The 72,089-nt window shown below is 43.4% G+C and overlaps 1 long non-coding RNA gene across 2 annotated transcripts; it reads right to left on the bottom strand.

The window, feature by feature from the left end:
- Positions 1-40,388: 40,388 nt before the first annotated feature.
- Positions 40,389-67,722, bottom strand: LOC124251106 (uncharacterized). Of its 2 annotated transcripts, none has more exons than XR_006891676.1 (3): positions 57,323-57,524; positions 41,641-43,458; positions 40,389-40,451 (listed from the first exon to the last, which is right to left on the bottom strand). It is a non-coding gene; the product is annotated as an uncharacterized LOC124251106 (long non-coding RNA). The 2 variants fall into 2 exon arrangements; XR_006891677.1 differs by lacking the exons at positions 40,389-40,451; positions 57,323-57,524 and adding exons at positions 66,441-66,559; positions 67,667-67,722 and having other exon boundaries at positions 40,497-43,458.
- Between the last annotated feature and the right edge of the window lie 4,367 nt (positions 67,723-72,089).

Below are 72,089 nucleotides of genomic sequence, written 5' to 3'. Positions count from 1 at the left end.
CTCAGGGGGGAATCTTCCTCACCAAAAAAAGAAAAAAAAAAAGTGTCCTGCAAACCAAAGGAAATACATCAAAATATGGATAGTGGATATCTCCAGGTGGTAAGAGTACAGTTAATATTTATTTGCTTCTTTATATATACTTCAAATATTTTCTAAGTTGTTGTTTTCTAAAATAAAAGTATTATTTTATAATCAGAAAATTAATCATTATAAAATATGTGATAACTGGCGGAAAAATACGGATCTTTCATGGATCTGTTTTCCAAACTTCTTAGATTCTCCAGCAGCTGTTTGGTATTTGCACTTTTTTTTCCTGATAACAATGTAATTATTTAACCCTCCTCTGAGTCTGTAGTATCAAAGTTGCTGCCTCAAAGACTGAAATTCTAAGATGATTCCAATACACCAGACACGCCCGCTGGGACACGGCACAGAGATTCGAGTTAGGAGTGAGGGGAAAACAGGCAGAGGAAACAAGACTTAGAAAATGCTTACACATGTACTTTCTTACCCAGACACATACACGTGTGCAAGCATACACCTGAGTACACACATAAACACGCATGCATGTCCACACACGCTCCGCCCCACCTCACTTCCTGTCGCTTTTTACCCTGGACACAGTTTGATTATCGCTAACGATACCCAGCCGTGCCAACTCCTTGGGCTCTTCACCCTTGTTTTCCTTTCTCTCAGATGCAATTTCTCTCGCCATTTAAATAGTCCTTCAAAATGAGGCCATTCTGACGGGCCCTGATCTAGCACGCGGTTGGCAAATATGCGATGAGTTCCGGATGCTCAGCCAGATAATTCAATACCACAGATGTGGCCTCTGCTGGAACGGTGTCAAACGGACTCCAGGGCTGGAAGGCCGAAGGCACGGGAAGAGACCAAACGAGAAGTCACAGTTCAGGGGGAAGTACCTCAGCCCCCAGCCTATATCACGGAGGAATGCACGTATGCTCAGAGTTATTAGACTTCTGCGAGAGCCAGGCTTGTATATTTGTGTCGTTTTAGAGTTAGAGGAGAAATTAGAAACCGTGTAGTCCAGTCATTTCCTTTCCACGTGAAAAACAAAACCAAAGATGCTAAGTAAGCATCTCACAGAGGCCATCACGTTCCCAACACTGCGAGGCAGGTGAGGGTCTCTGGCGATAGGAGCAGAGCCCTCCCTGGCTCCTTGGCAGAAGGACAGCGCCGGAGGACAGTGAGCACTTGCAGAAGCGAAGCAAGGCCTCGAGTGCTGACATCAGAAACGGCGAGAACCCGGCAGCCTCCGTGGTCTCGGGAGCAGGGACTCCTCAACTGTTTTGACAGTGGGCCATGTGGATCAAGAGGAGCCCGCTGTTGTTTTCCCCGAACCCCTGCATCCTTCCGTTAGAGAGTCAGAGCCCGAAGAGTCTGACCGACTCGGGTCGTGTGCCGACCCAGCAGCCAGGGAGGCGGGGACCCTGGTATATATTCTCATCAGGTTTTCACGAAACAGGGGAGAGGTAATTCCACCAAAGGAAACTGGAACACTGTGATGCTATTGCTCAAAGAGAAAATGGACGGAATACCCGTGCCCACTGCCTTCTGCCAGCGCACACTTTACCATTTCAAGCCTGCTTATTTAGGAGGAGAAAGCCATGTGTTCACAAAACACCTTCCTCACAGGGCTTACAGAGTCACACATTCCTGAAACTGACGATTTACGTTCCTCTGACTGTCCTGCGTCCCTTGTGAACAAGAACATGCGCCTGAGGGAGGTAACACATTTGCATATCAGAGTGAATTTAACAGACGCTCCTGGGATGGGAAGGGGGAAGCATTCGGGAGCCCTACAGACCCAGACGATGGGAAGAGGCACAAAAGGAGAAGCTGGAAACATCAGAGAAAAACTCTGTCTTTTTCACATTTTTGTCTAGTCTTGATCCAACTGTAAGGCTCATAAAACTTTGCATTTTTTTCCTGCTGCCTTTTAGCTAGGTCTCCTAAGTTGCCAAGCAGCTGAAGATTGTTTTTTCTACAGGCCCTTCTCCAGGTGAGCCAGTCTTTCTCTCTTCATGATGACCAGGAAAAGAACATAGAAAAATTCAGTTGGAGAAAAAGGAAATCCCCACCAACGGCCTCCTTTCCCCTCAGATAGCTCTTTGAAATAGGAGAAATAAAAATTATTATTTTTCAGTTTACCAAGAATTAGGCTTGCTTTCCAAAACTTTGCACAGTGCCAAAAATTTGCAGGAATACTAATGTTCAGGTCAGAAATTGTGCAGCTGCAGAGTTTTTCATTGTCGCATAACCCTAAAGTAACTGGAAACAGGCTCTTTCTTTTCTTTTCCTCTCTTTCAAAACTGTTAATCAACATATAGCTTCTGGAAGGAGAAAAGCACTAACATTGTTTCAATGCCACACACATTAACCCCACACAATGGATATTTTTATTGCCGTTTTCTTCAGAGTTAAACAGAGGCTCAAGCCGATTATGTAACTTGCCAAGGTGAAATTGCAGAAGGTGTCCTGCCCTGGAATTTTAATACGTATCTGTTTGATCACGTTTATATTTTTTTTTCCATTATGTCGTTGTCCTATCCATCAAACCCACAAGAAAGTCTTCAGTGCAGTGAAAACTGAAAGAATTTTCTCATCATATAACGCTCACAACATGTGGCCTCCAAGTCTATTTCCATCTGACAAAAATACCCAACTCTCCTGCCGGATTTGTATGCATGCTTACCTGTGCAATATTTAACTAATCCGCTGTGTTTTAGGTCCTTGTTGGGCACGGGGTGGCGTGTCGCTCGGGTCTGCCTCTGCATCCCAGTGCCCAGTGTGGCACCTGGCGCACAGCGAGAGCTTAGTGGATGCTGGGTGGGTGGTACTGGTCCAGTGGCAGTCGTGGGATGCTATACTTACTATCTCATGGATTACTAAAGCTTTATATTGATTCCTAATCCACGAGTTTCTTCTTTTATCAGTTTGCTAGTCCATTCAGCTTCTGACAGACAAAAATGAATAAACCTAGTAATTCACGATGCTGTTTTAGAAGTTGTTCTGTTGTATCCGCTGGATGCGCCCGTGCTGACGCTGCTCAAAGGGGAACACACTTTGAGAACCACTCCTCTAGGGGATGCTGTCCGTGCTGCGCCCAGACTCTCTTCTCCGGAGAACTGCCCTCGCTGACAGGAGCCGCTCTCTCCCCTCCCAAGCTGCCCCCTCTCCTTCCAGGGCGCCCACAGCTCGTAACTGACTGACAGGTCGGGATGGAAGCCAGTCTGCTCAGCTCAATGTAGGAGTCATTCTTGGTGTCATCCATGTGCCTTGTGGAATGAGGCTGAAACTAGTCTGCAGCTCAAGCCATATTGCTGCTTCCTTTTCCCTCTGCCCTATCCTGCTTCCGGTGTCCCTTCTGTCACTCCTCCTCTCCTTGAAGAACTTTCTCCACACAGCACTTGAACAAGACGTGCCCGCTCAGGCCCCATGCTGAGGGAGGACCCCCAGGAACACAGGAAGACGCAGGGGAAGGCGCATTCGCATTTCTCGTGTAAACGTTTGACACGGGTAATCACAGCTGAGCCAGAAACTGACGTTCTGTTCAGAAACGTATGCTTCCTTTCAGTATAATATGCGCTGCGCCCAAAATAACTTTTCAACATAAAGTATAATTACAGAATTTGTGTGGTGTCTCAAGCAGGAAAAAAGAGCTAAATTGATAAAAAGCCGAAATTACTAACAAAAATTCACGAATAACTCTGAAGCATGGCCTTTGGGGTTAGACTGAGCTGGGTCTGAATCCAGCTTGAACACTTGCTGGGCATGTGCTCATTGAAAAAAAAGGAATAATAGTACTTTCTTTGCTGAGACTTTTGGGAATTAGATTTATTTTAGATAAAGTACCTAGACCCAAAGCAGATTGATGACCGGCGGGTGCTGGGGCCGGCTCCCTGCAGCTCCCAGCAGCTGATTATACCCATTCCTTTCCAGCTCCACGCTGGGGGCTCTCACACTCATCGCTTGAAAGTGGCTGTGGAAGGATTATTTACACCACAGAAATCCGCAAACGTTGCAATCAAGACCCACCCCTCCCCACCCCAGAGCTGGTTGTTAAACACTTGCCGGCACACCCCTGCCTTCACCTAGGATTCTAGTCCAGTGCGCCGTACCCTAGAGCTTGAGACTCGCATTGCCTGCTACAGGTCTCCTGAATGGTCCACAAGAATTCAAAACTCAACGCGTCCACAACTCAGCTCATCTCATCCTCCACTTCCAGGTTCATTTCCACGCGTGGAGTCACAACCCCAGACGTCACGTCTCCCTCATCTTCGTCCCCACAACCGACTGCCTGAGAAACAAAAGTCCTGGCCGCCGTCCTAACGATTTCTCCACCTATACTGCTCTCCCCACCTCCAGACTCTTTTCTCTTTTGCCTAGAAATTCCAGCAGCCTCCTGATCACTCCCTTGAAATTCATCCTTCATATCCTCTCCAGATTAAGCTTTTGAAGTGCAAATCTGACTTCGCTACGCCTCTGCCTCAAAGCCTCCTGGGTTCTATACCGTCTGTGGGATAAAACCCAAGCTCTGCCTTTTTTATTCTTGACTTGTTAGGGTTCTTTGAAAGTTAGGAATATGAATCCTTTGTCACACACATTACAAATATTTTCATAAGTTATTTATTTTTAACTTTTAACAGATAATTTATAATACAAGTTGGTTTTTTAATGGAAATATTAATAATGATATGTTAAGGAACATAAAATATAAATTATTTCCATTAGTAACCTTTCCATAAAGATTACAAAATGACATTGTACTGGAAAGCATGACATCTCAGAGAACAGACATCTGCACCCAGGCTGCCTTTCCAGACCTCACTCCTGTCGTCTGCTGCACGTCCTCTCCTGCAAAATCCTTCAGGACAGCTCGAATATACACCCTTCCAAGAAGTCTCCCTAGTTTTGTTTGTTTGTTTGTTTAAACTGATAGACTGTGTTTCTTAGAGCAGTTTCAGGTTTACAGACAGTTAAACAGAAAGAACAAAGTTCCCAACACTGCTTTCCCCTCGGCTGTGCTCTTGTGACCACTGATACATGGTTCAGTCTCGCACTTAACCTTCGCCCATCACAATCAATGGGGAACTGCACGTTTCTGGGGAACAGGAATGACGTTTATTAATCTGCTTCCCAGGCCTTGGCAGCTTCCGCCACATGTCATGCACATAGTGACGTTTTGCTCCATGACAGACCACACACACGACGGTGGTCCTACAAGATCAGTACCGTGAGGCCTGGGTGTGTGGCAGGCTGTCACACGTAGGTTTGTGTAAGGACACTGTGATGTTCCCACAACTATGAAATCACCTAACTGCACGTTTCTCGGAACGTGTCCCTCTTGTTAGCTAACACTCGACTGTACATAACTGCAAAAATGGGAAAGTTACCAGGCATTTGCCGAGACTGAGCTGCACATTATCTCATTTAACCCTTACAACAACCTGTATGTGGACCACGTACTGTTACTATCTCCCATCTTATGAGTGGAGAAGTTAAGGTTTAGAGACACTGAGTATTTGACTGAGGTCACAGCCGGATTCTAATGAAGCTAAAGCCAAATTCTGAGTTGCTAACCCCATCTTACATCCCCATCTTTAAATGCACATTTGCAGAGTTAAAAAGCTGTTTTCTTCCCCATAAACTGAGGCTAGATCCAACAACGCACACACCTTATATGATGGCTGGGAAAATTGACAGATGCTTTATTTTCCATTATGTTTTATAATTAATATTTTCAATTGACAAATCTTTATCAATACAATGTTATCCCTAATACACATTATAGCCGCTGTCCTCACATAGGAAATGAACAAATGAAAGAAGTAGCCTCGAGAGTGACCTCCCAGAGCCCCAATGACCCAAACACCATGAGCACTTTGGTGCAGAGCTTCCCAACCACGTGAGGCAGGAGGCGGGGTCCACGCATGGACTCCAGAGAGCCTCTCAGCGGAGGAAACACTGGCTCCAAAGAGTCCAGTTCCAAGATAAGAGCTCCTTGACTCTGGAAGCTCCAGGTATGGATCTGGGCTCTGTCGCTTCCCCAGCTCGGTGGCCTTGAGTAAATTACCTAACCTCGACGAATCAGGACACCCAGGTCGTAGGGCTGTTGTGAGAATGAAATCGTGTAATCTGTGTAAGACGTGGAGAGTCGTGAGCAGTCAGTAAATATAAACGAAAACAGCAGGAGACGGGAAGTGACCAGAAGCTCACTGAGTGCAGAGGGAGGGAAGGTGGGAAGCAAAGGTCCTGAGGCAGCAAGAGCACAGGGCACCTTCAGAGGAGTGCAAGGAAAACAAGACTTGAGCGAGATTCCCTGGGGGAGGAGAGTGCAGAGGGAGCTGGCAGGTTGATACAAGGCTATCACACTAAGATTTAGATTTTATTCTATAGTTTATGGGCAGCCTTTGAAACTCTTGTCTGCAAAGGAAGTCTCTAATGGCAATACGGAAGATTTATCTTATTTTATTTCCTCAGGGATATATTCACAATGATAGTTTCCTCTAAAATGGTCACTTTACAGGATTTGCTGCTTCCCTAAGAGTGATTTTATTATTCCTTGGGGCCAACGTATTTTCTGTGGACACATCTGCCTGTTAATGGGAGCAATGGAAACATTGGTTTTGAAGTCTTTCCATGAACTCGTACGAGACACACCTCTTCCCTCTGTGGCACAGCCTCTGTGCTCCCATGCAGCCAGGTCACACGCGTGGATTCTGCCATAACTGTGAGCGCCGTGATTTATAGCTCAGGCAATAGAGTGACAAGGACAGAAGTGAGAAGCGATGGCTAAATGGATCACCTATAAAAATTCTATTTCTAGACAAAGCTGTACCTTAGTGATATTTCCGTTCCACGTAGGTTAAGTCCAAAGGTACAAAGTAACTATCGAACAGCAGACTGGAATGACCGGCTACGCAGTCCATCTAGGGGCGTGCTCGGCGATCCATCATGAAGGTAACCGGCGTGAACACAGAGGCCGTGCTCCAGCTCTCTGTCTGCCGCCCGCGGCCGTGGTGTGTGGGCAGTCATGGCACCCAAGGCTGTATGAGCTCATAGTCTCGATTACGTATGAGAGCAAACAGAACGTGAGGTCATGCTGAATAACACCAGCCCAGCCCAATCCGGGCCCAAGGCCGAAAATCGCTTCAATGCTGTACTGGGTGTTCCCTGCTGGAAAATTACAAGATCCCCAAATTAGAGTGTGCACCACCATGAAACTGCTGTTTGATAATTGTTATAACATCAAAGATGAGAGGCAGAGGCCAGAGGATGCGAGCCACGGCTGTCCTGGCCTGCACGGTCAAGCCCGTCTCAGTTCTCGCTGACCTCGCATCGCGCCTGCATACCGTGTCAGGGGCGCCCCCGAGATAAACGTCTCAGGCATCTAGACGTGGGCGTCAGCCCTGGGGGAAAGCTGGGGCTTTTTGAGAACTTATTTACTTTGTAAAGAAGATTGCTATCTGTAGGTCTTATTAATCCTTCTTTATGTAAAGTTCTATAGGAAATACAAGGATAGTGAAAACGTAGTATTTGCCTTAAAGAGCCGTTGACCCACCCTAGACATTCCTGGCGACCATTCCCACTGACTCTGCCATCACACAGGACCCCCCACGTCTAACGGCCCCTCCAGTCTGACCACAGGCTCTTCTCCACAGGTTCTGCGCGTCCACCCGTGCGATTCCTTCCTCCACACTGCCCTCACTCCACAGCACAGGTATCCACCTGGCAAGCTGTCGTGCTCCAGAGCCAGCTCAGGTGCCCCTTTCTCTACGACAACCTCATGGGAGAACTCTGCTGTTATATCTGCAGCACCATGTCTGTCTCACTCAGTTCGGGCTGCTTTAAGAGAACACCATAGGCTGGGTGGCTTATAAACAATAGAAATTTATTTCTCACAGTTCTGGAGGCTGGTACGTCCAAGATCAAGGTGCCCGCAGATCTGGTGTCTTGGTGGGGGCCCATTTTCCACAGAAGGCTGTCTTCTCCCTGTGTCTGCACGTGGTGGAAGGGATGGAGAACTCTCTGGGGTCCATTGTATACGGGCACTAATCCCACTCGAGAGGGTTCCACCCTCTTGACCTAATCACCTCCCAAAGGCCCCACCTCCTAACACTGTTACATTGGGGGTTAGGATCTCAGCATATGGATTTTGGGGGTACACAAACATTTAGTCCATAATAATGTCATAACAATTGTTTTAAATGTTTTTCTTCCTTACTCCCCTATGAACATTAATCTTTGCAATCTTAATACCTGGCAAATGTCTGGTGCAAGGTGGGAGCTTAATAAATATTTTTCTGTTTATTTATGCCTTGCCTCCTTTCAAAAATAATTGAGTATGGCTTACAGCGATGCAGACAGTGAAATGGGATTAAAAAAAATAAAGGGAAAAAATGTTCGCTCAATTTAACAGATTGAGTGACTACAGATTTGAAAAAAGTAATTTATGTTTAGGAATTTGGGGGTGGCACGCTATCTCAATTTTAGAATCAATCAAGAAAAAAATTAGAATTCTAAAAAATACTTTCCTGGTGTATTTAAGCCTGTATATTTTACATGGCATATAAGAAAGGCTATTTAAACTTTGAATCCCTGGAAGAAATAAAGGAAATTCTTTGATTGTTGTAAAAGGTTATTATATCCTAGTCACATCTAAGCTTCGAAAAAGTCACTGGTCGGTACAGGGTGGCCCTGGCCAGAGGAGGGAAGCAGGTGAGGCTTGTTCTGGTGCCCCTCCTTCCATCTCAGGCTCTCTTCCGGGCCATCGATAAATAAACACAAATAATTTTTTAAGAGACAACTTAAAACAGGAGAAAAACAATTAAAGGTAAATAACTAAGAAGAGAATGAAGGAAAAGTAGATAAACATAATTATATCAGAAAAACAAGCCTCAGAGAGGCCACCACAGTTAAATAGAAAACTAAGCGCCAAGCTTCCTGGTGGCCGAAAAGAAAAACATCGTGGGCAGAGGCACGCGAATTCCATGAGATAACAAAGAAAGTACAAGATCCTCAAAATAAACACTTTTGGAACTCTGGGAAGGATTTACCTGGTGGGTCTTCACAGCGTCGGTGGTATTTTCCTTAGAAGTAGCTTCAGAGGGACGCTTCTTTCCTCCATTTCTCGAGTCGGTTTAAACCCCCGTCCAGTTTCATGCACCGCGTCCTCTGAACCTTCAGCATCTCTCTGTGCCGCGTCCTCTGAACCCTCAGCATCTCTCTGTACCGCGCGTCCTCTGAACCTTCAGCATCTCTCTGTGCCGCGTCCTCTGAGCCTCAGCCCTTGCCTCTTCATCTTCGCCTGGATCACCCCTTGCGGATCCTAAGGCGTCAACCGCTGCAGGCGACCTCTTCTCACCGGCTCTCGCTGGTTGCTCACAGGGGTGCTGAGGTCTCTCTGACTCTGTCTCTGTCTCTCTCTCTGTCTCTTTCTCTCTCACACACATACACACACACACACTCAGCTCTGCTAAGTGTCTCTCCTCATGCTCTCCTAGCACGTTGGGCGTACTTCTGTCCTAACGCAGATGCTAAACGGAGCAGTAATTTAGGAACGAGCAGGGGAAAGCTGACTGTTGCTTTTGATGCTTAGTCCTTACCATGCTCCTCCTAGAAGCTCGTGTTTCTTTATCTCTGCAGTGAAGGTCCGAGTGGGCCTGAGGATCCTTGAAGATCCTTCCAGTGCAATCATTATATGATGGCTTATTGTTTTGCTTAAAGAAGTCCAGATCTTTGAGGGAGCAGTAAGAAACCTAACGGAGCAATAATAACATCGAGACGAAAGCAGGCGCAAACAGAACAACGCGACCTGTTTCCTCCCACACAGCTGGCCCATCCAGCAGCGAGGCTCTCCCGCGCTCGAGGATCAAACGCCGTCACTGTTTAAAGTGCCTGTTCGTTCCTTTTCCTTTCCTGCTGCCTGCACGGTAGGATCAGCCAAGCGGCAGAGAAGTGGATTAGGGACCACGTGAAAGGCACAAGAAAGCCCTGTGAAGTAGGAGGAGAGACGCTAGGAAAAGCAAGATGAAAAATACAAAAGTTATTGCTATTTTACATTTGCACAGCACTCAATATCTTTCAAAGTACTGTAATATAAATTATATGCTTTTGTCTTAACCGTGAAATACGGCTATCTTTTAGTTGTTAATTCCTTTCATTGCTTTATTTCCTGAAGAAAAGTCCATTGACTTATCGTCAAGTGATAAGTGGAGAGATCGTGTTGTATAAGGATAATTTGCGTCATGGCTTGTGGAACCGACCAACAGCCTATACCCTGCAGCTTTCAGATGACAGTCAGTAACGGAAAATCAAAGAAAACAATAAGATGCCGTTAATTTCTACTTTGCCAAAAACATAAAAATAGGTGAACTATTTCTGAGCTTTAATTTAATCTTTTAATTAGAGTAAATACAGAGTAGAGCAATTACAAAAACCATTTGTTTATTAATTGATATTTATTTTCATAGTAGCCAACATTCTCGTTTAGCTATTTTCTTCTTTTACCAAAATGGGGCTTCCAGATGACAAAATTTACAACATCTTTTTAGCTTTGAGGTTTGTTTTTACAAATACATATTTACAGCACTGAATTTTTATGTACACAAAAATGGTGTAAATAACCTAATTCCATCATCAAGTCTATTCCATTTGATAAAAACAAGTGACACAAACAGGGGAAACGTAAAGTCTTTCAAAATACAGTTCAAAAACTAAAGTAAGATGTGCATGCTGGTTGTAGGCAAGTGTTGGTAGTAAAACTAGAGGCATATTTGTTTAGGTTCAAACTGTTCTGTCTTCCACTGAGATTTACTTCAAGATAGAGCAATGACTGATTCATTTGCCATTCATAGTCTTGAAATGCACGGTTTTCTAGAAATTTCATTAAAGCACATGCGCGTCATATTAGAGGAAACAGCAAATTAACTGCCATCTTAGACGTGGTTTATTTATTAGCAGAAGACACTCAACAGTGAGAACACCTGACTGTCTAAGTCTAGCAGAGAAATCAGAGATCACAAACCTGTTCACTTTTAATGTTGAACATTATAACCTGATTTAAAATAGAAACATACAGCATAATAAGCTTCAAAAATTTCACAGCCAGCATTTCACACCCTTTGTGTAGCCTCTGAATCTCCTCAATCACGGCAGGAAACTCGTCCACAGATAATACTTTGCAAAGTGCACACGTGACGCACCTTCTCTCTCCTGGTGCTTCCAACTTGGGATGCAGGGGAGGCAGAACCCTGCTCACGGCCGGCATGGGGGCTCTGTGAGTCTCGAGGGGAAACACGAGACCTCTGGGCTCACACTGGCCGTCGGGATGAGGAGCTGTCCGTCTCTCAGTCAGAGGCTGACGTTGGTGGAGCCACACGGGACCAGCAGGTAGGGACAACACGTTGAAGGTGAGTGTTTGCACACAGCCTGCCCTCCTGGCCTCGCTGCCTCCTCCTGGTCTCGTGTGGCCAGGGTGGTAAAAAAGCCGCCGAGGCGGAGCGCGAACTCAACCACTCGGCCACGGGGCTGGCCCCTCCAGTCTCCTGTCTCTGGAGGATTCTCTGACTCCTGAGAGGTCCTAGAAAACGTCCGACCACCGATATTTACAACTTCATAATGTCCCAAACAGAAATCAACACTGCGAGCTTCATAGTCAGAGTAACACACGGAGGACCAGCTGAGGCGTTCTCTCACCGGCGCCGAGCTGCTCCTGCCCGCCGGGCGGTCCTTCCAGATTTCTCCACCTTCTTCCCCGTGCCCCTTCTCCACATCGCCTGGGCACTCCTGCACCAGAGCCATGTTGCTTCCAGGCCGGCGTCTCCCCACGTCTCCTCCTTCACAGCTTCGCCTTACAGCCGTGGGTAACTGCTCTCAGTAGTGACGGGTTTTTAGGCTGTCCACGCCTCGGGCATTTTATCATCTCACTTTCATTAATGTTGTTATTGTAATGATTCCCAGTCACATTTTGTAGTCACAGCATGAAATCCTTTTCATCAAGCTCAAATTGCACTGATGTGACAGCGGAACCGTCCTGAATCTGAGAAGGCAGCTGAGCTTATCCTGGGAGGGCGTTTTCCTCGGAAACAAGAACACTGGTTTGCCCAAATCTCAGGGTCCTTCTCCTCCTCCTGTAAAAATGCTTCCTCTTTATTCTTGCTGATGTGCGAGGCACCGTCCCACTGGTGAGGACGGCGTGTGACTCTGTCCTTGTCACCTCCTCGCCATTGACGGGTCCCTGCAGGATCCCCGGAACACCATCTTGGACTCCTTGGGCCATTTCACTGCATTCATGTCTCATAAGAAAGATTCTTTTTTATTACATTTCTCAACTGTTCTCACATAGTTGTTTTTTCCTCTTTATCATCCCTGTGAGAGGACAATTAATGAACGATTAGGTTCAGTTATGTCACTTCACTGACATAAATAGCCAGTGGAGGCTCAATGACACAAGTCCAGTCTTCTGGATCCCCACCCAGGGCTCAACAAACCCCTCAGGAAAAGAGACAGGATTTCGTTGGCCGTACCAGGGAAACTCTGTTAACCTAAGAAAAATGGGGTAAAGCAGTTACCAAACGAAATTCTGATTTTTTATCTCTTGGTAAAGAGGGTTAGTAAATCTGACAGGGATTTTTAGGAGTCTGTAATGATGGTGCACAACAATGGTCGATAAAATACCCTCATAAATGATATCCGAGCTTAAATTAAACATTGAAGAAATTATGTGACTTTGGTGCCTTAACAAAAAACATGGTCTGCTCTGAAAACTTGGCATGTTTTATAGACTATGACTATTATGCAAAAGAGTTTTAAGAACTCAGGAGCACAGAGAACTGTGTGGCCTGCCCCCCAGTGGAGTCCATTTCGGTACAATCCAGGGCTGAGGGGCAGTGTCTAAGATGACTTCTAGTTCACGTATAGGATTATTTTACCTAACGGCCAAATCCTTTTCAAGAAAACGATATTTTTAATAATAGGAAAAAGAAATGAGGTTGGCTAGAGACTTATGTGAGGGATGCAAACAAGATTTCTAAAGGAGGCCGTTTTGTTCTGTGAGCGCTCCACGGGACTGGGAGAGGCCAGGAAGTGTCTCAGGATGAGTGTGGCAGCAGGGGACAGAGAGCGCTAAATTGTCCTGCCACCAAAGATGGGGAGGAATTGCAGTTTTGTTCCTTAGAGGAGAGGAGGGAACATGAGACTAGCAAGGAAAGCGCAGGTGGCTGACATCAAGCCAGGTTGTCTTCCGTCGCTGGGACAGCATCAGAGGCCCTGCGCGTCGCCGCCTCCAGCAGTCACCCCTACATGGACACGCCTTTGTGGATGTTTTCAATGGCCACTAAGGAAGAAGATCGAAATCCACCACTGGGTTACCACGATACGAAACAGGCACCATGAGCAGGGTGGTCCACCATCTGTAAACTAGACCAAGTGGATGGAAGCAGGAGCTCCGAGCCAGGAGTGACCGTGAGATCACAAGACCTCTGGGAACACGCAGACACCTGGAGGAAGACTGGGGACCTCTGCAACCCCCAGGATGGCGATGGATTAAGTCAATCTCATTCGTGTCTGACGGCCCCAGAGAACCAAGATGCCATCTGAGTTATGCGTTTGGTTCAACAATTTTGAAAAAGGAAAAAAAATACTAGGTATTGTTTATAATCTGAAATGCTACTCTTAAACCAAGTTTAGAAAAATAATAAGATCCATACACATAAGAAAATGTTAATATAGCATTAACTCACCTTTATCTTTTTATGTCTGAAGTTAAATACCTATTGGAAAAGATTTTCGGAAAGCATGCCCAAGACAACTTCAAAATATTAAGGATTTAGGCATATTAACTGGTAATTTTACCGTCTACATCTGAACTTCCACCTGCCCTGGCATCCTTGTCCTCGTCCTCGGCAAGTTTCTGTTTTCGCTCCTCGTGGTTGTTTCTAAATCTTCTCTGTTATCTTCAAGGCACCTTCGTGGTTCCCTGCTCCCTATCCTTACCTTTGCAGATGGCTTAGCTTCCTGACTAATAAAGAAACTTGAAGCCAGCAGACACCACTCCCCCAGCGTCTTGAAGATACACCTGCACCCACACAGGGCTGACTGGATCCCAGAGGAGCCCTCTTACCTCTCCAGACCTTGCCACCTGCTCTCGTTTTGAGACCGGGAAAAGGCAGAACCAAAGCTGTCTGTCAAGCAGCAACAGACGCCTGACCCCTCCAGGCAGCCAACCAGCAGCCTGACCACGAGCTTGGCGCCCAGCCTGCGGGAGATGACCGCCTGACGCAGAGACTAGCCCGTCTCAGCTGCCCACTTCACCCACTATAAATCATGCCCCAGACCACACCCGGGCTGGCCGGTCAGCTTCCACCTGGTCAGCGCGGCCTGCTCTCCTTCCTTGGGAAGTTTAGTCTACTTTTTCTCTAATCGGCCTGGCTTTTGTCTTTCAATAAACTTGTATAATCTCTCCTGATCCGCTCTTGAATGCTTTCCTGAGGGAGGTCAAGAACCCACACTAAGGACCGAGTCTGACCCAGGAGCCCGGTCCCACCCGGTCCAGTGTCACCTCCTCTAAAGTCAAACCTTCCTTCTCTACTGGCAACATGTTCTCAGATAATAATCAATTTCTCTCATACTAACAAATAAAGTCCCTAAACTCATACTCCCCCCAAAATCACCCACTACCCATTTTCCCTTCTCATAAAAACTTCCCGTGAGCAGAGTCTTCATTCTCTGTCTTTACTTCCTCACAACACACTTATTCTCAACCCAACAAATGTTTCCTTAGCAATGGCTGTGTGTCAGACACTGTGCTGTGTGCCACCACGACAAAATTGCTCTGCCCTCGCCCTTCCACTGGAGCTGTACGAGATCCCCATGGACCTCCTAACTGCCGGCTCCTGGGGGTATGGGGGTCCTGGTGTTTCTTGACTTCTCCGCAGCATCTGATAATTTTATCCACCCTCCCTTCTGGGAACTCTCGTAACCTGTGACAGCTCATTCTCCTTTGACTTCTTTGACAGTTTCTTCTTTATACATTCTTAGTAAAAAACGTTGCAGAGAAGGGTAGAGTGAGGGTTACTAAGGGGAAAATTATTCCGCCGTATTTTCCCTTGGCACACAGTGGTAGGACCCCAGTCTGCGTGTGGTCGATGAGGGACACAGCTGAGACTCGGCAGATACGTCCCTTTATTGTGAGCTCTTTGAGATCAGAGTCTTAATGACTTCACTGTGTTCTTCTCAGCACATAGAAGAGTTTCCAGCACAGAAAGGACAATCAATAAATATTCTTTATAATAGATTTTGTGAGAAGTAATTTACATACCATAAAATTCACCCTTTTAAAGTGTACAATTCATTTTTAATATATTCACAGAGTTGTGCAACTATTACCACTATGTAATTTTATAACATTTTTATCATCTCAAAAAACCTCTTCACCCATTAGCAATCCTTCTCCAGCCTCTTTCCTTCCCTCCGCCCCTGGAAGCCAGTAACCTGTTCGAGGTCTTTACGGATCTGCCTATTCCGGACATTTTATATGAATAAAACTGTGTCGTATGTGGCCTTTTCTTGTCGGATTTCTTTTCCTCAGCATAATGTTTCCAAGTATTTCCATGAATAAATCACATTTTGTTTATCCGTCTATCAGGTGATGGACAATTTGTTTTTTTTCCACTTTTTGGCTATTATGAAAATGCTGCTGTGACCCATCACGTATAAAGTTCAGTGTGGACGTATGTTCTCCATTCTCACAGGTGCATGCCAAGGAGTGGAATTTCTGGGTCAAATTGTAACTCTGTGTTTAACATTTTGAGGAACTGGCAAACTTTTTGCAAAGTGGCTGAACCCTTTTATGATCCCACCAATAATGAATGAGGGTCCCAATTTCTCCACCTCCTCAGTAATACTTGTTATTGTCTGTCTTTTTTATGTTAGCCTTCCTTGTAGGTATGAAGTAGTGTCTCATTGTGGTTTTAATTTGAGTTTCTCTAACAGTTAATGATGCTGAGCACCTTCTCATGTGCTTATTGATCATTTGTATAGTCAATAAATATTTTGTGAATGAATGTATACAATCATAGACACTGAGGCAGGCTCTCAAGGATGCCGTGCATAGTTATTCAGAGAGTTACTGTCTAACAGCAGTGAATGATCAGCAGGGGTAGGGAGGATGTTATGGATCAAATCACTGCACACCCAGCCACCTTCCTTAGTTAATGTTGCTGACCTTTATACTTGGTTTGCTTTGTTCAACATCGACATTTGATTTTGAAATTATCAAAGATGATCAGCGCCTTGCATTCTGATTCCAAATTCTTTCAAGCAAAAGGAAATAGAAGGAAAAGTCAAGGAGCTATATAGAAAAAAAATCAACTGTCAGAGGCGATGATGACTGGCTTACGTCATTTAGGGGACCAAGACTCAGGAGTTGTCATGGCTCTAACCCATCTTGACCTGTCTGTTCAAAATGCTAAAGAGCTGTACACGTAGGGAATAATTTTTGAGGTAACTGATTACCCATCTTAATGTTAGAATATTATAGTTCTCAGGTGATGGTTTAAAAGATAATCCAAAAGCTCATATATGTTTAGTAAATGAAAATATGTTTTACTTGTAATCGGAAGGTACCATAATAATTATTCTTTTGAAATATTACTCTTTTGAAAAGCCTTATATTTTTGTCCATTATAAATATTGTGTTGTCTTTAATTAGCTACATACCGTCTTGCCTGTAAAATCTTTTTTTTTTTGGAATTTGTTGGTTTCCACCTGACTGAATTTTAGAAATTTCCTCCTTTGGATGGTCTTACCCCATGATTGGTTTGCTGTTTACAAGGATAGAATTGATCTAACACATCAGGACTACTCCCGAAATTTAGGAAAGTTGTATTGTAACAGAAAAGTGGTGGGTTTAGGCTGCTGAGCATCCATCGCCCCATCCTGACAGCAATTCTATTTCCCTTTGGGTAGAGCGTCTAACCCTGTGAATACGGGCTGACAGGTCTGTAATTCCCCCAACCCACAAGCATCCCTGGACCACAAACTAGGCCAGCTGGAAACTTCCTTCGTGGAATGTTATTTTTTTAAATTTTAGTCTTTTTATTATAAAATAAAGCACAGATATGGGAAACCACACAAAATAAATGTACAGCTTAGTGAATTATTAAAGGCAAACACCCTTGTAACCACCACTCGCGCTCAGAAAAAGATCTTTTCCAACCGCTCCGGAAGTCCCTTCGTGTTGTCCATCCCAAGGGCTACTCTATCCCCACAGGAACAACCACCATAATGATTCTTGTGGCGACCGCTTCTTAAGTTTCTTTATGATTTAACTATTCAAGTGAGAGCTTCTGGATACTAGAGTTTAGTCTTGCCCGTTACACAAACATCTGCTGTGTCTTTTAACCTGCAGGCTCCGTCTCCACCCTTTCTCTTCCCTTAAACTACGTTTGTTAGAGAACCGTGGGCCATTTGAGCTACAGAGCCCCCCACAGTCTGGGTTTTCTGATTACACACTCACAGTGCAGCTACACACGGTCCTCCCTCCTACTTCCTACAAAGCGGCAGCTGAATCGAGAGACTTAACCAAATTTGTTAGGAAGCACACACTGTCTGGTTTTCTCTCTTTTTTGACATTAGCAGCCTTTGATGCTCCGTACCTAGCTCCATTAATTCACTGAAGATTGCAAACATGCAGATGTTTTAATTCTATCATTTCATTTTCACTTATTAGCTGGAATAATTTCGCATCACTTGCCTACCTCGTGGTGCCGTTCACACGGGAAAGGCGGGTTGCATACATGATTCTGTCCTTTTCTCCCCCTAGTTTTCAAGACAATGAATTGGTTCCCTGTTATCCTCAGAAGGTAACGAACTGGGTTTTTTTCCAATACAATTATGGTAATTCATTATCATGTATTTAAACTTATCTATTGGATTTTGACTCATTGCAATTCTTATCCTCACTGACGCTCAAGTTATCTCATATTTGGCCAGTGGGAGCTTATGCAAGTTGCTTCCTCCATCCTATTGATATGACTTTTTTTTTCAGTTTATTTAAACTAAAAAAAAAACAAAAAGAGTTCACCTATTTCTCCTACCCCCACCCTCGCCTCTTACAACCAGAAATCTGTTGTCTGTAACTATGAGCTTGGTTTTTTGGTTTTTTTAGATTCCACATGTGAGAGAGATGATACAGTACTTGTCTTTCTCTAACTTATTTCACTTCACATAATGCCCTCAAAGTCCATCCATGCTGATGGCAAGATTTCATTCTTTTTGTGGCTGAATAGTATTTCATTCTGAATATACACCACAGTTTCTTTATGCATTCATCCATCAGTGGATACTTAAGTTGTTTCTATAGCTTGGCTATTGCAAATATTGCTTCAGTGAACATAGAGGTGCATATATCTTTTTGAATTAGGATTTTGTTTACTTTGGATAAATAATCAAAAGTGGAACGGCTGGATCATATGGTAGTTCTATTTTTAATTTTTTGAGGAAGTTCCATACTGCTTTCCATAGCGGCTGCAATAATTTACATTCCCACCAACAGTACACAAGGGTTCCCTTTTCTCCACATCCTCACCAACACTTGTTATTTCTTGTCTTTTTCCCTTTTTTTTTTTAAAGATTTTATTTTTTCCTTTTTATCCCCAAAGCCCCCTGATACACAGTTGTATATTCTTCGTTGTGGGTCCTTCTAGTTGTGACATATGGGACGCTGCCTCAGCATGGTTTGATGAGCAGTGCCACGTCCGCGCCCAGGATTCAAACCAACGAAACACTGGGCCGCCTGCAGCGGAGCGTGCCAACTTAACCACTCGGCCACGGGGCCACCCCTATTTCTTGTCTTTTTGATAATCGCTATTCTTGTGGGTATAAGATCATATCTCATTGTGGTTTTGATTTGCATTTCCCTGATGATTAGTGATGCTGAGTATCTTTTCAGGTACCTGTTGGCCATCCGTATGTCTTCATTAGAAAAATGTCTATTCAGATCTTCTGCCCACTTTGTAATTGGATTGCTTGGGGTTTTTTGCTATTGAGCTGTTTGTGTTCTTTAAATATTTTGAATATTTCCTTCTCATCAAATATATGATTTGCAATTATTTTCTCCCATTCAGTAGGTTGCCTTTTCATTTTGTTGATCGTTTCCCTTGCTGTGCAGAAGCTTTTTAGTTTGATGTGGTTCCACATGTCTATGTTTTATTTTGTTACTTTTGCTTTTGTGTCAGTTTAAAAACATCATCACCAAGACCTGTGTCAGGGGGCTTACCACCTACGTTTTCTTCTAGGAGTTTTATGATTTCAATCTTATGTTCAAGTCTTCAATCCATTTTGAGTTAATTTTTGTGTATGGTGTAAGACAGTGGTACAGTTTCACTCTTTTTCATATGGCTATCCAATTTTCCAAACACCATTTACTGAAGAGACTGCTTTCTTCATTGTATATTCTTGGCTCCTTGTAAATTTATTGACCCATACATGCGTGGGTTTATTTCTAGCGCTCCATTTTGCTCCATTGATCTATGTGCCTGTTTTTATGCCAACACCATACTGTTTTAATTCCTATATTTTTGTAATGTAGTTTGAAATCAGGGAGCATGATGCCTCCAGCTTGTCCTTCTTTCTCAAGATTACTTTGGCTATTTGGGGTCTTCTGTGATTCCATACAAATTTTAGAATTGTTTGTTCTATTTCTGTGAAAAATGCCATTGGAATTTTGATAGGGATTGCACTGAATCTGTAGATTGCTTTGGGTAATATAGACATTTTAACAATGCTGTTTCTTTCTTTCTTTTTTTTTTTTTTTTTGAGGAAGATTAGCTCTGGGCTAACACCTGCTGCCAATCCTCCTCTTTTTGCTGAGGAAGACTGTCCCTGAGCTAACATCCATGCCCATCTTCCTCCGCTTTATATGTGAGACGCCTACCACAGCATGCTTGACAAGCAGTGCCATGTCCGCACCCAGGATCTGAACCAGCGAACCCTGGGCTGCGGAAGAGGAACGTGCGCACTTAAATGCTGCACCACCGGGCCGGCCCCAACAATGCTGCTTCTCACAATCCATGAGCATGAAATATCTTTCAAGTTATTTGTGTCTTCTTCAATTTCTTCCATTAGTGTCTCATAGTTTTCAGTATACAGGTCCTTCATCTGCTTGGTTAAATTTATCCCTAGGTACTTTATTGTTTTGATGCAATTACAAATGGGATTGTTTTCTTAATTTCTCTTTCTGATAATGTGTTATTAGTGTAAAGAAATGCAACAGATTTTTGTGCATTGATTCTGTATCTTGCAACTTTCCTGAATTCATTTCTTAGTTCTAACAGTATTTTGATCTAGTCTTTAGGGTTTTCTATATATACTATCATGTCATCTGCAAATAGTGACAGTTTTACTTCTTCCTTTCCAATTTGGATGCCTTTTATTTCTTTTGCATATGTTATGCCCCTCTTCTGGACTGCAAAGTGTGAGCTGAAGAATCTGCTGATAATCCAGCGGTGGCTCCTTGTACGTAACAAGTTGTTTTTATCTTGCTGCTTTTAAGATTCTCTCCTTGCCTTTAACTTTTTGTGTCTTAGTTATAATGTGTCTTGGTGTGGGTCTCTTGGCTTCATCTTATTTGGAACTCTCTGAGCTTCCTGATCTGGATGTCAGTTTCCTCCTCTAGAATTAGGGAAGTTTTCAGCCAGTATTTCTTCAGATAAGATTTCTTCCTCTTTCTCTCTCTCTTCTCCTGGGAGCCCTATAATGCAAATGTTAGTCCATTAGATGCCGTCCCATAAGTCTCTTAAGCTATCTTCACATTTTTCTTCTTTTTTTCTTTTTGCTGCTCTGATTGGGTGAGTTCCACTGCCCTGTCTTTGAGTTCACTGATCCTTTCTTTCGCTTCATCTAGTCTGCTGTTGAGCCCACCTAGAGTATTTTCGGTTCAGTTATTATATTCTTCAGCTCTGTGACTTCTATTTGGGACTTTTTTAATATTTTCCGTCTCTTTGCTGAAGTTCTCACTGTGTTCATCCTTTCTTCTCCCCAGTTCAGTGAGCACCTTTATGACCATTGCTTTGAACTCTTTATTGGGTAAATTATTGTAACCCTTTCCAGAGACCTCAGAGGGAGGGTGACATCTTCATGCTCTTTCTCTGCCACGCTCCAGAGTTCCAGTGTCTCCTGGAGGAGAGCTTACACACGTCTCAGGCCCAGTTTTTGTGGCTGACACCCAGGGGACATCCCTAGATTTCCCGGCTCTGGTGAACAGAGGGGCTTGTGCTCCTGGGCTCCCCGGGACTGTGACAATCAGAGGGATGGTTCTTAGCAAGCTGCCACCCCTAAGGCACCGCACAGATAGTGGACAGAGGCACACCTCCCCGTCTCTCTGTGAAGGAGGACGGACTGCTTGTTCTGGGGTTTGAAGTGAGGGGCAGGCTTCAGATCGGGCGCACGTTTAGTGTCTGGTGGAGCTGCTCTGAAGGAACATAGGCTCTGGACACCATCTTGACACTTTCCCTCTGCCTTGCTCCAGCTTGCCAGTATCTCCCAGAAAGAAGCTTATACACTTGTCTGGATCCCTGAGTTTTGTGATTGCCACCCAGGGGACACCTCCAGCCTGCCTGGCTCTGATGGCCAGCAAGGCTTATGCGTGCAGCCACCCAGGACTGTATATATTTGCATACTTTTAAAACCTGCTACCAGAGGATCTGGCTTCCAGTCAGCCCGAATCTAGGAGCTGAGATCTTACCTTGTGGATATTGACAGGTCTTGGCACCTCCTCAGCTACTGGGAGCTATTAAAAATATAACAGGCTACCTGGACAAGCACAGAGGTTTGAGAGACGACCAAGAGCTGAGGCAGGGTGGTACACAAGGTTCATCTCCTACAGAAGGGCACTCCTTCAAGATTGAGAGAGGTGGTGTTTTCATCCACTGCATAGAAATGAACACAAAAAGTCAAGCCAAATGAAGAAACAGAAGACTATCTTCCAAATGACCCTATTTTTTTCTAGAAAGAAGATATCTTATATTTAGCATGTAAGTTGTGTATTTTATGGTTTTGTTTTTATTTTGAGTTACTCCTTGAGGGAGAAGCATCAGAATATTTTCTGTGATTAGTCCAGTCGGAGCTACAGCACAACAAAAAGGCAGAGCTGGGAAATCTTCAGCGTTCACTCAGTCCTCACCATCCTACCCAACCCCACTCCTGGAAGCATGTAGATGGATAAATCCAGGCCAGTTCAGGGGCTATGTGTGCTTCTGGTCTTTTGTTATAATTAGATTCGGGCTATGCATTTTTGGCAGAAATACCACAGAAATGGTATAAATGTGGCGAATGGTATTTAAAATCAAAATCTGGGCTTAGATGTGCTCATTGCTACTAGCACTCACTGCTCACGACTCGCTCAGCGGAAATCAAAGATTACTAGAGTAAGTTCTGCTTCAAGTAATAACAAAGTAGCATATATCAGACCAACCCTCCTTCAGATTATAAATTGAAAATCTGGACAAAATATTTTTAAAAAACACAACCAGTTGAAGGCTCTGGAGAACAAAGAAAAGGAGACGAAAACTAAAGGAGTGTTGACCCTTGAAAAAAGGGAAACGTACTGTGTGATACTGTGTCCGTATGGTTTTTGCCTGAGGAAAACTCCCGTCTCTGCGTGGGGTAGCTAGAACTCAAGCAGGAAACTGCACGAGGAATCATAAGACGGAGCAGAGAGCCGCCAGAATGACGGGAGTGAGAACAAGAAAGTCTGAACATCTGCCTTAAAATTCCGTCCAAATCTTTGGCTGATCCCAGAACTACACTCACGTGAGGGGAAACTAAGACACCAGGAGGAAACACTGGCTGAAAGGACGGGGGAATTTGGCACATTTCAGCTACTGTGCATCGCAAGGCACACAGTTCTGAGTTTGTATCCAGTCAAGTCAACCACCACTAAAAAACAACTAACGTTCTTCAGAGGAAGAATCCGGTGTACCTGCAACATTTGATGTCCCACAATGTCCAGTACATAACGAAAATTATTAACATCCAAAGAAACAGAACAATGTGACCCACAGACAAGAGAAAACAACCAATAGAAACCAAGCCAGAACGGCCTACATGTTGCAATTAGTAGACAGTGATTTGAAAACAGCTGTTAAAATTTGGTCATAATGGGGCCGGCCCCGTGGCTGAGTGGTTAGGTTTGCGTGTTCTGCTTCGGCAGCCTGGGGTTTCACTAGTTGGGATCCTGGGTGCGGACATGGCACCGCTCATCAGGCCATGCTGAGGTGGTGTCCCACATGCCGCAACTAGAAGGACCCACAACTAGAATATACAACTGTACCGGGGGGATTTGGGGAGAAGAAGGAAAAAAAAGTGGTTGGCAACTGATGTGAGCTCAGGTGTAATCTTTAAAAAGCCCAAAATTTAGTCATAATGAATTAACTAAAGGACAGATTTCAGTAGAGAAATGAAAACTATTTTTTAAAAAGATCCAAATGGAAGTTTCTGATCTAAAAAGTATAATATCTAAGATGAAAATTCACTGACTAGGATTTATAGCAAAATGGAAATGCCATAAGATAATGAAATGACATCTTTAAAGTTCTGAAATAGACTTTTAACCTACATTTCTATGTCTCATAACAGTATCCTCCAAAAATGAAGGCAAAAAAGGGCAATTTCAGATAAAGCTCACAGGAGAAAGAGTAATTGAACTGAAGGGGTCAGTTAACTGAAATTTCAATAGAAATTACCCAATCTAAACAGCAAGAAGAAAAAATGAAGAAAGTAAATAGACCCTTGGTGGAACTGTGAGGAAATATGAAGTGATCTAGCACACAAGTAATTGGAGTCATGGGAGGGGAAGGAAGGGAGTGAAAAGGAGCAGAAACATGAAGACATAACAGGTGAAAATATCCGGGAAAGCAGGCAGCACAGCCTCTCAGGCAGGAGAAATACGAAGAAAACCCCAACGGCACTTCAAAGCCAAACTGAAAAACAAAATTAAACAGAAAATGTGAAAAGCAGCCAGAAATAAAAGGACACATCACATACAGCAGAACAATGATACAAGTGATAGATAATTGTTCATAAGAAACTACGGAAACCAGAAGATTCTTCCCCACTGAGTCCCATTTCTCAAGAACACGGGTCATAATAGATTTAGAATATCCCATAATTATTCACTTGTTTTACCCCACGTTATACACACAAGTCTCAGAATAACAATCCTAATGCTACTACCACCAATTATGAGCACAGACAACAGTTAAAGTGTGTGCTGTGCCCATGTTTTCCCATTTTATGCGGCTGGACCGTATGGAACAATGTAACGCTCAGCGTAGATTGCTGCACCACGTAGGCTTTACTCACTGGATCTTCTTCACCTGTCTTTAATATTTGTGTTTTTTTCTCTAATTTTCTTTCTCTTTTTTCATTTCTTCTTCGTTTTTAAAATTTGCATCCGTTTTAAAACTTCTTTTCCTGTTAAAGCATTATTTGATGTATTTATTTATTCTTCTGTTTCTTTTAGGTTAGCTTTTATTTCTAAAATTATATTTTCTTTGGTTTCTAATTTTGTCTTGAGAGTGTCACCTCATTTCTGAGTTTTTCTAATTCTGATTTTTGTTTTTTCATGCCTTGTACCATTTTTAATGTCTTTTAGCTTGTTTTCAGATAGAATATTATAGTTTTGATCTGATTTTTGTGTGTTTTTCATGATTTCATTGTCTCTAAGGATGTGCTCCTCCTTATTCTTGTCTGTTTCATAGGAACTTTGTAAGGGATTTGACTGTGATACTTATGTGTTGTTCAATTTTGTGTGAATTCAATTTTCTCAAACTTTCCGAGGGTGGGTTGCTGCAGATAGTTTTTCTAACTAATAGAGCTCCTTCTGCTGTTTTCTCACATAGCATTTAAAAAATTGGAGGTTTATTTCTAAGATTTTCTGGCTCCGTCCCTCTCCGGTTATTTTCTGCATCTTCCCCCTTTTAAAACTCTGTTGCCCCTACCTAGATATGTCTTTCACTCTGAGGAGTCTCTCTTCCAGGGTGGGGCCCAGCCTTGCAAGGGAGCTCTGGCAGATCAGGTATGAGAGCTGGACACAGGTGGTTCCAGGAGTCCTCGCCCCGAGCCTCGCTGTCCGCTGGACACAGACAGATCCAGGCGTCCTCGCCCTGAGCCTCACTGTCTGCTGGACACAGGCGGATCCAGGAGTCCTTACCACGAGCCTCGCTGTCCACTGGACACAGGCGGTTCCAGGGGTCCTCGCCCCGAGCCTCGCTGTCTACTGGACACAGGCGGTTCCAGGCGTCCTCGCCCCGAGCCTCGCTGTCCACTGGACACAGGCAGTTCCAGGGGTCCTTGCACAGAGTCTCGCTGTCCACTGGTTCTCTGGGATTTCCAGAGAATACCTGTTGGCGATTTGGGTATTATTCTCTTCTTAGGTCTGTCAGATATCCTATTTCTTCCCCGAGTTTCTCCCACCACGACAGTGATAACACACAGGGCTGTGGATACTGGTGTCTGGGGCTTTACGGGACATTTTATCATCCAGTTCTGTCATAAACGCTCTCCACACGGTTTTGTTCTCTAGTTCCTTGCTCCATTTTTGCGTAAGCATTCGACAAAATTCTGCCACCTTCTTCCCAGAATTCCTGAAATTTGCATCTTGAGTAAACTAATAAAGGTACCGAAAATAGTTGAAATTAATTCACCTCAGTGGAGACATCCTAATCAAAATTTTTCTATAGTTCTGATAAAACTTCTTCTATAGCTCTTGTTAACTGATGCCCAGAGCTGCCTTGGCTCCCGATATCCTTCTGACAAACACCTTTTTACTTAAGTTAGCTGAGGTTAGTTTCTTTTGTTTGAAAACAAAGATCTTAAACTGCAATGAAAATTTAAGTCAGTTGTGAAACTTTGTTTTTTTAAAAGATCGGCACCTGAGCTAACAACTGTTGCCAATCTTTTTTTTTTTTCTGCTTTTTTGTCCCCAAATCCCCCCAGTACATAGTTGTATATTTTAGTTGTGGGTCCCTCTAGCTGTGGCATGTGGGATGCCACCTCACCATGGCCTGATGAGCGGTGCCGTGTCCATGCCCAGGATGCGAACTGGCGAAACCCTGGACCGCCAAAGCAGAGCACGTGAACTTAACCACTTGGCCACAGGGCCGGGCCCATGTAGTGAAACTTCTAATTTCAGCTCTGACATGTAAAGAGCTTGGAAGTTGTCACTGCCATCCTTACCACAAGAAAAATCTGGACAAACTGAAAAATCAGTGATTTTTCTTGGATCCCTCTGAGAATCGACGTCTTATTTCAAACCAGTACCTTGAAATCTGGAAAGACAGGTGCCAGAGAGATAGAGCCACTGAGACATGCTTACTCAGAGCAGAAGCCACTGGGGACATAAACAGTAGGAACACTTAAACGGCAATTTTCGTGAATTGCTGAAGGTTGAGTGTGGACCAGTGGGAGAGTGAGAAACTGCTGGGGCCTGCAATCTTGAGGGGCCCCCACACTGTGCTGGACTTTCTCTCTAGGAGCCCCACCAAGTGCTCACAGTGAGGATCCCATAGAAAGTCCCTCTTGGTCCTCACAGGGGGAGAGGAAGAGTAACAATTGCAAACCACACCCAGACTCTTCTCCGAAACAAAGTATTGTTATTCTGAGACTACTGTGTGTATAATGTGGGGTAAAGCAAACAAATTATTGTCATGGCATCATTCTGAAAATGTGTCCCAGGAGGCGAAGGGAGTTCCTCCTTACTCCAGTCCCTTTTTGCCCTTCCTATCTCACACAAGGGAAAAAATAAAACTCCCAAAACTCCACCTCAATGGGGACAAGGGTTCAAGAAAATAGACTGAGAACACAGCCAGAGAGTAGGGAGTAGAGGGGAAAAGCTATTCAACTGAAGAAGGGACAGAGACCCCCCGTGAAGGCCCCAGCCCCGGGCACAGCCCCTCTGGAAGACTGAGACCAGCCCGGCTGGCTCCGCCGGGAGAGCGTGAGACTCACAAATGACTGAGACTCAGCGAGAAGCTTGTGAAAAGCTCCTCCTCCCGCACTCGACCACCACACCAGCAAGGCTTTAGTCCAACAACAACGGGTGACAGCTGAAAAAGCCACCAGACAGACTGATGCTTCCTCAAGGCGGGAGACAGAGTAACAGGAACACTAGAGAAACTTGACGCCTCTGGGCCTGCGGCCCTACAAGCATGCCACGGTGCGTCCAGCCGGATCAACATCCCTCTCTACAGGCCCGTGTGCCTCAGTTCCAACTACCCAATGCAACACGTGTGGCTGTGAACATAAAAATTACAAGGCATGCTAAAAGGCAAGAAAAAACACGGTCTAAAAAGACAAACCAACCATCTGAAGGAGACTCAGATACGTCAAAAGCATTGGACGTGTAAGAATGACGTCCTGGATGCTGATGGAAAAAGCAGACAACATGCAAGAACTGACGGGTAATATAAGCAGAAAGGTGGGAACTTTCAAAAAGAACCAGGAGAAGATGCTACAAATAGAAACAGCAGCATAAATGAAGACGGACTCAGTGGGCTCAGCATGGCTCAGGCAGGAGTCAGTGAAGACAGGGCTGTAGAAACTTTCCAGACTGAATGCAAAGGGTGAAAGAATGAGGGAAAGAGAATAGAACAGCCAAGAACTGTAGGACAACATCAGAAGGTCTAACATACGCATAATTATAACACTGGAAGGAGAAGAAAGAGAAAACCAAGCAGGAGAGATATTGGAGGCAATAAGAACCAATAATCTTCCTAAATTAATGACAGACACTAAACCACAGATCCAGGAAGCTCAGAGAGGACCAAGCACTATAAACACAAAAATAAAAACAAAAAACCCACACCCAGGCATACCATACTTAAATTTCAGAATGCAGAAGGCAAAGAGAAAATCTTGACAGAAGCCAGAAGCAAAAATGCCTTAACTAGAGAGGAACAGGAATTTCAGGAGGTTTCTTGTTAGAAACCATGCAAGCAAGAAGAGTGGAGGGAAATATTTAAAGCATTGGGAAAAAAAGCATCCTAACATTCTATATCCCGGGAAATTATCCTTCCAAAGTGAAAGAGAAATAAAATGGCAGCAGTATGGAAGTATGGGACACTCAAGATCTTAAAACCTTCCTGCCACAGAACATCTGAAAATGTTCTATAAAATTCAAGATAATCCAAAAATTATTGAATGAGCCTGTAACAAAGTAAGGGAAATTCACTGGAGACAGGATGAATCAGGAACACAAGATTAGGGGGACACTTGAACTCTGAAGCCACCAAATTTCTGGCCAACGCCGTGAGTCATGGTAGCTTACACTACCACACGGAGGAGTCTGTGTGCAGCCTGAGCTGACCAGAGATCGTACTGATAAAGGTGGAAGGCCTGCAATATCAGGGGAGAATTAAATAGAAAAAAAGACTCTTGACCCTGCTGATAGTAAGCTAGAGGACCAGTCTCAGAATTGGCCCCAAGTAGAAGCTGAGAAAAGTCTTTCCACAAAGTTGTGGCCATTATCTGACCTTCACAAGGGTTTAGGGTCAAAATCTGCCCTAATGGAAAGCTGAAATTGAAGTGGAATTGGCATGCTGTGCTTCTAGAACCTGGAAGAAGAAAACAACCCCTTTTGGAGGAGTGTACCCTTACAGCCTCAGTTTCCACAGGAAGAGTTCCAACTATTATTTAATAATAATCTAAAAATCACAGACATAAAAGGAAACAAGCCACCATAAAGACAAATAAACAACATGCCAGATAACCAGACCCTGACAGACGTCAGATACTGGACTTAGGAGACAAAATAACTATGTGTAGTATATTTGCAGAAATGTAACAGAGATTGAAATACATGAGCAATGAGAAAAAGACAATAGGAACAGATCAGGAAGATCTGAAAACTAACCATGCTAAACTTCTTTTATTTTTTTTTAAGATTTTATTTTTTTCCTTTTTCTCCCCAAAGCCCCCCGGTACGTAGTTGTATATTCTTCGTTGTGGGTCCTTCTAGTTGTGGCATGTGGGATGCTGCCTCAGCGTGGTTTGATGAGCAGTGCCACATCTGCGCCCAGGATTTGAACAAACGAGACACTGGGCCACCTGCAGCGGAGCACGCGAACTTAACCACTTGGCCACGGGGCCAGCCCCAAACCATGCTAAACTTCTAAAAATGAAAATATAATAAGTGAAATTTAAAACTCAACCAAAGGATTAAAGAGCAGATTAAATACAGCTGGTTAGAATGACTGAACGGATTACAGAACTGAAAGAACATTCAGGTTGCAGCCTGGAGAGACAAATAGGTATAGAACTCTAGAGAGAGTTATGTATACTTTATACATAAAGTATAGTGTGAGAAGGGCTAATTAGAATTCCTGGAAGAGGAAATAAGGAAACGCAATATGTGAAGAAATAAAGGCTAAGAATTTTCTAAAATTGATGAAGGTCATCAGATGCTACATTGAGAAAGCCTAATTAGTCCCAAATAGTATAAATGAGAAGAAATGCATACCTGGACACAGAGGGAAGTCGAACAGCAAAGACAGAAAGAAGATCTTAAAAGTAACTAGAAAGAAAAGATGGATTACCCACAGGGCAGACATAACTAAACTGGCAGCTAATTTCCTAATAACAGTAATGGGAGCCAGGAGATAGTGGGATAACATACAACTGAAATATGTTCTGAGAATAAAAACAAAATATACTATCAAAAAAACCCCACAAAAAACCAAAACTGATGGGATCCACCACCCAAAGACTCTCATGAGGGAACAGCTAAGAATGTTCTTTGAGAGGAAGGTAAGTGATTCCAGAAGGAGGTGCTGAGATGCACTTCTCAAGAAGGAGTGCTGGGACTTTACTGAAACAGGGCTCTACGCATCTTCAGGGCCACGTCTAAGGAAAACTCTGTTTATTTCTTCCATGTATGGCTTTAGATTTACATGTATTTGATTTTGCCAGCAAGTTGAAAAGCTGCTGTGAGTAAGACCTTGGTATGCTTTCCAGGCAACATATTTAAAAACAAAAACAAAACCCAACATTTTTCTTAAATGTTCCTAGCTGGGGGGGAATTTTCTATTTCTGTAGTCCGAAGGACTTGCTTTTGGCTAACATGTGCATTTCTGGAACAGCTTGCTCTATCTGAATCAGAAAGCAGAGAAAAGAAACAGTCAGATCTGCAGGAAGAACAAATGTTGCAAAAGGGAGAAAACAGAGACAGATGGCTGAAACTGTGCTGATCACAGTGAGCCGCTGTGCAGCAAGCGGGGGCGTTAATTGTTCAGGGCATGCACACAGTGAATGGTGCAAAGTTTTTCAGCGTTTTCGTATGGATTTCCTGATTGTCTATACAGAAGGACCACACATGCTGTTGTCCTGCAGGAAAGGAAAGGGTTTTCCCCTAAAACCCAACCTACTTTCACATTTCCAGAGAAAGGGTCTTCACTGGACCACTTATCCTTTACACTGTGTTATTCAATGGCTTTTCCATTCGTCCAAAGCTGGGAGACAATAGAAAAATTTGGAGAGATTTGCTTACTGAAAAGTCAGGTTATAAGGCCTCTTTACTTCAATGGGTGTCAGATGTCCTTCGATTATTGTCCTCAAAAAATGTGAGAATTTTGCCCGTAAAATGCAAAATTGTGAAGCAGACAATAGTTTCTCCCACCTGTGCCCTAAATGAAAAATTAACTTTCTTCTTTCGTCATTTTCTTCCCTAGGCAGATTTTCCCTCCAGAGCCAAAATTACTGTTCTTGGGTCCAGTTATCTCAGCTGGGTATTGAGAATTCAACATTACCGAGCTAATTTACACTATAGTATTTCTAATTGGTGTCCATCCCTTCTCGTGTTGCATTTTAAAAAGAGTTCTTCTTAACCAGGATGAAGCGCTAACCGGTAGACTGTCTAGCAATGTGACAAATTTCTGAGCGTCTACTACAGCAAGGTGGCACGTCAGCTCATTACGGAAAGGATGCATTTGGGGGACAACTGGCTAGTCATTTGGGGGAAAAGTAAAACTAGACCCCCTACCTCGGACCATAGACACACGCAATGAAAGAGTCCACGTTAATTATCATAAGTTAAAAATAAAAGCATAAAAATTCAGAATAAAATATAGTATGATAATTTTTTTTAACTTCTTTTAGTTTAATGGACATTAACTGAAGGCCTACTGTGTGCCAAGAGCTGTGCAGACTGTTTGCACATGCAGCTTCTAAAGGCCTGGTGGCCTTCCCTTTTGATCATGTTGGTGTATGTTTCTATGAAGAATGGGGCTCTTGGGTGGTATTAATGATCGTCTCATATAGCTGAGTAGCACTATAGAACATTTAGCTTGTTACATGTACACATGCTTTCTTGCAACAGCCCGTGGGAAGGCCGGGCAGACATGATCGTTCCTGTTGTGCGGGTGAGGAAACCCAGACACAGCGAGATTAAATGACTTGCTAACTCCTTGCCACTGAAGCGACAATGCCAGAGACAGAAGCTGGGTCCACAGTAGGAGAATATTTTTGTTATTCTTCGTGCTAAGCCTTTCTTAATATGAAACAAAACTGAGTCAAATTTTGTAAAATACTGAAAATTTGACTACACAAAATTTTAAATGTCTATAGAGTAAAAGGCACCATACACAAATTTAGGATGATAAATGAAAAATAGAGAAATATTGGTAAAATATAGAACAGACTCACAAAGCCAGCCCTGGTGGTGTTTCAGAGCTCAGCTGGGGAACGGGATTGCGCGGGTTCAAGTACCAGCTGCGCCGCTCCCTAGTCTTCTGACCTTAGGCAAGGTCCTTAAGTCTTTGCGGCCTCGAGTTTCTTCATCGATAAAATGAAAATAATAGCAAAATCTATTTTGTTGGGTTAGTTGAGAGCTATTATTATTGCCCATAATATATAAAAGGTTAATAAATCAATAAGAAAAAGGCAACCAACCCACCAGATGCTCGGCGTCAATAGAAACCCATCCACCCTTTTCATCTAATTCTCAGCTACTACCTGGCACAACGTCAATAAGTCAGTCCAATTGCCCTGGTCCGTGTTCTCTTTAAATTGGCTTTATACGTCTTTGCTCCACACTTTGTCGTCACTGCTACTTCAGTCTAAAAGTTCTCCATCCAGCCTCTGCACGTGAAAATATTACCCATATGTTAAACCCTAACTCAAGTCCTGCCTTCTCTGAAGAACGTTCCTGATTAGTCAGCCCGAATGGCACGCTCGCTCTCTCTGAATCTCTAAGGTGCCTGGACACTACTCCCTATGTACAATCAAACCTTGTTTTGTCCTTTCAGTATAACGTGTGCACGTTTTATCTCTTACAGAAATTTGTGAATTTTCACCAGATAGAATCACATATTCTACTTCTGTTTCCTCACAGTGCATAGTAAGTGTTAATTGTACAAATGCTTAATTTGTCTGTTTCCTATGACACTGATCTGCTGCAAGGTAATCAATGAAAAGATATATGGAATTCTCACACCCATTATTGGTCCACCCAACCCATCCCTCCCCCCCCCCCGCCCCCCCACACACACAGAGGAAGAAACTAACATTTTGCAAATAGCACATAGCTCCTTTCTTCATTTACTCTTAAATGTAGATACATGAGACATGACCTGAGCCACATGTCTAAAGGCTACAGTGTGGAGGTGAGGCTGAAGGGAGGATGGGTGGAAGGATTAAGGACACAGCTTCAGCCATTCCGGCAAGAGTGAGGGTGGCTTGGGCAGGATGGTGGCAGAGGAGGTTAAAAGAGGAGATCAGATTCTGGACACATCTTGAAGGTAGAGGCAGCAGCGTGACAGGCCGGATGTAGTGGGAGAGAAAGGGGTCCAGGATGAAGCTGAGTTCCAGAAGGTCAGCTCGACAGCAGACGTCAGAGAACAGCCAGTCCAGATCAGAGCGGGGGATGGAGGGCTGAGGGCACAGCTTCCAAGTGGGATGGACAGAATATCCCAGAGTTGGATATTTGAGAGGTATGTTAATGGGCACATAACAGATACAGCGGAGCATGTAAAAAAATTAAGAATAGATACAGAGAAAATGAGCCAATAAACAAACCAGGCAATTATTAATCTCAGGAAAAACAGTAAGTATGTAAGAAAAGGCATACAAGCATAGATTTAGCTTAGCTTTGCAGGAAACAATATTTTTATGGTATTAATTATGGAAACACAGGCTGATTGATTTAGCAAAAATTGTGATATAGCTCTACTTGAAGGACGAGGGCAGGAGAAAATGTACAAAGAACTGAAGAAATCCTCATTTGCCATGATAGGAAGTCAATAGATGAAGTAGAAAATCGTCTAATCAAGAAATAGGATTATAAATATATTATTCAGGCATAGAGGTAAATACAGAGGAAATTGATAAAAATAGTCAAAAATGGTGCCTTCTAGGGTATGGATTCTCAAATGTTAACATGAGTGAGACTCACAGTTTCCTGGGCCCCGTCCTCAGAACGTCTGATTCCGTAGGTTGGGGCGGATCCCAGCAATGTGCATTTCTGACGAGCTCGGGTGATGCTGCTGCTGTGGTCCCAGGACCAAAGTTTGAGAACAGTCACTAGAGGACGTAGAACCAGGGAGTCAGAAAGAACTCGGCAAAGGACACGTGGTTTTCACTATAATTATTTTAGTACAGTGATTCTCATACTTGGCTGCTCGTTGGCATTACCTGGAGAGTTTAAGCACTAGTGACGCCTGGCTCCCTTCCCCGGGTGTTGGTGCCATAACTGCTCTGAGGTGCGGTCTCCAGGTGTCTGAGGCGGCGGACCACTTTTGCAGTATAATTTCATTTTTAAGTACTTGCATAAATTACTTTAGTTTTTAATGCAAAAGTACTTATCTGCATAGCGTGCATTGGAGTGATGAGTCGGAAGATGTGGGGCCGTCTCGTGTGACCTCTGCCCTGAGCCGGCTCCGTGCCCCCGGCAAAGTCAGCTCGTCTCTGTGGGCTTTGGTCTTCTCGTGTGTGAAATTATGATGCCGGCCTAGCTATTCCCAACGTTTTTTCCAACTTCACGTTTTCTAGGTAATTGTTACAATGCTGTACGCTATAAAATCTGGAATTTTAAAAAGTATATAGCAAAAAATGTCTCCCTATCATGCTGACAGTGATTATTATTATTTAGGGAACTATATGATAAATATTTTCGATTCCTTTTTAACTAAGCTTAGTTTTCATTATCCAATCACTTTTTCCATTACCCATTTATTGTACTCAGTACAATAATCGGTTCGCCCTGAGGAAGAAAGATGAAAACAGTTGAGATGAATTTATACTTGACGGCAGAGCGGGACATCATGGTCATTTCTCCAATACCACATTTGCTCAACTGCGTCCAAGAAGATGACGAAATAGCTCGCTATGAGTTATCGTGAGTCGTTTTCCCAATAGTGACGCTGAGCAGATCCTGGTCCTTCCACCGGCCCCCTTACTACAAGCAGCACCTGTGAGATGTGTGTCCCTGGGTAGCTTTAAGGGGACAGTGTGTGGTCATACGTGTAGGCAAAACGAAGTGATTGACTGGAGTGGTGGCTAAGCTCCCTAGGGCCTCATTGCTGAAAGGGCTCACCCTGATTATCTGAGAGACTTAGAATAATTGTGCTGTCAATTCTCAATCATGAATGCATACAAAGGGAGATTTGGGGAATGAGGATTGATACGGATAATCCAAGGGATTTTGTATTGACTTCAGAATGCATTATACGGAGAGAATGTCCAGGATGGCTTCATAATTATGTTTCCTTTAGAATCATTTAAAATCTGTTTTCATATCTTGGGTCAATAGAGATAACTGTTATTATGTAGGTAGAGAAGGGATCCTGGTCTGAAACAAAAAATCAGTTGCCCATAATTACAGAGGGATTATGAAGAGTAAGCTGTTTGTAAAAGTAAGCACATTTGTGTGCAAGCGTGTTTGCCACGACTTTGACCTCCTGCCTTTTAAGGAACTTTTTCGTCCAGATGGAAATCAGAAGCTGCAGTAATCTGGTGCTGAAACCAAAGGTGAATTCTAAAACGAAACGAGGTCAGAGCCATGTGTTAGGATTTTTCAGGTGGTTGACAATGAACTGAGAGGTCACCATCTGGTGGGAGCATCTCAGGGAGGTGGCCACCTTCTGTTGGACACAAACAGAATGGACGCTTGTGGTGCTGTTTATTCTCAGATGGCTATGACCAGATCTTGCTCCCCCACTGAAATGTGCCCATCTTAGGATCTCACACTCTAGGATGGTGGCTCCTAGAAACTCTGAGCTAATCGAATGAGTCAGTCTGTGCTAACTGAGAAGTCGTGGGAGACAGTCCCCTCTCTCCACCCCTCAGTTTGCGCTCCCGTTCCAGGCAAAATATAGACATGTTATCAGAAGTAGACCCTTCTTGTCTCCCCTACTAGAGACACTGACTGAGAAATTGCAGGTGAGGTAGGAAAGCAGCTCAGCTCGGAGGAGGATGGGCGGGCTCGTGGGATCCTCCCCTGCGGCCGCAGTGCCGTGGACACAGGCTAGAAAACACACAGCCCTTTAGGAAGCAACTTATACGTGAATGGACGTCCAGCTCTGTTTTCTTGCAGAAAAACACTGTCATTCAAAATCATTTGAAAGAGGTTTATAAATACTATAAAAAAGAAGTAACTTGCACAGTAAACAACAATAACCCTAACTCATACTTGTGCAGTGTTTCACAAGTGCTTCCACAGAAAGGAACTTATCCCTCACGATAACGCTGTGACTTAGGTAAAGTAAGTAAAAGCCCTATTTTACACCTGAATAAACTGAGACTCAGAGAGGTTAAACGGAGGATCAGCCAGGGCAAAGAGCTGCTGTGCCCTGGGAAGGGAGGGGGCAAAGGGTCTGCATCCCAGTGACCATACCAACGACCGCCGTTCTTTGAGCACTCATGGTTCCGGTAGTTCTGTTAAGCATTTGCAGGGATGTATTATAAATGCTATTACTTCTTACAGCCCACGGACAAGCATCTACTAACAAAAGAGGGAAAAAAACAGACTTGCAAGAAAACTTAATTCAGCAGGACAGCATAGGGCGGACGAGGACGATGACGTCTACCATTTGCTGAACAGCTGCTATTTGCCGGACACTGCTAAGCACGTAGTCCGTATTATATCTCATTCTCACAACCACCCACAACGGCAGATGTTATTTGTCTCATTTACACATGAAAAATATGAGGCACAGAGAGATTAAGTGACTTGCCTAAAATCACACAGCCAATAAATGATGGAACATTCTAGCATGTGTCATGTGATACCAAATATCTGGTTACACTGATTTTTCACTTTAGGAAATTCTTTAACTGTCATGAAAACTCACGTGTCATAGACCTAACTACGTAACGGGTATTTTAAACAATTTATTTGTGTTTCTCGATACTCTTTTTAGGCTTTTCAATGTATCTTTCTTCTACCCGTGGATTAAAACTCAGGCAGCCCTCATATTTTTTCTGGCCGCCCTTAGGTAAAGTCTTATAATCATGTTAAGTCACAAATGCAGACTGAGTACAATTATTATAAATGTCCAATAACAGATAGTAAATAAAACACCAAAACGGTTTTAACGTGGAATCTCCCCACCTCTCCCCACCAGGCCTGCGGGCTGGGTGCGTGCACGTCAGGAGTGCGTGCAGCCCCATTCCTCTCCTGCTCCCCCTCCCCTGGTTTATTAACAAGTCTCTGACTCTGCTTCCACCAGAGTTGAAGCTGGGATGGGGAGGGAGACAGAGAGATGAGGGGGCTCTTGTGTGACGAGTGCTGTGAGGCGGCCTGTGCGAAGCTGGGGCTGGAACGCGTGGGACCTGCACTTCCTTCCCGTGGGACAGTCGTATTGCCTGTTTGGAATCTCCAACCCCTGTTCATGCTTTCTCAGCTTTAGCTCCCTTGATCTTTGTGCATGGATTTTCTTCTGGCAGCTCCTAGAACCCTGCAGCACTCCCACTCCCTTCTTCTGGGGACCCGCCCCCCCAACCCCCCCACACCCCACCCCCGGCCCAGGGGCACTGCTGAGCAGAATCTGGTACAAGTTCAGTGCTGGCCGAGGCACGTTGCCTGTGAAGCCAGCTTTAACATTCACCCCTCGTCTCATTTCCCTTTGGCAGTGTGACTTTTCCACATCTCCTATGAAGAAATGGGGTCCATCTTCCTTCCTTTTGAAACTGGGATGTTCCCCCAAAAAATGCTATGTGGTTGCCAGGCTTGGACGGAAAGAGATCTTGGGGCTTCCATTGTAAGCCTTTTGGAGACTGAGTCATGAGGTAAGTTAGTCCAATTTTGCTGCTGGATAGAGAGGCTCAGCCAGACCAAGGTGTTCCCCCCTTGCCAGCTGAGGCACCAGATATGGGGGTAAAGGCATTTTAGATCCTCCAGCAACACAGAGCAGAGACACTCCAGCCAACATAACAGAGAGGAGCCAGCCTGAGTCCTGCCCAAATCGCAGAATTATAAGCAAATAAATTATTGCTCTAATTTTAAGTTTCTCTATTTTGGGGTAGATTTCTTTTTAGCAATGATAAGCAACGGATAAAAAGCCTATCTGGTTTACAGGAAGCACCCTTGTATTCCTTGTCCCAGCACACTCTCGGGGAGCAGACAGTCTCCGCTCCGCTGCTAGAGCTGTCGGTTAACCCATCTTGCAGATTTCCCAAGCAGAGTCGACAGCAACCCAACACCGTTAAACATACACTGCACATACGGCCCCAGAAACCCCACTCCCAGCCCAAGAGAAATGAAGATACATTCACACAAAGATCCGTATGCAAATGCTTAAAAGAGCTTTACTCATAATTGCCAAAAACTTGGAACAACCCCAAAATTCATCAATTGGGGAATTGAACAAATTCAGCCATAAAACTACCAATACATGCAACAACGTGAATGAATCTCAAAGGCAATAAGCCAGGGGGCGGCTGGCAGTGCAACGGTCCAGTTCATGTTCCGCTTCAGCAGCAGGGGGTTCACTGGTTTGGATCTCAGGTGCGGACATGGCACCGCTTGTCAAGCCATGCTGTGGCAGCCATCCCACGTATAAAGTAGAGGAAGATGGGCACAGATGTTAGCTCAGGGCCAGTCTTCCCAAAAAAAAAAGCAAAAGGTTAATTGAAAGAAGAAACTACATACTATATAATTCTATTTATATGACATTCTCAAACAGACAAAGCTGTAGGGACAAAATTCAAATCAGTGTTTGTTAATGGCTGGGAGTATGGGGAGGGAATTGACCACAGAGGGGCACCCGAGAACTTCTGGGGGTAATGATGTGGTCTTATTTATATGACTATATCCACTTGTCAAAGCTCATAGGATAGTACACCTGAAAAAGGTGAGTTTTACTGTCTATATATCTCAATAAGCCTGAATTAATAAATAAAATAAATCCGTGCATGCCCTTCCGCCATGGGGAATGCATGTCGAGCTGTCCAAATGGTTGGTCCCATCGAAGCTGCCTTCACTGGACTTGAACGCCAGGCTCCGACCCCAATCCCTTTGATGGGAAAGGTACTAATCACGGCACAGCGTGACTCTCTCTAAATTAATCACCCTCAAAAGTCTCTTCAACCTCCCCCAAATCCAAACTTTTCATACTCTGAACATGGGTGGGTCATCTCACATATTCTTGGCTAAATCTTTTGAAAATTTGCATCTGGATTACCAGATCCTTTGCTTTGTGGCCTCTGTTGTGTCTCGTGTCTCAGTTGAAACTTCTGATCTAATACTCTTTCACACGTATTTAGATACAATATTGCAAAGTAACACTACATAGAGAAACAATTATTTTCATGTCGATTGCTAGGAAATACTTATTTACCCACATGTTTACCATTTGAAAAACTCTTCACTCTTTCTAAAGATCTGAATTTTCATCTGTTATCATTTTCCATCTGCCCGAAGAACCTGCTTTTGCACTTCTTGCAGCACAGTTCTGCTGGCAAAGAATTCTCTTGATTTTCTTTCATTTGAAAATGTGCTTATTTTGCCTTCATTATAGAAGAATTTTTTTTCTGAGTTTTCCGTTTTTTCTTTTAGCACTTTAAAGATACTGTTGCTCTGTTTTCTAACCTCACTGTTAGATGGGGAGTCAGCAGCCATTTGAATTGTTTCCCTGCACACAATGTGTCACTTTCCTCAGCCCTCTTTCACAATGTTCCTTTCACCTTTGACTTTAGCAGCCTCGCTATGACGTGACCGGGTGTGACTTTTCTCTGGGCTCACCCTGCTTGGGGCTTTCTCAGATTCCAGAAGCTGTAAATTTCTTTCTTTCACCAAAGTGAGAAAATTTCAGCCATTATTTATTTAAATATCTTGTTCTGCTGCATTTCCTCTCTTCTCTCCTTCTGGGATTCCAATTATGCAACGTCAGACCTTTTGATATTTTTCTGTAGGCACTCAAGGCTGTTAATTTTTTTCAGTCTTTTCTCTCTGTTCTTCAAGTTGTGTGATTTCTGTTGACCTATTTTTGAGTGCATTAATTCTTTCTTTTATCATATTCATTATGTGCTAATCCCATTCAGTGGGATATTCTATTTTTCAGTTCTAGAATTTTTACTTTTTATAGTTTCTGTTTCCCTGCTGAGATTTCTTATCTTTTTATTTATTATCAGCACATTTTTCTTTATATAGTTATAATAGCTGCTTTAAAATCCATGTCTGCCACTCCCAATAACAGTGTTTTCTTAGAGGTCAGGCTCTGATAATTGTCTTTTCTCTTTAAAATTGTTCATGTTTCCCGTTTCTTCATCAAGTAATTATGGATTGTATTTTGGACGCTGTGAATGATATGTTGTAGCGACTCTGGATTCTGCTATATTTCTCTGAAAAGTGTTGATTGTTTTGTTTTAATAGACACAGCTTGGCTGGACTCAAACTACAGACTTTCTCCTGCCACAGGCAGCAGCTTAAACCTCAGTGCTGTTCTTTTCGTTTTAGTTGACGTGCTTGAGTCGGCCCCACATGGGGGTCAGCCAGAAATTTGGGGAGAGTTTATACATAGAATTTGGGGCTCCTCCTTTCTGGAACTCTTCCTCCTTGGATTTCCTCCCACAATTTCTAGTGACTGCAGCTGCCCTAAACTCTATCCTCTGGTCCTTCCATCAGTAAGACTGCAAGTTCTCTGTTGGATTGTTAGCCTCCCCACGTGGTGCAGACCGGGGTCTGCCCTTCGTCTAAAAACTATAAAAATGAGGGGCTGGCCTGGTGGCGCAGCAGTTAAGTGCGCATGTTCCACTTCGGCAGCCCAGGGTTCGCCAGTTCAGATCCCGGGTGCGGACATGGCACCGCTTGGCAAGCCATGCTGTGGCAGGCGTCCCACATATAAAGCAGAGGAAGATGGGCACAGATCTTAGCTCAGGGCCAGTCTTCCTCAGCAAAAGGAGGAGGATTGGCAGCAGTTAGCACAGGGCTAATCTTCCTCAAAAAAAAAAAAAAAAGCTATAAAAATGAGAAACTCACCCAGTGCTGTTCCCCTCATCCACTGGTTAACTCTGCTCCAGTATCTGCCTGCTTTGGGTCATTATCCAATTCCTTCATATAGTTGATTTTAATATTTGGGCAAGAGTTTAGAGTTGTTATCTGTAGATCTTCTCAGCCATACCAGAGCCGGAAAGTGTTGATACGATGTGCTAAATATCAATTCAAATGTTAGAGCCCCCACCCCCAGTCCATGATATCCACATGCATAACCTCCTTACCAAAGAAATGCATGAAGGAAGCATCCCTCTCCTCACTTTATAAGACCAGCGCTCTAACTCCTGAGCCTTGGAGCCAATTACTCCTCATTTTATAAATAAAGAGATGAGGCTCAAAGAAGTTAAAGAGACGTGCTTTACCAATCAGGGTCCAGGAAGGAAAGAGAATTTAACTCAGTGGCTCCAATGAAGATGATAATATACTACCTACAGGGATACGGGCACAGTTAGGATAACCAAAAGGGATGCTGAGGCACCCAGAGAAGAGCAGCAAAGGGAAGTTGTTGCTACTCCCAAGCCTGGAGGAGCAATGGGAGGAAAACGTGTGACCAGAGCCCCAGGAGAGCTGAAACCATGCAGGAGGAGCTGTCAGGCATGAGCTGTAGGCACGGGAATATACTATTACCAGAGACGCTTTGCTGAGGCACAGAAGAGGCAAGGAAGAGAACCCGGCCTCTCTTTCCTCCTGCAGTTTGCCCTCCCCTCAGGCCCTCCCACAGGCTGACTCAACAAGAAGCCGACTGGTAGGAGAGCACAGGAAATAGAGATCACAGGGGTCAGCCTCCAGGAGCCTCCAGAGTGGCGCAGGAAAGGGTGGATGGGCTTGCCTAGGGTACGGTTGCCAGATTTAGCAAATAAAAATACAGATGCTCTGATAAATTTTAATTTCAGATTTTTTAAAAAAGTAATTTTTTAGTGTAAGCATGTCCCACGCAATGGGGTATACTTATAGTGAAAAATTATTCATTGTTTATTTAAAATTCACATTTAACTGGGTGTCCTGTACTTGATGCCCTGTACTTAGTCTAGGCCAGTAAGTAAGGGAAACTTATTCTGAATCTAAGCCTAAGATCCACCTCCAGGCGTCTTCTCTCTGCTGTCCCACAGCTTTTCCATATTTTCCATGCTTACCCTGTAGAAGCGTATCTCCCTGCCCAGACCGGAAGCTCCTTGGGGAGAAAGACCATGTCTCGTTCATCTGTATCCCTCATTGCTTTTCATCTCTTCCAACCTCAGTCCCAGAATTTTGCAACGTCTTGTACGTAGCAGGTGCTTAACACGTTGTTGTTGAGCATGTTGACCCCTTTATGAATATCTCATTAGATCTGATGTTTCACTATATGCTTCTTTAAGATACATTTCTGCTAAAGTCACATATTGACTTGATGAAAGTCCAGTGTCAGGTAGATTGTCATAAGCATTCAAACTCCACTCTCTGCCTTTCTTTTTCTTTCCATCCTTTCCTTTCAGGATTCCATGGTGAGAACATAACAAAACTATCATCCAGGCATCTCGCCACTCAGGTTTCCTGAGGTTTCTCTGAACCAAGTGACTGGGCATTGGGTCAACACAGCCTCAACCGAGAAACAAAAAACAAGACAAAAAAACCTTTTAAAATGTATTTTGATCTTCACCAAAGCTTTAGGGAGAAAAAATCCTGCTCTCCTAAAAAGACTGAAAAGACCTATAAACCCCAGTGAGATGAGACCACATTCCTGAGAATAAAAGCTTACTTTCTCACTGATTTTTTTAGAATTCTGTTGTTTATTCTCTAATTCTAGACCAAGTTATCAATAATCAGTCCTTTTAGGACCATCTGTAGGATTCCAGTATTTATTATTAGTGAGCGTTTGCTCATTATATATATGTACAGACACAAATTCAATGCACAATAATTGTTGAGTAAGTAGATGATTGTCAATTATTTTACCTCTTTACAAAAATAAAAAATTCTTTCTAATGGGATGAGTTTTGCAATAACGTTGAAAATCAACAAACTTCAATCATGAAAAATATGCAAAAAACCCTGTTGCCCGCAGGGCTCCTGGAGTTACCTACTTAGGCATTTAATTTCTTCCTGCATTAAGTGAAAATAATCTTTTAAATGGAACTAAAATGAACACTGTGTACAACTCACGCTAGTCCACTGGTCCCAGGAAAGTGATTTTGTGGTCTATGTTCTTTCAAATGAACAGGCTTGCCTGAACAATACGTGATCGCTGAAACTTCTCAGGCCGTAACACACTTCTAACCTGTTCTCTCGGTGAAGGAACCCCTGAGTTTAGGTCTGTTGCTCCAAGGTTTCCATGTGACCATGTCCAGTCGTCAAGGACTGACACTCTGCGTGTAAACCATGCCCTGAGTGCATACAGTGGCCACTCAATCTGCTCTTCCAGGAACCCTGTGAGGCACGTGTTGTCTGATCGTTACCCGTCCACAGATGGGGATAGGGCAGCACAGAGAGGTTACACAACCTGCCTAGAATCACACAGGCAGTAAGTGTGAGAGGTGAGAATCTAATGCAAGCCTATCAGGTTAGGAAGCAAGTGCTGTTAATCTCCACTCTGCTTTCCCGCCGTCTCTGAGCTTACATCCCAGCAGGACAGACTTCTTACTGGCACATATGAGCTCTACTAGACTGACATCCATGTGCATTATAAACATGCACAGATTGACATTTTGAGAGGATAAGGAGACATACACTGAAATAGAAGCACTGACAGTTTTGTCACACACCCTGGGTGCCGAACGTCCGCTGTTGAGAGCCTTGTTCTGCTTTAGATTCCATGGGTGTCGTCTGAGTCTTATAGTTGAAAATACCATTCACAGCTTTTGCCAAACCTGGATATACTGTGTTTGAACTCCCAGTTTTCCTAGGCAAGGCTGTTCCGACCTGACTCAGCAGGAACAGGGCGACGTGGTGTAGAGACCAGCGGCCGGGAGAGATGGCTACAGAGAGAGCAGACGACAAGGCAGAGATGGAACAACATCGTAGGCGTTCAGACATTAACCAAAACCAGGCTAACTAACATTTTAAAACTCAACAGCTTAGAGTCCTGTTGTAATAAGAACAAACAGTAATTATGAATATAAATGTGGTTTACATAATATGTAAATAATTATATATGTACATATAATTATATAAAAATAGAAAGAAACCACATTATGACGTCAAACAACCATTACTTAAAATTGACAATATGGTTAGAAATAGCACAGGTATGTAAATGTTACCCAAGAAATCAGCCAACACCAAATCTGCAATTTACTGTAGATTAACTGCACTTTACCAGAAAGTGGGTTAAGTGAGAGCACATATTTAAACACGGAAAATCTATCAAGATCGTTTCACAAACATCTGCCTGGATTTCTTGGCCATTTACGTGGGCTGCTTTTCATGACGACACAATAAAACCTGCATCTCTGATGAATGAAGACGCACAGAAGAGCATCACGTATATCTGAGTGCAACATGTTTAGTTTCTTCCTCTACCAACATCATGTTGCTGTTCTTTGATTCTCAACCATATTTTTCTCCTTTTTTTGGACAGTGTATGTTCTGGGAATGGGGCAGGGAGAGGTGGGGGAGGAAAGCGCATGTCTAAACATCTCAGGATCGTGAAATTCTCTTTAGCTTTTTTACTAAGACTTTTCCTTTTTAGCCATCATTAAACTCCAGATTCACATCTTCTGAGGTTCCTTTTCAATTTGAAACCAGAAAATTCAGACCAAAGAAGGGCTTGGCATCTCTCTGTAGGGGAGATAGCTCCTCATAAACATTATATTGTGCGTCTATAACAGCAGGTTTTATGAGAATTTCCCAAGAAATTCCTAAGAAATACCAGCTAAGCTTCCTAAGACATACTAATATAGTCATCTAGCCCATTAACTAAAACTCAGCTTCGGGGCCTCAACTCTAACCTTTTACAACAAAGAATAAGATATGGAATATCTTTTCTTCAAACCTGATGCTTCCTGTTCTTATTACTTGTCTTTCTTCTTCATCAAGAATAAATTTTTTTAAAGCACCAGCTTTGAGGTCCTATGAGATGCAATTTACTATTTCTGCTCTAAATTTGCAAAGACTCTATTGCTATGAAATGCCCTTTCTTTGGCATTCTTTGAAGGAAAACAGTCTTCGGAGAAAGTCATTGTTGCCATTCCCTTATTCCTTTAACTAAACAACACGGACCATTCTCAGAACGTCACAATAAACATCGTTTCGATGATGAAACCGGGCATTGAAAACCATCTTGATTTCATTAAGCTTCAACTTAATGTACGCCTCACCAGGATGCCAGGCAGCCCTTCCTTCGGCAAGGCTGTCTGTGGAGTGGGCGTGCACCCTCGAGATGCTGCCTCTGCCCTCTCCAACGTTGTAACGGTGTGACAAGCTGGATTTGTAAGGCCTCAACTACCCCTGGGAGGAAAACTCTGTGCCAAAGAAACGAATGGCTTTAATTCTTCAAATAGGTGAGGTATAATCTTTTAAATTACTGTTAATTGCTATACACACAGAATATTTTGTGATTTCATTTTTTAACGTTTGTTCTGTTCCTTAATACTCCTTCACATTCATAGACACTAAACTTGCAACGCAAACCCCAAAGCATGTCATTCACCACAAGTGAATTACATACGGCATTTGTTACCCAGATTAGGTGTCATTTGTTACTCAGATTAGATGTACACTGCAAATACTTGTTTACTCGTTTTTATTTTTACTCTGACTCTTTCCACAAAGGACTTAGATGATTATGTAAAAATTTTAGTACCTATAATATAAAGACGAGACCAACAGCGGTAGACGCTAAGCCAAGCTCTGGTTTGCCCCTGGGTGGTTGTATTTTAAAGTTCTACCACATTGCTTCAAAAAAGCAACCTCAATGTACTAAAGAATGGAATGCTCACAGGAAACGTAATCAACCGTATATATTAGGTTAATAAATACACGATGAAGATGTGGCTTAGCACAATTTGGTTGCAGAAGATATTTTTTAGATTGACACATTGTTAGCTACTTAGAGGGTTAATTTTAATATCGGTTGGAAACATTAATTACCACATATTTAATTATGTGAAAGAGCCATTGTGGGCCCAAGTGGAGGCTCTGTGGGAAATTTAGCTTCCTCCACCCCACATATAATTTTCATCAACCCTCAATCTCCCCAAGGAAACATTCAACCTCAGTAAAAACACAACCTGTACAAACCTCGCTTTAGCACCTTTTTCAGCCCAGCCCAAGCCCTTGCTATGCAGATTTCAAGCCATCACCAGCGATCTGCAAGATCACGGGTTTGACTATGACGGCCTCACTCCACATCTCTCTCTGCTGCTGAATCTCTGTTTCCAAGGAGGAACTAAAAGAAGGAAAGCACTTCAAAATTAAAAAAAAGAGAATTCTGGTAACTTAGCTGGAGTGGAAGTGGAGAATGCTTGTTGAAACGCTTGATGTAGACCAATATGAAGTTTAAGCACGGAGAGACGTGAACTTAACGTGGATCCGGTCATCACTGGAATAGAGGTAACAGTGTTGCTGGTGTTTTTAAACAGCAACCTGTGTTTACGGTTTGAGCTGACTCAGGTTCTGAAGCTGTTACGGGTCTAAACACTGCTGTTGGAATCCCCCCAGCTTCTATCCTTGGCCCACATTTCTTCAAATCCCACTTTCTCTTTCTAGGTGATTTTTAATCCTGTCATAATTTTAACTACGCCTATATACTGTTGACTACCAAATCTGGGTATTTAACAGAAGCTTCACCCTCACATCCTACTATCTCCTAAAATCTCCAGTAGCTGTGACATACATTTCCTCAACCTCAGCTTGTCCAAGCCTAAACTCATGGTATCTTCCCTAAACCTACTCTTTCTCGAATAATTATTCACTTGTTGGCACCCCAATCACCGGATCACTCGTGTTAGAAACCTTGAGTCTTTCCCATCCCTCACCCTCCCTACATTCAATCAATGATCAAGTGCTGTCAATCTCCTACACGTCTTCTTCCTACTCCTAAGTGCAGGCCCTCATCTTTGTTCCCCTAGAATCATGGTCCCCCAGCGGGTCTCACTGCCACCAATTCTGTCCCGCTAGACGGTCTCCCGTTCTCCGGATGGAGGCTCTGAAATGCTACGAGTGTGTTCTATAATGCAAACCTGTCCATATCATTGATCTACTTAAAACCCTGAATAGTTCCCCAAAGATTTAAGCTTTACTTCCCAAAGTGTGCCTGTCGGAGCTCTAGTCCCCAAAGACAATCTTTCCTAAGTGTTGTGTGGCAGAGACTGTACAGCACGTCCTTGTTTGGGAGTGTCACAATGCACATCAGCATATTTCAATTTCCAAGAGTCTCGATGTTAAAGAAGTCTTTTTGATTCAACGTTTTCCAAACTTTTCCCCACAGAATTCTCCTGCTAGGAATAAAATATTCCATCAAGCGCCTGAGAGGAAAGTTCCTTCACCTGTCATAGGAGGCCTCGCATGACCTGGACCCTGTCTGACTCTTTAGCCATCGTCACCCCGCCCCACATCCCACTCTGTTCTCTGGGACCATGTAAGCGTTGTGTCTCAGCTCTTGGCCCTAGTTCCACCTGCTGCCTCTTCCTTCCAGCCTTCAAGACTTGCTATCCTGCAGAAAACTTTGCCTGACCTCCCATGTGCTCCCACAGCCCCCATGCCTCTTTCATCATACGGACTACATTGCTACTGAAGTCAGCTGCCTATTTATGAATCCATCTCCGACTAGACTGGGAGCCTCTGGAAGGCAGTGGGCACATTTCATTCATCTGTGTGTCCCTAGCATAAGCACAATTCTTGGCATTTAGTAAAACTGCAATGAAATAAGTAGCGCCTGGCCACTGTACTTGGTACCGAGAAATAAATCCCAAAAATATTAGTTGAATCAGAAACAGGTTTCTCTTAACCCCAAAGCACTTATTTGAAGTTGTTTGAAAATAAAATCAATTCTTTCAAGAATGACTTTTATCTGATGCATCCAGTGAATTCCGTATGAGCACCCCGTGCCTCAGACGTTGCTGCCCTTTTCCTGCTCTGACGGCACGCACGATGTTGTTACTCTAGAAATCTGGAGAGTTGGGGCCTTTCATTGAATTTCTTTTTAAGCTCATCTTTCAGATACACAGAACTGAGTAGGTGAAGGAAGGAGGATGTGGTTTAGAACCCCTGGATTGGTTCATGAAAGGGCATAGCGAGGTAACTGATGCTGACACAGTGCCCTCTGTCAAAATAGCACTGGTCCAAGAAAACGGTCACAAGTCGCCCAGTGCTGGTTGGGAAAGAGCAGAGCTTTCCAGATGGCGATGTTACATCTGGTGTCTTTAAACAGCCAGCCTTCAGAATAGAGAAAGGGAAGCCTGGCATCCAGGTCGTTCCTCCTCTTCTCTGGGAGAGCATCTGAAGTTGTTGCTGGTGAGCTCCCAGGATCCCTGACGGGAGATTGTTGGCCCTTCACTGTAGGGGCATCATCCCTTTAAAACTGGACACTGGATGGATGTTTACCAAAAGTCAAGCTAAAGTATCCTTTTTCTTATAATTCTGTTCCCTTTTACTAACCACACATCACTTATCATTTCTATTACACTTTTGCAAAATAATCAAACCCCTACTTACCTGTGGCTCAGTGAGAATTTGCGTGTTTGGGTCCTTTAGTATTTCCGGTTAAGTCACCTTTAATGTAACTATCTCTTGCCATCTTTAATGGATTCCTTCTGCCACGAGACAGAGGCACCTGCTGAAAAGGGCGCCTCTGTCGCTCTGTCCAGTTGTGCAGGGATGGCCTATCTCTGATCCAAGGGCATACGATTTCTGAAAGAATCTCATTACACAGCAACCACATGTACTGAATTCCATCATGACATTCCTCGTATGGTGGGGAACAGACTGCTATATGCTCTGCTTAAGGACGCTTTGAGAGAATTCTAACCCCACCAATTCCAAAAATGTGGGAGGATGACAAGAGTGGAACAGCACTGGCTCTGGTCCCTGAGACATCAAGAACGCTCCTGGGATTACAGAGGGAGCCCACTTGACCTCCTGGCCTGGCTGCTCTTTTCCAGAACTAGAAATTGGCAAGGACCTAAGAGAAAAATTCAATTCGTTTTTTCTTGATGAAGCAGCAGAGAGAAAAGCATAATAGGCAACAGGGGGCAGAAACCGCCATTTCCTTCTCTATGTTTCTCTCTTTTCAATTCCTCCTCTTTTGTCTTCAATTTAACTGGGATCCTGAGGAGACCACCGACACCTTCACATCGTACCAACAGTCTCATTTATATGCAACGCCTCCATTCCTTGGTTATTTTATACCATCTCTAATTCCACACCAAAAGTGTTTACAGCTCCAGTATAATCACGGAATCTTTCTACTGCAGGTTTGAGGAGGGAGTACGTCAATGTCAGTAAGTGCACGGTTACACCATTTTGTTGGGGCGTTGTTTTCTCTGTTCCATATTGGAATTGTCCATCATTTTGCAAACTGCCGTAATTCCTCTTTTCTTTTTTAGTCATTATCATTTTCTATGACTTTCCTATCTCTAGAATTTCTGGAACCCATTTCCATTCCAAGCTGCTAGGTTCCTTTTGGAGTGACGTCATCTTCCCCGGCACGTAAGTCTAAACTTGTACTCACTTTATTTTACTTCTCTGTCCTCGTTCACATTGATAACGTCTCCCAATTTAGGTCACTGATGGACTTCATTATCATGCTCTTTCCTTCTCAGGGTCTAGATAAGGAGTAAATGTCCAGTAGAATAAACATGAACTTCTGTGGCACCCAGCCAGCCATCTTGACGCAACAGGCTCGTTCTTACTCTTTGTGGCTGAAAAGTATTGCCCAAATCAGCTAAAGCCAGATTTCAAATGATATACATCATTTCATGTCAAAAAAATATCTCAGGGCCCAAATAAGTAGCAACCTATATTCTCTTCTTTTGTTTAGCAATTTTAGGAGGAAAAATTTATTTAGTACAGTTGGCATAATCCACTTTTTTTCTTTGCTTTTGTTTATTGTGGTAAGGGCACTTGCCAGGAGGTCTACCCTCTTTATAAATTTTCATGCATGGTATGGTGGTGTTAACTATGGCATGCAGTCACACCGCAGATCTCCAGAATTTATTAGTCTTGCATAATTGAAACTTATACCTCGAAGGAGTATTTCGAGGTCATATAGTAAGTCTGGGTTTGACCTTTTTTTATTGAGGTCACACTGGTGTATGTATAATCCACTTTTTATAAAAGCAACATGGCTTGAGATTCCATTGTACCTCACGTTCACACGTTTTCTCCCCGTGGAGGGGGTCAGGCCCGCAGCTTTTGCTTTTGGCTTTCGCCCTGCTTTGGCTGCTGATTTTGTGGGCTTTGAAGGTGCGTCTGTAATACCTGGACTTGGACAACTTGGCGTTGTGGGAATCCCATTAGATTAGCAGATAAGAGACCTGGATTCTAATCCTGGCTCTGCTATTAACGAGTTATAATCTTAGTTATATCAATCAAGCTGTCAAGACTTGAATTTTTTCGTCTGTACAACGAAGGTCTTAGATTTGAATTTATTACATCTCTGCGTATTCTGGATCTCTGACCGTGTGTGTGTGAGACTTCCTCCCTTCATACTGGTCTTCAGGGAAGGCTGCACAGAGGCTGCCAATGCAACTTGACTTACGAGCCTCCGGAAGGTCCATCTAGCACAAAGCATCCACAGACCTCTGTCTTCTCTCTCCTCTGCCTTTAAATTCCATCTCAGAGAGCTGTGGGCGGGTGTGACAGCCAGGGGAGAAGGGGTGCAGTCTCCAGAAGGCCCCGATTAACTAGTTCACACTTTCCCTGGTAAGGGTCACTCACAATGGCTCTTCATTGCATATTAATTTCTTCAATTACTGAGGCAACTCTTTGGCACTTGAAGGTGAGAAGGGTAAAACAATCCTTGTATCCCGCCTAGGTAAAGGACTGAAAACTTCACAAAGGACTCTGACGTCTGTCTCAATGAAGGAGCAAGCAGCGAGGAGCCATGGGAGCAAATGGCCACAGACAAATGCCACTTCAAGGGGACAGGGGCTCAGCAGCTCTGAACACACCCCTTGAATGAAGCTTTGGATGTACAAATGCACCTGCATTTGGCATTCTCTCTCCTTTTTCTTCTTTTTCTTTCCCTTCTACCCACCTACCAACCCTACAAAGTGCCCAGGACCTCACCCCACAACTGAACCTCCAGGAAAGCCCACCCTAGAACTCTGCCTGGAGTCGCCCTGCGCTGTCGGCTCTGCAGCTGGAGGTCTTCACCCAAGGGGCCGAAGCACTCTTGGTCAGAATGCCGTGAGTCTGACACAGTGATGGCTATGAGTCAGTGGATGCTACCCTGCCAGATAAAAGAAGGTAGGTTTCATAGGAAAAAAGACAAAAGAACCTTAAACGAAAGGAGTCGCTTTATAGGAATTATAAGGGCTGATGCTGCCAGTGAGAGAGAGACTTTGAGATGCTCCCGGACCTGTGCCAACTCTGAATCCCCGCAGAAGAGGAAAGCCTACACAGAGCAGGCTGTAATACGCTGAACAACACATAAGCTCATGCACCTCTCACCAAAACTTGCCTTCTTACATTCTATGCTCCAAACTTGTCCAACTGAAGACATATATTATCCTGAATTCAAGTTGATAAATATATTTATGAAAATTATTTATTCTTAATGCTGTGATTAATTAGTTTCAAAGATCCTGAGCAGTGTTTACATAACAAGACCTCCCTTGAATTCTTTCTCATTGCATTTTTCTTCTGATTATAAAAGAACATCTATTTGTTGTGAACATTTAGAAAATACAGAAAAGTGTAAATAAGCACAAGGCAGTAATCCAAACAAATAACCCACCAGCTAGGGAGAACCACTATTAATACCCAGGTATGCTTCTTTTCAGTCTTTTTTCCTAAAAACTCTAACAATGTTACATGTTAATTATAATAATTATATACGAGTCTTTGTTAACCAATATCCTAAAAACAAACATGCTTATCCATCTCATGCATGTAATAGTTTACATAATGATTTTTCTATTTTTAGACATTTAAATTATTTCAAATTTTTATTATAATAAACAGTGAGAAAAACATAATTATAAAAAAATTTATTTCCTGGGGCCAACCACATGGCCTAGTGGTTAAGGTCCATGAGCTCTGCTCCAGTGGCCCAGGTTCGTGGGTTTGGATGCTGGGTGTGGACCTACACCACTAATTAGCCACGCTGTGGAGGCGACCCACGTGCAAAATAGAGGAAGATTGGCATAAATGTTAGCTCAGGGCTAATCTTCCTCAAGTAAAATAAATGAATGAATGAATAAATAAATAAATAAATAAATAATTCCTATTTCTAATTATTGCCATAAAAATTCCTGTAAGTGCAATTATTGGTTAAAAAATATAAATATTTCAAGATTCTTGATAGTAGAGTGAAACTATACTCAAATAGTGGAAACAGTAAATATGTGAGCAAGTGTAAAAAATAATCAATATATTTTTCTTTTCTTATTTGAAAGACATATGACTATTTAAAGCAAAAAAGTATGACACTGTGTTGATGGGTTTCTAACAAATATAGATGCAATGTATACGACAATACTACCACTAAGGATGGGGGCAGTTGGAATTATACTGTTGGGGTTTTCTGTATTTTATCTGGAGTAAGTATTTTATCTGGAGTAATTCATTGTAATTCTCAATAGACTAGGATAAGTTAAAGAAGCATTTTTTAAATGCTAGAGAAACTAAAAAATAACGAAAAGAAAGGTAGTTAGAAAGTCAACAGAAGAATTAAAATGGGATACTGAAAAATATTTAGTTAACACAAAAGAAGGAAGGAAATAAGGAAGAAAAAAATTTTAAAAACCCAATGAGATAAATAGAAAATGACAAAATGGCAGACAAAATAAAGCCAGATGAAGAATCCTATTACAGCAAACTCCCTGAATGCTCCAGTCAGAAGGCAGAGATTGTACAAACAGCAAGAAAGCAATGCCAACCACATACGCCTACGTGAGACGCACTTTAAACACAAACTGACTTAAAGCGAGAAAGGTGGAAGATGTCCCATGCAAACAGCAAGTGCCAGAAAGCAGGAGTTGTTCTACGAGCAGCAGACAGAACGGACTCATGAAGAGGAGAAGCACCAGGGACAAAGAGGATCCACCTGTTAGGAAGACATGACAAGTACGAGCCTCTACGCAGTCTGCGACAGACGGACAATTCTCAATGGAAACTCCATTCTGGGGAAGGAGGAGTGTGCATTTGGGGTCGACAGCTAGTCTTTCCAGGCACAGGTAGATTACCTCCCCTCTCTGTAAAGCAGGCTGCTTCTTTATCAGGTTGCTGGGAGAATTAAATGGCTGCCCACAGGAAACACCATCACGTGGTGGTTGTTGATGATCTGGTTAGGTCATCTTGGGGCAGACTGCACAGTGTTCAGAAGCTTCACCGAGCACAAGCTCGGGTAAAATAGTTGTCCCTCTTTCCAGGGAAAAGAATCCCTGAAGGAGGGCCGAAGCAAGTAGAGAGCCCCCACAAGTGTCATTATAGGATCAGACATGGGACTGCAAGGGAGGAGAAGAATGTTGCGGACGGTTGGGGTGGGGGAGGGTCCAAAGAGAACTTGGATCTGGGAAGAGACTAGAGAGAGGACACGCATAACGAAAAGATGAAGTTTGCTGTGTGGTGTGAAATGTTGCCTTTTCCTCCACCTGTCGTGAAAAAGTCAGCAAGATCTACGCTGCTCACCAAAGTAGTTAGGATAAAGTTCAGCAGCGGGTAACAGAAACGCCGAAGAGCGAGGTCATGAACAAGGTGGACGCTTCTTTCTCTGCTGTGTCAGAGTCAGAGGTGGTCAACCCAGGGCTGGCGTGGGGCTCCACACTGCACCGAGATCCTTCCGGTGTCCTCTTCTGTTTCGCCTCAGGCACAGCTCTTGCCCTCCGGGTCCAACCTGAATTTGGAGCGGCCGTCACCAAAACTATATTCCAAGCAGCAAGATGAAAGAGGGGAAAGAACAGGGACGCACTTCTTTTCTTTCAAGATTTTCCAGAAATTCCTCGCAATCTTTCCTCTGAAATCTCATTGGCAGGAACTCATCACACGGCCACTCCAGGCAGAGCTGTAGGCTAGAAAATGCCGTCTGGACAACAACATATCCAAATGAAATCCAGGGGTCTCTTACTGCCGAAGGTGACTTATCAACGCTTATAGCTGTATCTGCAGGTGTGTTACTGGTGCAGGTTTACGTGTGGAAAAAAGATGTGTGTGACAGGCGGGTCTACTGAACGCAGATTGAAAGGCTGTCAGTGGGAGCCCGTTTCTCAGAGTCAGGCCAGTCATAGAAACGATGTTTCCTTTTTTCTCGTTAAATTCTTATCACAGTTACAAACTAGTCCTTGATTGTTCCAGGTGAGTTTGCATCTTACTCTCAGCTCTCCAGTGAGATTTGGCTTCACTGGAGGTTTGGTCGGCCTACAGGTCAAGTGCGGGGCAGACGATGGCGCGAGACCCAAACTGCATACAGTCATGACTGTACGCAATAGTGAATCTTTTACATGGTGTGGAACACATCCTTAAGTGTGACCCCTCACCTGCCTAATGTCATGAATTCTGCGGTTCTGGAACTTCTTGGTCCGATTCCTCGTGGGCTGCCTCAGTTACTGAACTGGGACATTTTCTTCCTTTCTTTTCTTTCTTTTTTTCTTTTCTATTTTTTTGCTGAGGAAGATTAGCCCTGAGCTAACATCTGTGCCGATCTTCCTCTATTTTGTATGTGGGCATATTTTGTATGCCACAGCATGGCTGACGAGTGGTGTAGGTCTGCGGCTGGGAACTCAACCAGTGAACCTGGGCTGTAAAAGCACAGTGGGCCAAACTTAACCGCTAGGCCATTGGGCAGCCCCTGAACTTGGGCATTTGTGAAGTAGGAGGAAGGCATCAGGGAGCCTGTCCACTCCCTCGCATCCTCATCTGGTGTGCAGATCCCAACACTACTTGTCTGGTTGTTCAGTGGTAAACCAAAGAGAAAGTGGCCTTGAACTGTCAGCATTCTCATCCATCTTTGAACCTGGATTGGACCTTATAAGCTGATCCAGCTCAAAGAGAAAAAGATTCCGCTGTCTATACTTCCAGCAGTTTCCCTGTACTTCCTCTCCACTCCATTTTTTTATCCTTAGGCCAAGCTGACCCGTGTACACAGGACCAGGTGAAAACCGAAAGCTGACAATGTTCAGCCCTGCTCAAGGCTGTTCGTGGTGTCACCCCAGGTCATCCCCCCGTTTACTCAGCAACACTCATGGGTGCTTGCTATGTTCCAGGCACTTGCTCTGTGCTGGGAGCATAGCCAAGAACAAGAGCTTCAAGGTCTCCTCAGAGAGTCCTTCCCGAGCGTCCGTCCACAGTGTCTCCCTCGGCCAGCCCGCATCCGCGCTCTCCACCTTGTGTGTTTCATCCACGTCCCCTTCGAGCAATCTGTCTGTCACTGGGTTGCACTCTACTCTTAACTCTAAGTTCCATGCGGGCGGGCAGAGTCCGCCTGCCCCGTTCACCATCGCGCCCCGTGGCCAGTGCAAGGGGATGCACGTCAATCAGACGTTGGACTAATATAATGGACCCTCAATACATAGCTGTGGTTTTTCTGATTAGAGTTCAGAATTTAGAATAAACAATTCCTCCCCCAAAAAGCTTTGAGAAAAATCTCTTTAATAATTGACTCATTCAGTTAATAAGTCAAATCTGCATGTTCCACAATGGTTCTGATAACTAGCATGATGTTTTATGTGAAACAAGTTGACTGTTCTCATCGCCAACATAGTTGTGTTTGCCGAATGCTATTGGACCTAATTTATCAGCAGGTGGCGCTCCAGAGTGGAGCCGAACAGACTTCCCACCCACCCTCTCCCACCCAACTCCCCAAACTTTTTTCATGGGTGATACATTAATTAGTAAGCGGTTACCAGTGAGAAAAGTCTTTCGCATTTTTCTAATAAATTCTTCCCACTCTTAGGCGGCATTCAGATAATTCTTGTTACAGGAGAATCCCCAGACAAACTTGTATGTGACATGCAAGAAATTCTCAGGAAAGAGCCAAAACTAAAAAAGTATGTGTTGCATTCCAACAACATTGAGGACTGAGGAGAGGTGAGCTGTGAATCAAGGTCAGAGGAAATGGGAAAGCCAACTGCTGTCACGTCTCCCCAGGTCAGCTCACTCAGGGGTCTGACAGAGTTGAGGGGAGCCCTGGGCCGCACAGGTGATGAATTAGAAGTTCTTCACTGAGACCTCCTGTCACATCCCACGGCCAGTCTTCCATTTCATGCACATCTGTTATTAGAGTGGCTGTCATGGAAGTGTGGCTGTGAACCTTGTGCACACGCGGCAAGTGTAAACGAGACTTCATGGAGCACCTCAATACACGTAATCTTACTTCCCATTTGATCTTCACACCCGTCCTGTCGGGCGCAGGTGTTCTTAGGCTCATTCCTAAGCTGACTCGGAAAGACGGGGTGATTTCAGCGAGGTAATTAGCTAGCAAGCCACAGAGCAGGGAATAGAACCCCAAACTTCTGACGGCTTCAATGGTCATTTTTCTACATCATATTAAACTTTCTTTTTATGCATCTAAGATTTCTTCCGTAGTATTTCAATTACATTCACAGATACAGCGTTTGCATTTTAGAAAGAAATTTGACAGGTACACAATTATGTACTAGTTAAAAAATTGTATGTTCAGATTTAAGGGAAAACAAAATCCTTTATTTCCTCCCAAAAAAGTCTCTCAGGCTCTGCTTAGAATTCCCATAATTGTCTTCTTCTAGCCTTAAAGTCGGTTACAATAAGTTACTTGGAAAAACGTCACTTAAACCACTGTCACCCACTGACATTTTAGTAAAAGCTGTTTATTGTGTCGCTAACATTAATTACTCAGCAAAAGCCTAGGGGAAAAGGCAAGGACCTGGCAGTTTGGTTGGCGGAGGCATAACATGGTCATTAAAAGTGAGGACTCTGGAAACAAACAGACACCAAAGGGTATAACCCACTTTTCAGAGGTTCAAGAACAGGCAAAGCTAGTCCGTGGGAGAGGTCAGAGGCCTCCCGCCGGAGGAGTGCAGCAGCCTTCCCCACTGGGGGTGCTGGTGGTTAGACGGGTGCAGCACCGGAGCTCACACAAGGAGGGACCGCAGCATCGCACACTGACTAGGCGTGCGTTACGCTTTGGTTTCAACAAGTGAACTTTTGAAAGAGCGAGAGCTCTGAAGCCAGAGACCTGACCGCCTGAGGCCCGCCGTTTACTAGAGCTAAGATCCTGCACTCCTCTAAGCCACAGGACCCTCATCTGGAAAACTGGGCTAATGCCACTACCATCTACCTCACGGGCTGCTGCTTGGCTTTGGAGAGCTGGCACGCTTCACGCTCAATATTGAGCAACCGTGATTATCATCATTACTGTCACTGTCGTCATAAAGGGCAGGGCGAGGAGCAGGAGACAAAAGGGAGAAGCTACATCCACACATAGGACTCGACTGAGCGGAACAGCATGGAAGGGCAACCGCGGACGCCCATGCACAGAATGAACTGGAGAAGCAGTGCTAGGATGATCTGGTAAATCCAGGCTCTCGGAGTCCGGTCACCTGAGGTTGCATCCAGACTCTGCCACTTACCAGACGGGCTACCCTGTCCAAGGTCCTCGCCTCCATAGAAAAGTAGAGACGTCATGTCTGCCTCATACAGTTTTTGCAAGGAAAGGCGTTTGGAGCAAGGGGTAAAGACCTTGTTTTAGAAACATGTAAATACCTGTGGAATATTTACCACGGAGATGAAATAAGACCAATGAGTTTTTCATCTTGGCTGGATCATCCCATCATTGCCGTCTCTGTTTAAAAGTCATACAGTGGCTTGTCTGGTGGCATAGTCGTTAAGTTCCTGTGCTCTGCTTCAGCGGCCTGGGGTTCACAAGTTCAGATCCCGGGCACAGACCTACACACTGCTCATCAAGCCATGCTGTGGCAGTGTCCCATACACAAAATAGAGAAAGATCAGCACAGATGTTAGCTCAGGACCAATCTTCCTCACCAAAAAAAAAAAAAAGAAAAAGAAAAAAGAATAAAAGTCATACATAAGAGAAGCCTTCCTAACTATTCTATCTGAAGTAGTGTATTAGTTTCCCAGGGCGCCATAACTAATTAACACAAACTGGGTTCATTAACACAATAGAAATCTACTCTTTCACAGTTTTGGAGTCTAGAAATCCAAAATCGAGGCATCAGCAGGGCTGTGCTCCCTCCCAAGGCTGGAGGGGAGAATCTTCCTGCCTCTTCTAGTTTCCAGCAGTTGCTAGCAGTCCAGGTGTTCCTGGCTTGTAGATCCCACCCCAGGCTCTGCCTCCTCCATGCGCATTCTCCGCTGGGGGTCTGGTCTGTTTTCTCATTTCATAAAGATATTAGTCATTGGATTAGGACCCACCCTAATCCAGTATGATTTCATCTTTTTTTTCCTTCTTCTTCTTCTCCCCAAATCCCCCCAGTACATAGTTGTATATGTTAGTTGTGGGTCCTTCTAGTTGTGCTATGTGGGATGCTGCCTCAGCGTGGCCTGACGAGCGGTGCCATGTCTGCACCCAGGATCTGAACCAGTGAAACCCTGGGCCACCAAAGCAGAGTGCATGAACTTAACCACTCAGCCACGGGGCCAGCCCCTGATTTCATCTTAACTACTTACATCTGCAAAGACCCTGTTTCCAATAAAGTCACATTTTGAGGTTCTGAGTAGACATGAACTTTTAGGGGACACATTCAAGCCAGTACAGGTAACTTTTACCAATAAGACAATAATAAAATAATCCAATACGTCATAACCATTCTTTATTAAAAACGCATATTTACTTTATAGCACATATTGACTTTGTTCACTTCTTTGCTCTGTCCCTCCGACTGGAATCTAAGCTCCTGACGGTAAGAACCAGCACAGTGCCAGCATTCAGTCGAGGTTCAAAAAACATTTGAAAGGTGAATTAGTTGATTGTGACTGGGAGAAACAAAGAAAGATAATTCAGTGTAAAATAAAAAGTTCTTAGCCATTGCCCTGGGAACTTTCCCACCACTTTCAAGTCACGTTTTTTATTGTGATCAGTAGATAACTGAAATAAATTAGTTGAATACTGAAAACGTATTGACCAAGTGTTCCAGCCACGACACGGGCTTTATCTGAGTGTGGGGTTTGTAAGAATTCCTTCAGAGGCTACGAGGGGAACTGGCAGGGGGTGCAGTGGGCAGGGAGCAGATGGCTTCCCCTCCCGCCTGCATGCTTGCTTCAACTGTTCTCATTTGTTTTATGCAGCTTTTTTTGGGGAAAGAAATAGCTTCTTTTTTTTTTAAGTTTGAGAATCACTGATCTACAGATAAGCAAACAGCTCATCAGATTTTTTTTCTTAAATATTTGTCTAAGCGGCTATTCTCTTACAGTAAAAATAATTAATTGCTCTTTGGCATTGCCCTCCTGATAATGAGAGCTAATTTGCATCCTCGCTCTTACCTTGAAAAGTTCAGTTGAGTTTTAAGAGTAAAGCACTCATTTGGTTGGTTGTTTTTTTTTAATTTTGTTTTTGAGGTGACACTGGTTTCTAACATTATATAAATTTCAGGCATACATCACACTTTGATTTCTGTGAAGACTATGTTGTGTTCACCACCCAAAGTCTAATTGCCATCTGATAAATCCTAACTTAAAAACCACTTTCAATCAACATTATGGATTTGTAAATTCACCCTCATGTCTGGATCCCAACCACTTCAAAGGGTGTCACATAGAACTGGAGTCACATGGAATTGGGCGTGAAATGACCCTGGTGATTTCTCAGGTGTGATCCCGGGTAAGTCATTTCTTTGTTTCTTACCTGCAAAAAGGGGACAATGACACCTATTTCACAGGGTTGTTGGGAGCATTATGTAAAAGCACCTTGCACACAGCAGGTGCCAAATAAATGGTGGTTTCTTTCCGTCAAATAGTATATTCAAACTTTTTTCAAGGATTTGTTGTACCACTTTCTCTAATTTCAACTTTCTTATGCTGAAGAAGGCTGGTATTCTATTTATTACTCAGTAAAATTAAAATTTTGCTTATATTTTGCTTTCTGTATATGCCTCAAATTATCTCAAGTTATTTCAAATCAGTAAGAGGCTAAAGGTCTTTCTAAAAACATAACTAAAAGAGGCTAAATAATAAATGACATATCTCAAAGAATATATATTTCCTATCTTGATTTACACATGACTTTTTGAAACTGGCATAAACGTCATCAGCGGGCGTAATGCCCTATCAACAGATGGATGTGATTGCTCAGGTGCCAGAAATCCGGGCTGGCCACAGTTCACGTCGTGTTAAAATGGTGACAGTTCTTGTAATTGGTCATCTGTTCCCAGTAATAAGTCTACTAGAAATAGAAAACAAATTCTGAAGTACATGAATGTTTATTCAATCTTGAGCAGGAATTTATAAATATTTCATATTTCATTTGTGGCACCCTTTAAACTCTATCAATGTGCATCTGAGGTAGATAATCTTCTTTCTATGCTTATAGCTGAAAAAATACCAGAGTTGTTGGTTTATAGCAATAGTTCTGTTTTTCTAGTTTTTGCCTTTCTGGTTTCTCCTTTCTAGTTCAAATTCAGCAGAGTTATTCCTAAAATCAACAAGCAGAGATTCCTAAACTATGCAGTAATTATATTTGCAAAGCTGCAACAATGAGGATGTTCAGTTGAATGGTATTTATAATAGAGAAAAACTGGAAAATGCTTAGACAGTCAACAACGGGATTGGTTTAATAAATTGTCCTAGCCACACAATGGCTAAATTATGCCATATCCAAACCACACTATGCAGCCACTAACATTACGTGGTAGGAGAATATTTAAAGAAATGGGAAATGATCATAATATTTTACCACGAAAATGTGTAACATAAATGATTATAAAAATATTTCAATCAAGGATAAACTGAATAGATTTGGGAGTTCTTTATCCTGTGTTCAGAATCTACCGTTTCTTGTCCCCTCCTCTGCCACTGCCCTGGTCCATGTCACCATCTGCTGTCATCCGGACCATACAGCATCCTAACTGGCCTTCCTGCTTCTGCTCTTGCCCACTTCAGTCAGACCTGGTTAACAAAACAGACCTGTCACTTCCCTGCTTCGAATCCTCTCATGTCTTGCCACCTCACTTGGAGTCAACGTCATCACCATGGCTCACAGGGACCCATGTGACTGAAACCCTGTCCCTTCTCCCCAGGGCCTCCACTCTCATGAGGGCCCTTCCTACCGCGTCTCCCATTGCACTCCCACCCGCTCACTCCTTTCCAGTCCTACGGGTCTCCTGGTGGGACCTGGAAACGACCAGGACTCTGCATTTGTAGTTCCCTCTTGCCTAGAATGCTCTTTCCCGAGATGGTCAATGGCTTATCCTCTTCCTTCCTCCAGGTTCCCACTGAGTCACCTGTTCAGAGAGGACTTCCTTTCATCCCATTTAGCCTTGCAGCCCTCCCCACCCTCCCCTGGACTCCCTATATTCCTCTTTCTCCCTAGTACCTACCCACAGCCCACACACCAAAATTTTGCTTATATACTTTTGTCTATCACCTGCCTTGCTCTCCCCACGAGGCAGGGGTTGGGGTCGGCTTTGCTAACTGAATTATCTCCATCTGGCACACAGGAGATGCTAGAAAGAGGGAACTGTGAATAGAGACTTCATTCAGTGATCCAGTTTCTCAAGGTCAAGAGTAGGTTGTAGAATTCAAGAGAGCAGTTTAGGAGGGTTGAAACTTAAGCTCTGTATTTATATAGCCATGAATTTGTTTTACAAAGAACTGTCCCAGTGAGAATGATCGTGCCTGTTTATCAATATCCTCCACTAATCAGGCAGCCAATCTAAAAATCCAAGCCAGAAGTTAAGAAAGAGATCAAGTTAGCTGGGCTTTCTTAACTGCTGTCAAGTGCTTAAGGAGAGAAGGGCTATGAACTCTGTTGTAATGGATTAGGTGAAAGGTTCTTGGTCAAACTCCACTTTCCACATTATAAGAATATGTAAACTAAACAGGCTTGATTGAGCACACAGCAATTTAACTGCTGTACTTTTTAGGTTTTAAAGCCATGAGCTTGTCTGACAAACGCGAAATGTGTTTTCCCCCTGGTTATTTGTCTAGCAATTATTAACGATCAGGCCAATGAAGCAGCTATCCGGCATAATGCTAGGCTTCCTTCACTAACACATAATTTATTATTAATGAGGCCAAAAGAATGTTCTACTGAAAGAATGATAGTTCAAGCTGATGCCATTAACATAGGAGATAAGACCTAAAATTTATTAAGATTTCATACTTTTGTCAGAACTAAGAAATAACTTTTTTTCTCCTTAGAAAGTCTGAATTTATGTATATCTGTCTTTTAAAAAAATAACAAAAATTATGGTTTAACTAATAAGGATCTCTGGATTTTTAACAGAGTTATACATTTTAATTTAGACTATTAGAAAATATGCTAAAGATAACCGCAATTATAATATTGAGTGATTTTCCAAATAAAACCTTAAAAAGCATAGGTGCTCTTAGGAGCTCCTGCGGGGACAAGACTAGAAGCCGTGCGGGCTGCAGTCTCCCTGCACGTCTGGCACAGAGGCCGGGGTCACAGGCACGCGACTGTGCAGGAGCAGGGGCTCTGTGTTTGGTGGCATTGTCAGATTAACCAGCTCCTCAATAGCTTTTTAAAGTGGGGTCGCTAGACTTCGAGAACAACGTATAGAGAACGGATAAATTCCCACGGAGAGCGTGCACAGGTAGAGGGAAGGCAGGGTGAGGGGAAACTGGGTCAGCGTGGACTGCTCCTTCTCTCCACTCCCTATGCTTCTGCACTCGGAAGCTTGCACGAGCTGCAGCCCAGCCCAGAGCTGACGGGTCAGTGTTGCCCTTTGTGGGGAAAACTTGAGGAGCACAACATCCACAGCCCATGTCACTGCGTCAGGTTAACGGGCTAATCCTTCTCCACCTTTCCACAATATCTCTCGTCAACGCAGCTGGGTCCCCAGGCCTTGATGAGCCCTGCTTCCGGCCCTGTTTCTAGGAGACTGGAGTCTGTCTGCCCCACCTCTAGCTGGAGTGCTTCTGCAGGAAGGAAAGTCCTCATCAGGGAGGAGGACTGAAAGCAAGCGAGGCGCCGGTGTCAAAGGCTAACTTGCCTTCCGAAGGTCATCTAGGCGCAGCTCACCTGACATGGGGTCTAGTTTAGCACCAGTGCTGAGGACGTGTGCAATGGGCAGAGCCAGGGAGCATGCCACCTTAGCAACCCGAAGATTAAGTCTGTCAGACAGCAGGGTTCTCACAGCTCATATCTAATGATTTAATATTTTAATGAATTTAATCTCAACACTCATATTTTAATGGCTCCACTGCGACATTTAACATTTGTACACATTAGAGGGGAAAAAATAGAATGATGCCCTTTCATTTCCTTACTTTTTGAATCCTCAGACTGTGTTGATTTAAAAGCAAGAACATTCTGGTGTCATAATAAGACAAAAACACTGAGGGGCTACACTTTATTGCTATCTAATTCTCCTCATGACCACTTTTTTTTTTTTTTTTTTTGCTGAGGAAGATTTGCCCTGAGGTAACATTTGTGCTCCTCTATTTTGTATGTGGGACACTGCCTCAGCATGGTCGCTGATGATTGGTGTAGGTCCACGCCCGGGAACTGAACCCAGGCAGCCGCAATGGAGCACACCGAACTTAACCATTAGGGCCTGGGGCTGGCCCCTCACGACCACTTTTTATATGTAAAGCTTGGTGATTGCCAGTGTGAATGCACAATTTTTCAGGTTAACAGAATCCCAACAGCCACAGAAAAGAAGAAACAGTGGAGTCTGCTTCTTCCCATACGGGAGGCACACCACGCAGACGTTTTCAAACTTGAGAAGACCCCAGCATGAGTAGAGTGAAAGTTTGTACAATAGAGTAGGATATACACAGACACACAGTTGTAAAGGAAAAACTCTTCCCTTTTCCTTCTCTATACACGACACTCACACTTCACTTCTGACACTTCTAGTCACCAAACGTGTGGGTTTTTCCCCACACCAAACAATTCGATTCTCTGCAGACACCAGCTGGGTGGCCTACAATTCAATCCTGACACTGTCTACCTGGAGATGGCATCAGACCCTCCAGGTGAGGGGCTCAGCCCCACAAGACCGCCCCCTGTTCAGATGCTGGTCACAAGTCCGGGTTGTTGCCTGCGCTTCTGACCTGCTGGCTATAAAGCGGAGGTTCCCACAACCACTTCGGGTTTGATTAATTTGCCAGAACGGCTCATAGAACTCAGAAAAACAGTTTACTTAATAGATTACCAGTTTATTATAAAGGACATACAACTCAGAAACAGCCAGACGGAAGAGATGCACAGGGCACAGTGTAGGGGAAGGGCATGAAGCCTCTGTGCCCCGTCCAGGTGCGCCCCTGTCCCTGCACCTGTTCACCAGCCCAACAGCTCTCCGAACCTCGGCCTTTTGAGTTTTTATGGAGGCTTCATTACAGTAGGCAGGATTGATTAAATCATTGGTCATTGGCAATTGATGAGTCCTCTCCCTGGAGGTAGAGTGGCGGGGCTGACAGTTCCAACCCTATAATCAGGTGGTCGGTTCCCCTGGCAACCAGGCCCCACCTTTAGGGGGTTTTCCAAAATTCACCACATTAACATAAACTCAAGTGTGTTGGGAGCAGCTTGTTATGAACAAGACAACTTTACCTTTTTTTTTTTTTTTTTGAGGAAGATTAGCCCTGAGCTAACTACTGCCAGTCTTCCTCTTTTTGCTGAGGAAGACTGGCCCTGAGCTAACATCCATGCCCATCTTCCTCTACTTTATATGGGGGATGCCTGCCACAGCACAGCTTGCCAAGCGGTCCCATGTCTGCACCCAGGATCTGAACTGGCGAACCATGGGCCACCGAAGTGGAATGTGTGCATTTCACCACTGCACCACCAGGCCAGCCCCATACCTCTCTTATCAATTAGGAAATTCTAAGGGTTTTAGGAGCTCTGTGCCAGGAATGGGGATGAAACCCAAATATATATTTCTTATTAAAAATCACAATATTGGACCAGACCCTGTGGCCTAGTGGTTAAGTTCAGTGTGCCTGGCTTTGGCGGCCCAGGTTCAGTTCCCAGGCATGGACCTACACCACTCGTCTGTCAGTGGCCAAGTTTGGGGGGCGGCTCACATACCAAAAGAAGAAGATTGGCACAAATGTTAGCTCAGGGTGAATCCTCCTCAGCAAAACAAGGAAGACTGGCACAGATGTTAGGTCAGGGTGAATCTTCCTCAGGAAAAAAAGAAAAAAAATCACGATATCACAACAGTACAGTACAACTTTGAGTTATACAAATTATACTTGCATCAATCAAGGAAAAAGTGCTAGTGAAACACTTACTTTGTGAAAGATTTTTACACTAACTGATACGGACTGGATCTTTGTCCTTGGAAAACGTATGGTCTATTTTTGGAAGCTAAAACAGACACAGGATAGCAGACACTAAGGGTTAAATAAGTGGTATAGAAAATAAGTTCAGAAGAAGGAGGAAGATATTGCAGACTGGGCTGGAAATGAAGAGTTTTATGGAAAAAAAAACAGGTAAAAATTTTTTTTAGCATATCAAACATATTACTTCATGTTAGTAAAGGAAGTATACAAAATGTTTAAGTTTGTGAAACATCTGTGACCTTTTCAGTAAAAGATACTGTACCTAAAATTACAAAAAGTTGCCTGTTATTCAACATTGATTCAAAGTACAAACCAAAGAAGTGAAATGTAATTTTGTCCTTAAAAAATTAACACAGAAAGCAATTTGAAAATGAAAAAGAAATATAGTTACTTTATCTCTATGGCTAGTTGTAATTGCCTAGTTACTTTTTAAAAAAGGCATGTCTTAGAAATACAAAGATTAGAAGATTTCACTTAACTCTGCAGAATGTATACATACAATATCCGTTTGTATGTATCAATTTACCAAAATTAATTTACAAATTGATAAGGGTTGACTTTAAACAAATTTATAATAAATTTACTGATATCTGGAAAACAGATGGAAGTAAGCAAAAATAAGAAGAATCTACATTATTCTGATTTTATTGAATGAACTCATAAAAGTCCATCTTTCTAACTACTCATACCAACAAATCATTATGATTCTTAGTCCTGCACTCAATTTTTATAGCATGAAGTAAGTAATCTACCATGTCTTCCAATTTGTCTTAAATTATCTTGGATTTCTAACATTGAGAACACCATTACCCTTGAACAAGAAAAGATATAGTATATTTGCCATATGATCTACTCATGCCAGTATACAAAAATATATACATTTCTAATCAGGCTGTTTTTCAATGCCTTTTAAAATAGAGTGCTTCATAATCTCAGATGATAAAAAATTTATCTGTCTATAGTAGTGGCTACCTTTCAAGTAAATAGAAGATAGATTCACACCTTTAAGTAGTTATACATAGTGATGGTATATCGTATCCACTCTATTTCTAATAAGCTAAAAACATGAGTCTTGAAAAAAAGATAGTAACTTCTCTGGAGGCAAAAGCATGTGTGTGTGTATAGAAGCACGTGTACGGATATGTAGGTGTGTGTGTGCATGTGTGTACAGGTGTCAGTGAGAGCTGCTCCCTCAGATGGGCACTAGGCTAACGCCGTCACCTCTTCAGGCGTCTGCTCTGGTCTACCCTCATTGAGACCCGCCCCGACTAGCCCATTTACTAATGAAAGCTATCCTCTTCCTAGTAATCTCCCTCTCTCTGCTCTACTTTTTCTCCTATAGCACAAATCACCTTCTAAAACAGTATATAATTTATTTATCTTTCTTACTTACTGCTTGTCTTTTCCTGCTAGAATGTAGGGATCTTTATCTGTTCCATGCACTGACGTATGGCAACAGCCTAGACTAAAGCCTGGAACACAGCAATCACTACTCAATCAGGATCTGTAGAACTAAAGTGAAATGAAACGAATGAGACCAGACACACACAGTCACACACACACAACAAAAAATCGAACAGTTTCTCTGAGGACATAACTGCACATAGAAATATGCTACTTTTTGTAAAGCGGAGTTAACTATGTCTCTTGGATGGGGTTGGGGATAATAAAAAATTCTGCCTTTAAGGGATATTAAATTCATAGCCTGACACCTAAATTACATGTTTATCATATGAACTTGAAGCCACCTCTACTGCTGCAGCTCCCGGCTCAGCTGTCACGTCCTGAGGGTCACCTTCACTGGCCACCTCACCTAAGAGCCCCCGTCACTCTCTAGCCCTTATCTTCCTTAATTTCCTTCATAATTAGGATCCCTGCATAATATTATGTTGAAAATTTATTTGTTTGTTTATTGTCTATCTCCTCCAGGAAAACAGGGACCTCGTCTGCCTTCCTTACTGCTCTATCCCCTGTGTTTGGGCCAGTGCCTGACACATTTGTCGGCGTGAATGCACTGGGAATTCGCACGCACTCGTGTTGTTCTTCACATGAGAATGACACAATTGTTGTCTCCAGATCTGAAGTTGCTAAGCAAGCATTTGTATTATTCCTTCACTAGTAAACAAACAAACAAAAAATAGTTCTTCATGCTTCATACCATATCGAGTGAGATGGTTAAAAGGTTTGGATAGAAACATGCTAGATATTATTCCACCAAATGTCAATGAAATTCAGTATTGACCTGGAAGATAAAATCTTAAATATTATTATTCAAAAGTTTTAGATTTGCTCTGTTTTTTCTGAGTAAAACCATATTCATTAGGTTGAATTATAAGTAAAGACGGTGATTTAAAATTCTGTGACATTCCACATGACTTAAAGATGTAAGCAAGGCAAATGTAAGAGTAAAGAGCAGTTTAGACCCCTTTGCTCTTTAGTCTTACTTCTCTGTTTCCCTTCTGGACTGGGTGACAACAGCAGGATTGAATGACATTGCTGCTTGTGAGTGACACTATCAGGATTGATAATGGGTGGCAAATGCAAAAAGAAGCAAGACTCTAAAAAATACCATTCTGGGCCAGCCCTGATGGCCTAGCAGTTAAAGTTTGGTGCTCTTACCACTTCAGCGGCCCGGGTTCGCTTCCTGGTCTTGGAACCACACCACCTGTCTGTCAGTAGCCATGCTGTGGCATCATCCCACATAGAAGAACTGGAAGGACTTCCATCTAGGATATACAACTATGCACTGGGGCTTTGGAGAGGAAAAAAAAAAGAGGCAGACTGACAACAGATGTTAGCTCAGGGCGAATCTTTCCCTGAAAAAAACCCCATTCTGCAAAGGGCGTTGTTTACTCTGTCCGTTCTGTCTGGGCCCAGAATCTTCACCAAGACTATCAGTTGTGAATACATCTTTAAAATACTTAAAAGGATGTTTTAGATTTCAGAACTTGATAAAGTTCACAAAAGAAACTGATGAAGAATTATAGAAACCACACTTTGAGATTAACTATATAACTGAAGCACAAATGTGTTAGGTATTTGTCTTTACTAAAATGTTTCAAACTGTTGAGAGCATAAACAAGAAACGTCCTTCTTTTTTCCAATGCCTCCCCAACAATACCGAAGGGCTTCTGTTTTTTCAGAGAGTGGCTCCTATGGTACCTTACACATATTCTCTGCTTTTCAGGCACCTTATTGGAACAGTCACAATCTAAGATCAGAGAATCAATCCTGTCAACTTGAAACCATCAGCCTCCAGCTCTTCTTCCCTCCTCCCGCTTGCCAATCCCCACTGCAAGAGAGCTCGAGATGGAGGCAGTGGGGGCAACCCAGCTCTCGGGCACCTGCTTCTCCTGCCTCTTCTAGGCTTGGCGCCCTTGGCTTGTGGCAGAGGGAAGGGAGGGGGTAAGGGCAAGTGCTTCCCTGCTTGACCGGGCGAGGACGCAGTCTTCGTTGACTGGATGTTGGTAACTTCTACCTGGCAACGTCCAAAGCTGGATGTCTTTGGCTGCAAGCCAAAGTGAGGCTTCTCTGAGGGAGCCTGCGGGGCCCCCACTCCCTGGCTTCCTGAGGGTGGACAGCTGGCTCCAGCTCCCTGGCCCCCTTCATTCCTCATGCTGCAGCTCTTCCGTCTTGCTGCTCAGCCCACTCACCTCCCCTGGTATTCACACCACCGGTGGGAAACCTCACTATCCTCGCCACACCAGGGGATGGGCATGGGGCTACTGTCCATTGTCCTGGCCTCTCAGTCCATCAGGTGCAATTTCTGCTTCCCTACTCAGCTCCAGGAGACCAGCAAATCCATGGCCAAGCAAACGTCCAACAGAGAAGAGAGACGTGTCCCCCCCCCTTTCATAAACTCAATCTTCAGAAGTGATTCGCCTTGAGCACGCTCCACTCCAACTACTTTTGGGAACAGCTTGTCCACAGACGTTGCTTTCTCCACAATAGGCGTCCTTTTCCTCTCTTGCTTCTTTGACTAACAGTAGATAGGAGTGCTGGTGGTGGTGACAGGGCTGGTTGTGACACTGCTCAGTTGATACTGTGCGGTTATTAAAAGTTATTTTAAGTTACGATGTGGAGCATTTGATGCATTTTATTTTCAGTGTTGGGGCATAATCACAGTTACAGGGCAATGGAAAACCTGTTTTCAATGTTATAGATGTGTTTTTGAGAATTAACTATTCATGTTTAACCAGATAATCAACAGAGGTTTTCTTTTTGAAAGAAAATGCTTTTCAATTATTAATCAAGTTACTTCTGCTTTCAAAAGCTGCTATGTTTCTGATGTACACTGAACACACGTGTGGAATCTTTTGTGCCAGACTTCTGTTTTCAAGCACTCTAATGTGAGAAGGGTGGTTAGAAACAACAATCCATTAAGGTTTCTACTTAACCTTTTCAGGACTGAACTGTCTCTCGTTAAAATTTTTTCCCTGCATTATGATGATGTTTACCATTTACATGCTTATGTTTAGCCTATTTCTCGTACCGGGCAGCAGGCTCTACACATTCAGTCCTTTAGGGGTTTACTTTACAACTGTGTGCTATAAGGTTTATCAGCAACCAGACAGAACACTGAGTAGGTTTATACCACAATTTTGTAGAAGAAAAATCTGCTCAGCTCTATATTTCATCCATGAACAATTTACAATGTGGGCAGTTTCAAGGAACAAGGAAAAATAAAATGTAAAACCAAAAAAGCAATGTAAAAATTTTAAGTTAAACATACAAACAGTTCCTGAGAGCAAGAATTCTTGAATAGGATGGAATCATTTTGCAGTAGGGTTTTTAGATTGTTTCTTCCAGGCCCATGGTTTCCTTGCGATCTGTAACTTTATAATCTTCGCTTTCTTCTATTTTCACTTTAAGTTGTTTAGTTAAAAAACAGGCTAACATTCAGCATTTGAATGGCCATCACTAACACCATTACTACTTAAGAAGCACACCTTCTTCTTTCACCGACCTGTTGTGTGTATAAATTATTTTCATTCCTGTCATTGATTCACTATTTAATCCAGGTTTCCCTTCAAAACAGATTTCTGTTAATTTTTCATTGCCAGCGACAATGTATTGGCTGATTATATGTGAGTTTTAAACTGATTTACTATTATCTGTTGACTGAATCTGGTAACTTTGGGGGGAGTAATTTTACTTTTTAAAGTGGAAGATACCTTATAATTCATACACAGGATAGAATAATTAGTGTTTTTATTAAGTGAACAGCTTAACCATGTATCTAAACATTCAACAGAGTTGATGTAGTTGAGAAAGCAGATTTTTTGTTGATTCTTTTGCAGGACATGGGGGAAAAAACACTTTTTTTTATTGTATGAAATTGATTTGAATGGGTGAAAACTTACATCACATTAATTTTGAGATGATTCAGATAACTTAATCATTTTGGCAAGCTGAGTGGCGATGGTAGGTGACAAAAGTGGGTATGACAGCACACACACTGTCTCTCTGACCAAGCCACTAAACCTTGGGAGTGGGCTGACTAGCAGTGACTTATCGAAAGCCATTCATACCAACTCTTCTGCCTGGCACGGAAAGCACTCCGAAGTGTTGCCACCTGATTCTACATGAATCCCACCAGCCCCGGCTGTTTCTCTTTGACTGGTTCCAGTCACTGACCCACGCTCAATTCTGCTTCTGAGGTGGCCTCAGTGTGCCTCCCCAGATTTATGAGGTACTCACCCCCAGTACCTCAGAATGTGACTCTATTTGCAGACAGTACCTTTGAAAAGGTAATTAAGGCTAAACGAGGTCACATGAGTATGCCCTAGTCCAATACGACTGGTGTTCCTGTAAGACGGGGACTTTGGAGACAGACCTGCATACAGGGGGAACACCGGGTGAACATGAGACAGCTGTCCACAAGCTGGGACAGAGGCCTTTGGAAGAAAGGACCCTGTCTTGGACTTCTAGACTCCAGAACTGGGAGGAAGTAAATCCGCTGTGTGGGCCACCCAGGATGCGTACCTTGTTGTGGCAGCATGAGCAAAAGAACAGTCTGCCTTTGCCCCTCACTGAAAATGTCCCTCCCTGTCACCACATCTATCCAAACTGTCACTCAGCATGCAGCTTAAACAGCACTTGGTGAAGTTACTGTGACACACAGTCCTCTCACTTCCGTTTCTGATCAGGCAGAGAATTAGAGTCTGTGCCATGGGTCTCAGCGACTCCTGGCACGCACAGCAGAGGACTGGCGCATTAATAAGGGCATGCAGTGAGCTTGGGGCCTGCAGGTGTTGCTGCTGTTACTGTTGCCAGTTATACTCTTCTCTAATCAAATCACGTTATTACTTGTAGTACAACGCTGGGCATATAAGTGCTAGGAACGCTCGCTGCTGTACCAAACACTTAGGTCCAACCTTACTCATTGCACAGATCTCTTTGGAACAGCTGCTTATTGGCTCTCCTATTCTGTCTATAGGATAAGATGATGAATAAAAATACGTGGTCTCTACCTTCAGTTTGCTTACAATTGATCAAAAAATTTTCACTTCCTTCTGGAAAAATATCTTTGAGGACTTATCATCTGTCAGTACTGTGCTAGAAATTGGGGGAAAAAAGACAAAGAAGACATGATTCTGGCCCTTGAGAAGCCCATTGTCTAGTATGGCAAAACCCAATTCTATAGGACGGTTAGGGGAAGAACAAGCAGGTTCAGAAAGTTTCACAGATGATGAGTCCCCAAGGAAGAGGTGTTATCTACTGCTGTGTAACAAGTTAATCCAAGCCTTATCAGCTTAAAGCAAATACTTATTTCTCAGACTTGGCAGAGGCTGAAGCCATCTCAGGCTCCTGTGCGTGGTGCTGCAGGTTTCGGGCCCCCGCTGGCTGTCGGACTCCCTTTCTGGGCATACAGGCTGCCTGTGCATCCTAGGACACGGCAGCTGGCTTCCCTCAGAGCGATTCAAGACAGCACGCATGAGGAAGAAGTCCCGGAGCCTTCTATGACCTAGTCTCAGACTCACGGTCACGTCCGTCTTATTCTGTCTATTGGAAGAAAGTCACAAAGTCCAACTCACACTCA

The sequence above is a fragment of the Equus quagga genome, chromosome 1 (assembly GCF_021613505.1).
Source record: "Equus quagga isolate Etosha38 chromosome 1, UCLA_HA_Equagga_1.0, whole genome shotgun sequence".
In the NCBI taxonomy this organism is placed as follows: domain Eukaryota; kingdom Metazoa; phylum Chordata; class Mammalia; order Perissodactyla; family Equidae; genus Equus; species Equus quagga.
The sequence above is the reverse complement of the archived record's forward strand: the minus strand, read 5'-3'. Positions and strand labels throughout refer to the sequence as shown.